Below are 72,089 nucleotides of genomic sequence, written 5' to 3'. Positions count from 1 at the left end.
GAATTATTCCCAAGGAGCAGCAAGGATTACATTTGTTATCCAAAAACTGTGAGTAATGACCACGTTGAAAAAACTCACAGTCTGTTCTTGGTCAGTCTTTAAATGGGTTAAATGCTTTAAAATAACTGTGTAAAGTTCTGCCTATGATATATCATTTCTACTCCTGAGCAGAAATAAATATCGTGTTGCATCAAACTATGTTATCTAAGAATAAGACAGCTAATTGCTCCAAAAGTATTTGTTCCTACTTCACTTTTTTTTTAAGCTTTATGGATAAGGATGCTTCATAAAATTTTATAACTTTATGATTCAGATTTTTTTGCTCTCACCATGAGGACTTCATTCCACAAATAATCTCCTTAGGTTATCTTTTTTGATTATGAGAATGGGCTGTGTTGATTTATACCATTTGAGAATCTGGATGTTGAGTTCAAGGGGATAACTAAGGGAGTCGGGTGCTCGTCAAGTTCAGTGGTGGTATTAGAGTCTGATGCTGCTTATATAGAAGGAAAAAGGATTGAGAACTGAGGAAAGGAGAGGCAATTAGTTAACTACGTTTATGAAGAAGACAAATACAGACTACAAATGCACCTGCCTCTTTAAGGCTTCCTCTACTTTTGCCTCATGGAATACAAAAAAGAAAAATCATTTTTCTTTATTCTCAAGTTTAGACATATTGAACTCTTATTGTGTAAGTGCCAGGATGTAAGTATCAAAATTTGCTCTTCCTTCTGGTTTTCTTAAAGGTGAAGGTTTGAAAGAATAATATGTGTATAAATAAAAGAGGCACAGATCAGATGTAGAAATCCACCTGCTCCATTTATTAACGCGATTCCACATGTGAATATATAATGTCTGGAATTAGGGAGCATGTGAAAGTAGAGCTAGACAAATTTAAACAGAATTTTGAATAAAGATACATTTGGCAACATAAAACAGGGTGAGATTAAACATAATGTAACCAAAGGTGGAGAAAACAATATGACCTAACAAGCAATGATCACAATTTCACCTCTTAAAAATTTCATTTTCACTGAAGACATTGCCACAGGTGAAGTTACCATAGCTGCTCTCACATTCTGTAAGGGTGTAAGCAGGTGTTCTTGCCTTCTCTTTGCCTCTGAGACAAACACCTGCTAATATTAGCTACCTACTTCCAGTCGCCACCAGAAGGAGCTTAGCAGATGATATTTTCATTGGATTGTTCAATAATGTGAAGTCTTCTCTAATCTTATTTGGCACATTACCCATTGGATTTATGGAAATCCTCTATGAACTTTAACCTGGAGGTGTAGCAGTCACATAAACTCTGCATGTGAGTGTGTGTTGCGGTGGTCATGAGGTATGCCCTTGACTTTACCTACTGCCTAAGTCTTCAGCTAGGCCTACAAGTAACCTTTAAATCCAGAGGGAATGAAGAATAAAAATCAGTCTTCCAAACATATAGCACTTTGACTGATTAGCATGGAGAAAAAAAGAATTAATAATGAGGAGGGAAGAAAGATAGCCAGAAACTACAAACACCAGGGAGCCCATTTCAGTGTTACTTGAAAATAAAGCAACAATAGCAAGACTAGTCATCTCATTAAATAATAATTTGTTATTTCCCTTTAGTGCTGCACATGTTCTTTAATGGTTGTGACTTCTTAAGGCAGTCCGACTATAATTTCCACATATTTATCAATAGGAAACTTGTATAACTTCTAATAAGTCCTTGAACTGACCACCTGTGAACAAGAGGTATTGTAAACCTTGTCTGTTGAAATATGAAAAATAATTTGAAGGTAAGTTTCCCTTGATGTGGCTGATCTAAAGTGGGTTGTGAAACTACTGGCAGACAGCTCAAGCCATGCTCCCTACAAAATTAAAACATGCCTACCACTTTTGTCCAGTGGCGGAAAGTAGAAGATGTTCCCATTTACCACATTGGGAAAATTACAGGTAATTAGAAAAGGAAGAATTTCTCTGTTTGTTAAAGATTGATTCTTTCATTAGAAAACGTGTATTGACACTTCTTTTGGTCAGAGTCGAAGCATCAGGAGAAGTTTCATGTTGCTGAAACTAGTCTGGTGGTCTTTTGTGTCTACGTGATTTGTAATCTAGATATCTTGTGACAAGAGATAAGTATGTGCTTTGAGCTGGATTATGGGCTCAGAGGAAGTTCATTTTCATATAAAATGAAATTAGTATAACTTACTGCAAAATTCCAGAAAAAAAAAAATCATGTGAAAAATGTCATTTCATTTCAGCTGAAACAGCCTGTAAATTTAACCAGCTCTGACTACAATGCTGATGGTTGGTTATAAAATGGAGTCTTCATTTTATTCTTATTTATGTGTCATCCGTCATATTTTCCTGTTTCATTTTGACTTCACTGTTCTGATTAAATGTTAATATTTTGGGTTTAAATTACATAGCCTCTGGCATGAGTTGCCACATGCAGAGATGTCTTTTCATTTAACAGCATAATGAGATGATGCTGTACCAATGGATGTATATAATTTTTTTTTAAATTATGAAACAAACCTGATACAGTTTCAACAAATATGTTTAATTAAAAGAATATTCCCTTTTTCCTCACAAAGCATTCAAATGGTGCTTTCAATACAGAAAGTTAGGTTTCAGCATTTATTATAAAATGGCTATGTTGATACACCCTAAGCTAAATATTTTCAAGGAATCCATTTTTTTCAAAATACTTGAAATTCTGCAGTTTCAGCCCAAAGTAGGAAGAAACAAAATGTCCAAAAGTGAATGAAATTTAAATTCCATTTCAATTTACACACAGTCATTTAATTTTCAGCCCATAGGTATCGGTTACCTTCCAACTCCCAATATGCTGCAGGAGCAAAACGCATGTGCTGGAACTCCAATGCCATTTTGGGGAAAACTATAGATACGTTGGATGCATTTCCCAGTGTCTGATCTGCAAGGGACAATGGTGAAGAAACCAGGGAAAGTGAGAAGACAGAACGACGACAAGCGCACAAGCTCTTTTTACGTAAATACTGATGTGAGCAAGGTAAAACCATCCCTTCCCTCAGATGGCAATCATCACAGGTAACAATGCTTTCCTGCTTTTGGCAGCATTGTGGGGACAACCTTTCCGTGATAAACAGATTTTCAGCAATTTTTCCTGTGTGCCAGCCTGAACCAGGATTTTCTATGATGTTAAACAAAAATATCATAGTGGTAGTCTTATTTTCTTCTTGCATAAATAAACTGCCTACAAGCAGTGAAAAGAGGTACTTGTTACTGTTTTTTTGTTGTGACAATGTCAAAAAAAAACCCATGCTAGGTGTTTTCCGAAGGGCCATCTTTGTCCTGAAGAAGATCCCTACAGAAAATGTAATTGCACCCTTTTAAGAAATCATCCTAGAGCCACAGAATATTGTGTGGATCTATTGAGTGATTTACTGCACCAATAATACTTTCCTTTCATTTTCACACAGTTTTAATGGCAATATGTGAAAACTTGGAACTACACAGCATATCCCTTTGTGGCATTGGTCTTAAATGAGCTACGTCCCTCATTTTTCCATTTGATGTATTAGAATGAATATACAGCAGAAGGAGCTGCCTTATATTTTTCATTCTTCATGTTAAACATAATCTTCCTCTCTAAGCACTGAATCACATCTCCCAACAATTTCTTGTTCCAATTGTGCCTTCACTTGTGTTGCTTTTATTTCCCATGTCAGCTCACACCTGTCTTAACAGTGTTGCTTTTCTTCCCCTCCAAACAAATATATCCTTTTCTCTATTCCAATTTTTGAAATGTGTGCTCAAGTCAAGGGTTAGACAAACCTTATCAGTATGCGTGTATGTGTATGCGTGTGCACTTGTGTATGTAATTCAGGTATTTTCTCTTACCGAGCAGGACGGTTGCATTGGAAAGCTCATAAAAGCTAGACTGGAACAACAGCACAATGCATCAAAGTGGGAACCGAGATTCTTTTTTCCATCATTTTAGCTGAATGCATCACAAAGTGGCAATTATATGGCACATTTTTCTTCTAAAAAATTGGCCTCGTTGTGCCTCTAGACAACAAAACAGCATGAAGAAACCATACAGGCACAGCTTGGTTCCAAATAACCATGTTTACCTAATATACACAAATATGCCAGGCCTAACTATATAAATATTGCTGTTCTGACTTATTTCTGGAAGTTTCTAAAGCACATAACGTGGTGAGTAGAAAAGAACATTCACTATTTTCACTGTAGGAAAAGGCAGTAAGACTCAAGCATAAACATATTTGCAATGTGATAGGGAAAGATGACAGAGGTATCTAGGGAGCATTTTATACCCACTCATACAGTGAGAAACACACGATGGAAAAATTCACTTGAGGTGTGAAGCTGAAATTTATATAACAGGAATTTTTATTTATCTGGAAAATGTTTTCTAGAGCACTCACTTTTGAGTAATTCCTGCTTTGTTTTTCTTTTTTTCTTTTGCAAGGTATTCAAGAGATTCTCAGAGCAACATGAAACGTTTTTGAGAACCACCGGTTATGTCCTCTTTTCTTATCTCTTGGGCAGCTTTTTCCAGTATTCAAAACTGGCACTAGAGTTTTAAAACTCCCTTCCAAGACTGCCATCAGATAAGATCTATCAACAGGGAATTTTTGCTCTGGGGACATAATGTAGTATTTAAATGCATTAGAAACTGCAAATGATGCAAGATGACTCGAAAGAAATATTCCTAACAAGCGCTCAGGAAATTCCCAGCCCAGAAGTGTGCCTGACTTTAATAAATGGCATGTTCAAAATGTAGCAAAGGATAATTTCAGTCTGATTCTAGGGGAATCGATGAATCTCAGCTCATGGCATGTGCACCTGGCGATGCTGTCTCAGTGTGCCTCTGTCAAGGACACAGTGCAGAGATGGTGAATCCTCCTCTTTTCCTGCCAAACTTGGCAGACAAGGTGGTGAAGGATTGTAAAAGGCACCCACTTACCCATTAGTCAAGTTTTGGCTTGAATTATCTGGTTGGTGGCTTCCACGACAATTCTTATGAAACAGTCACAGCAGTTATTCCACATCCATGATCGCCAAGCCAAGAATTTTCTCCATTTTTGATTTCTTGGAAAAACAGGGGATGTGTAGGGAAAACTCACCTCTGGTGCAGCAATCGGTGCTGAGATCTGGCAAATATGACTTCCATCTGATGTTAAGGCTGTCCTACTGATGCTATCCTGGAAAGTGCTCTGTGATAGACTGCCCCGGGGCTTGAAATGCTGGAGTCCTGCTCAATGTCCCAGGATAAACTGGTTAAATTATGGTACATCTGACCCTGTAAAATATCACTATCATTAGAAGCAGTACAAAGAAAAGGAGGCGAAAGGAAAGAATGCTGGAGAGGAGGAAAAAATAGTTATGAAAAGTGTGAAATGGGAACACTTTTTATAGTTTTGGAGGGTTTTCCCATAATACTTACCATAATTCACTTGAACTCCTGCATTTTATTACTGTAAAATCTCTCCCCAAAATGTCTCCTTCCATTTTTGGCATTTGCTTGCTCTTTAAAGCATCTGAAACAACATGACTTGTGGTTTGGCTTTTTGTTTTGTTTAATTTTTATTTGGTGGGTTTGGGTTTGTTTATTTGCAGGGACAGAGGTGGCTCCACTTAATTACTTTCTTATTCCTTTTTGTTTGTCCACTCTGTAAACTTTAGTATCTTCCTTCAGTTTGGAAAAATTAGATTCTGACTAAATGACAGCCTCCTCTTTCCTTTGGCCACTTTCTAAAAGCCAGAAAATACTTTAAAATTCCAAAGCAGCAAAAGGAAATTTGGAAAAAAATATATGAAGAAGAACGAAAAATTAATCGTTAACATTCTTTTGTACTTTTTTCCCATCCAAATATAAAACTCCAAAATCTCCTTAAAAATCACTCTTTGAGAACAGAATTTTAAATTTTCAACTTCAAGTGATTGTGTTGTAGTTATATTTTACACTCCTACAGAAAATAAATTATTTTGTGACTGCCAACCTATTCACTCAGAAGTATTTCTTTTTTTTGTTAACAATAGTTCTTGTCAGGCATTTTGAGGAAAAAAAATATCTAACAGCTTTAATAAATCTAAAATATAATCAGGCTTAAATTATCTACCAGAAGATTTGCTGAAATTTAATACACAGCAGTCAAAAACAATAGAATATTATTAAAAGTAAGTCCTTCCATGAAGAAACATGAAAAAAATCTCTTCACACATCTATTCAGTCAGGAGAAATAATGAATAAATCAAAAGAGATTCTTCAGGGCACTTAATATAAATTTTCTTTTTTCTTCAAAAAAATATTATCTAGGGTATGTCCCTCTCTACTGACACCTTCTTATTGTCTTCTCGTTTCAATACTTTGGTGTTACGGGAGGGATTTTATGCTGCACTGAAAGCAGTTCTATCATGGATCTACTCCAACCATAGTGAAATTTAAGCTGAAGAATGAAGTTTTTTCGTTTCTTTGTTTTAATTGAATAACAAGAATAATCTCCTCCAGCTGTGATAATGGTATGGCTCTGGATCTATCCCACTTCTTAGATCTATCCTTTTATTTCTTCTCTAGAAATCATAAATCTTTGACCACATGGGTCCAATTGCTTCAAAGCCACTACATCATAAACATTATTTTTTCCACTGATTTCATTTAGCTTCTATGACTTTTTCCCAGATTTCTGATCCTCATTCAAACTAAAAGCAAACAAATAAACCCATCTTTTTATACCTTTTCCTTGTCTGGATGCCTTGCAAGACAAATAACATCTTTGATCTGGAAAGAGCATGGATTTTCTTTCTTCTTTTAAAAAGGCAGAGGATATTCGTGCAAGTGAAGGATCAGGGTCAGGAAAGACAGAGCTTGTAACCGAAGTTGTCTGTCTTCAGGCCATGCAACTCTGCTGCAGGTTTCCTTAATGCCTTGGCAGTGATCCATAGCCTGACCTGGAGACACTGAGCTGAGACAGAGAAGCCAATTAGGTTATAACCTGAAGTTGGTTCAAACAGAGGTCCTGTAGGTGAACTCTGGCTGCATTAGCCACTAAGCTGCCCTGAATCAGTATGTGGATTAAATAGGAACAACTTGTTTTCTGTCAAAAATCATAATTTTCCTGGGAATCAATAGTATAAAATAATGAAAAAAATACAGTTAAAAATGCTTTTGCCGCAGTGGAAAAGCTTTTTTATTTAAATTTATCTTCTTTACTGTTGTCCTTTGCATAGATGCTGTAATATCCCTGTAATTGCATCATTTCATTATCAAATATCCTGTTTTATTTAAAAGAGTATATTTAAACAAGAACAGTGTTCAGAAAGAAACATCATCCTGGCGAATTTGCATTTGTTGAAAGGGACAAAACATGAATGAATGCTACAACAGCATTTGGAATTTCTTCTATATTCCCCTATTTTCTTAATATATTAGGCAAAGGAACAAATTAAACAGGAAATAAGATACAAACACGGAACCTCGACTTCCACAGATTGGCACAACTCTATCCCAGTCACTGAAGATGCTTTGATTTATATCAATTGAAGATCTGGCCTAAAGGTTTATAGGAGTAATGGGGCCAGGAGAATTTCAGCAGTGCTGCACTGGTGGAGGAGAGAAGATATGCTGCAGGGAGCTGCACATACAGTGCATGGCCATGACTGCTTGCACACTAATTAAACCAGTTTTATATTTTGGTACTAGAAAGATGGTTAAAACCATCTGTTTCTTTTTAAAATATTCTACTAGCTAAGAAGGAAATGTGGTCAAGATTAGATCTAGGTGATAAATAGTTGTTCGGGGATTTTTTATTCTGCAGCTGAACCTAAAGATCTAAATAGTATTTATGTCAGACGGTACTTAAGTACAGATGTAAAGGTTTATTGCAATTCAACAAACAAAATGATCTTAGGTTAATCTGCAATGTTTTGTTTCAACCAAAACAGTGATTTAATTTTTTTTGTATTTTATTTAAGCTTCCCTCTTTTTGCTTGTTTTAACCCTTGCAATATGGAAGCATGTAATATATTTTGAAACAAGTGTTGAAATAAATATTCCCTATTTTTTTAAGTAGAACTAATTATTGAATATGACCCAGTCTGAGGCCTCTTACACATCAAGCAATCAACAGGCTGATGCCTCAGTGGAGTGTTCCAGCAAATTACCTGGCACAGCCTTTGCAGGGTAGCTGTGCTGGAGCACATCCCTGGAGCTGAATTAGAGGTTGTAAATTGCCTCCACAAATCCCTTCCCTCATAGTCACTTATTGTCCCACATAAGTAGCTATCATTTTAATTGACAGAGTGTTGCGTGAGGGATACAAAATCATGAAAAATATGAAGTGCATCGTACAGAGACAAAACACAACTCCATTGAAATTATACCTTGTCAAGAGAGAAAATATTCTGGTTGGCTGAACATGAATCAAAGAATTTGGAGGACCAGAAAACTGGAATTACCTGGACTCAGAAAGTAAGTATAGAAAAGGACACTTGTTTATTTAGGCTCATCTTTCTCCCTATTTATCTTTCTTTTGTGTTGGTCACAAACAAAGGGTGAAACTTTCAAAAGAAAAAGCAGGGAAGAACTGAAATATAGATAATAACAACTTGTATTTGTGGAGTACATAGTCCAGGAGACAGATAATAGCACACAAGCATTTCCCTTGGGGAAACAGCTTGAACCCAGCTGGAGTCTGAGGCAATGGCCATCCGTAGGCTGTTCAAGGGCCCAAATATAGTGGGTTTGTGGTCCGTGTCCCTTCTTCATAATGGTGTTTAAGTGGTTCACAGGCTCTGCATTGGCCCTATAAACAAAGATGAATTTCATTCTCCGAACACATCTGTCATGTTAGGGCCCTGACACCATGCATGATGGTGTTTAGCAGTCTTGGTATTGTGCACATTAAGAATTTTAATACTATATTTTCTCCTCTAAAACAGATACTTAATTAAAAAATAAATACATATACATATCTGTAATCACACTTCTGTCTTCTTATGCTGCAAAGCCCAAATGGAATACCCAGTTCCTCTATCTTTCTTGCCTTTGTTTTCTGCTCCGTGGTTCATATTGCACAATGAAATGGGCACATCAATAAAATAAAGCTCAAGTGTTATTTTCTCCCATTTTAAGAAAACATAAAAATGAAACATACATGACCAAAAGGCTGGAAAATGTGACAAGTAAAAATGTGTACTTCTACTGAGTTTTGTTTGATTTTACATTCTGAAATCCCTTGTTGATAAGGGAGAAGTATTTTACACTACAGATTCTAGTGGAAGTCAACAAAGCTATTTCAGTCTTAAAGACTAAGGGTAGAAGAATCTATACCTCAGTTTTTCTACTGAAGAGAGAGATTTAAAAAAAGTTTACATCCACTATTGATTGATATATTTATTTAATCCATCCACTGATAGCACGAAAGCTTCTGCTTTAGCACTTTACTGTTGATGCTTGACTGAACTACAGAGCTCACTTTTTTTATGCAACCCTGAAATCAGCTTCAACATTGAAGCAAAGGCCATGACACTAGAGATTTTCAAGCAGCTGGAGTAAAAAATATTGGTTTTGTGTGTATCGGTGCAGTAGGTGTTGAAAATATAAAAAAGAGGACCATTGATCAAAATAATAGATAGAAGCATTTTTTAATCTGCACAAGTCCATACATGTTTGTATCTCCAATTGTACACACAAATACAAAGACATGCAAAAAGTGTATCTGTCTCCTGGAGTATTTGGCATTATATGTATCTTTCAGCTTTTCGCTTGATTTCTTTGACAGTTCAGTCAGAATTGTATTTTCCCTTACCTTGTGGCAAGCTATGCACGTTAAGCCTTTTTTTTTTTTTTAACAGTGCTCTTGTGCTGTTTTCTTTCTCTTGCTTGATGCATGTTCTGCTTTGTTCTGGTCATGAAGCAGAAAAGCACAAACTCTCAAATGGATTTTTATCTCCAAAAATCAAGTGTGTTTAAAGTACAGTCAACTTGATGAAGGTTTGCTTGAAGAGGAGAGGGAGATTTCTCCTGCTACTCCGACAGCGCTTGCAAGTGCATTGGCCAATGGAAAAGTCAATCCCAGGGTGAGGATCAAGAAAACTTTAACTCCCCTTTTCCCTCCCTGGTGTGCAAACCTGAAGGCTGTCAACATCTCCTGTGATTTAATAGCTAGGACAAGGTGTTTTACTGAAGAGCAGCCTCAGCAGAAGGTCAGGTTCAAGGGTAACACTAGCACCAACAGAATGGTGTAAAAGAGATTTATTGTCTCAATACAGATATTTATTAAACATATTGTGAGTGCCACCAGTATATTTCTTGCCCTTGCATGCAAAGGGTTTTCAAGGAAAATGTGTCACTGTATACAGTTCAGAGATGCCTAGACTGAGGCACAGCAAAAAAAACAAGTGATCTGGTGGTTCAAAATTAATAACTAAATCAGCAACATGAGTTGCAGATGAACTCTTAGCAACTGGCTTGTTTATTATGCTAAATACATAAACTGACAAATGTTCCTGAAGGCAAGGCTTTTTTAATGCAAAGCCTCCTAACGTCCCCAACTTTGCGCTGAATACTCTGAGAAGGAAGAGTTAACTTTAATGAAAGCCTGTTGGTGCTTTAAAATGTCATATATATAGCTTGATTAATGGAAATAGATTAGAAAGAAACATATTTTAATACGGGGAACTTAGTTACCAGTGCACTATCAGAGCACAACTGACATGGGACGCAGTCTAAACAAAAGTCAGCAGCTACTAATGAGGCTTGTTAGTGATGCTAATCTATGTAAATGTTATTAATTGAGAACATCTATCTTTTATCTCCAACATTTGGTAATCAGGCAATTAAAAAACAATGACATTCCCGGCGGTTGTTCTCCCAGTAAAAAAAAAGTGATCAAAGAGTCCTGAATAAGGAAAGGGAAAGTCCCTTATCAAGAGCTGGGCCTTGCCTTGGGCTACCAGGCCTCATTAAAGGCAGAAAAGCTCTGTTGATCACCAATTAACCTGATTTGTAGGAACTCTGATAAAGACCTCAAACAACATGAGTTTTCTTAACTATAATAAATGACACAGTTTATTGACAAAAATAAAAACGTTTGGTTTGAAAAAGAACATAAAGGAGCTATTCAAATTGGATAGCCCTACCACACACCACGCCTGAAAGACAGGGGATAGGTTTAACTTCACCACATCGGCGGCGTATTATCAGTGCCAGATACAGTCAAACCTATTAACGGCCATATACACAACAACCAAATATATACATATTTGGTACCTGTCACATAAATTTCTGTCATCTCTAGTCATAACAGACAGCAGATTGCATTAATTATGTATGTACTATGCTCATGAATGGAAATTCGGTGCTCCAGGGTGAACTCTGGATCTTGAAACAAGAAAGTAAAAAAAAAAAAAAAAAAAAGGATATTTTCTTGAGGCTTAATTGGTGGACATTTTGTAATTATACTTTTTTTTTTTTTTAATCCTAGCAGTTGCTTTAAATTATCCCCAGTGTAAATTTCCATATGCCTTTTTAACCCATTCTTTCCTTCTGGAGAATTTAATTCTTCCTCTCAGGTATTGTTCGTAGCGTCACGACTGGTAGGTAGACTGTCAACTATAATTGTAATTATCGCCAGCATTTCATTAATTCAGGTGGTGATGGCCTGTCCCTGTTTGTCTCTCTGGAGAAAGATGGAATAATAACTAAATGTAAAAAACTTTGGCCTAGACTTGAGTGAGAAAGTAGTGCAAATACGGTACCAAACTCAAACCTTCTCTGTATTTAAAGGTTAAATGGTTTTTGGTTTAGCACTACAGCTATTCCACCAAACCTAAGCATTGTGAATGTACCTGCTAGACATAAATATGTTGGTATATTGAGGATCTTGCTAGCATGTGTGTGTTGTATCAAATTATATCCAGGGATTACAGCGCTTTATATGCAAAATTCTAAGTGTACTTTAGATCTTCAATGATAAAATATTTTTGAGACCATAAGACTAAACCTGCCTTATTAGGTCTACGGAGTAGCCGATGCCCATGATTTTTATGGGCCAGATCTGACTTTGATAAGAGTCAGATTGGGTCATAAAGTGAAAAAATACCACTGTCACTTTTTCTGACATATCCATTTGACACATGCAGGACTGTATCTCAGATTTATACATCAAAAATTCAGCTCACTTTTCTTCCTTATGATGGAGGCCTTCATCGTTTCTATAAAAATATTTCCCATTATACAATATCTTTTCCTCCTCGCATCTGCCTTTTTCGTTTTCTATTTATGCCTATTCAACGCAGAACTGAAGTAGTGAAGAAAATCACATAGGGAGTTCTAATGCCTTTAAATGAGCAATTTTTAAGAAACTTCAGCTCTAATACGCAAATTGATGATATGTCACACTTAGCAGAGGATGTTGGGTATCAAAAGACATGTCTGAGAAGAAACAAAAAAAGACATAGCAGTAAGGGTAGTATGCAGTATCAACAACCCCTCTGAAGTTCAGACTCCTTTTATTAATATGATAAAATGAAAAAAATTAAGCAGATGCCTAATGTTGGAGCATGTAATTATTTTGATCCGAGATGACATCTATGTTTTTGCTTTTTTTTTTCCTTTTTTAACTAATATATTAGTGCCTCACCCACAACAAAGGTATTGATTAGTGATACCATGACTGAGCATTTATCTTACTATATAGATCTGAGCATGTTTGATAGCAAAGATAATTATCTCTAACCAGTGATTTTGGCTGGTCTTTGATTTAGCTATTCAAGCAGATGCCACCATAGAGATTCTATTATGCACAAACAATTGTATTTCATTGGTAAGTGCCCTGCATGCCTACCTCATTATTGGAACCCAATTAATTTTTCTTTGTAATAAAATGGAAAGACTTAGAGCTAACAGGAAGGCTAATCTAAAGAAATTTGGACCAACTGCAAAGAGTACCTGGAAGAAGCATAAAGAAAGAAGAGCAGTAATTACATGACACATACATATGTACAAAAAAGAAAGAACATGAATTGAAGTTTCAGAAAAAGGCCCAGAGAGCACAGATCGCAATCTGTCTAGATTGCAAAAGTAGTATTAAGATGTCTTAATTATATGATTGATGTAAGCTTGAAAAGAAAGCTCAGCATTCACAATGGTTACAAGGTTATGAGTGTTATCTAATGTATAAAGAAAAGTACCACTGAAGGCAAACACTGCATGTGAAACTTGAGACCTTTCTCTTTCAGAACCAATCAATAATGTCTTAATTTTAATCTATATTATGTTTAAGAAAATGTGATGACATCCTTGATTCAAGATCACACAAATAATTATGCTAATAATGACTCACTTTGTAGGATCTACAAGGACTGGATCTACAAGCGCTGTCGTTTGAATTCCTGTGACACTGTATGCGAGGGGACCTGGTTCAATTACCTGATAGAACTACACAGACTATTTAAGACAAACTGGAAAAAGCATTACTTGGGGACATTGATTAACACAGCCTAACACAGTTCTGATTGCTTTAATCCAGTGACTTAGCTTACCAGCAAATTAGCTGTTTTCAAGATAGCAGGGTTAACTGACGGTATTTCATCTTGCAGGAAATTCCAGTATTTCAAACCTTGTTTTCGCTAAACCAGACAAAAAACCTTTCAAATTTCATTATTTTAGGGACTAATTTTTTTTTACTTTTTCTTTCAAGCCTGTCATTAGAATTTAGTTTTGTTTCAGTTTTATCATTAGAACTGATAATATCAATGGAAAACAAAGAATATCTAGGATTTCATCAAAAGGAAGTATTTCTATAACTTGTCGTTAAATATTCAGTGAAGAAATCAATGCAAAACTTTTTTTTTTCAGACATGTAAATCATTGTATTCCAGAGGGTAATTTCTTAGTTTGAAAATTGTAAACTGGACTGTCTTCTGAGCTTGCTAAAAATTTGCAAATGACCAAATATTCAACATTTCTCCGTCTACTAGTACCACCATCAATAAACTGCTTTTCTGCCTTTCTCTTGAGGCTGAGTTATTTATTCCAGGAGATATAAAGAAATATTATCTTTGCATACAAAAAGCAGTTATCTATGTACACCTGACACAATATATTTCAAGGAACTAATAAGTATTTCTTTGCGAGTACCCAAAATTACCGATAAGATGGATGGACACAAAATAGGTCTTTATCCACAACGGACAGAAGAATGAAATTAAAAGCTATGAACTCTACAGCACAGCATATGTTTTTAATCAGAGCATCCACATAAACATCTTCTTCTGAGATGGGTTTGGGTAGTCCAAACTACCTGATCTTGGTTGGGGCTGTAGATGAAGCAGTCTTCTCCTCTTCCTATCCAATCTGTTCATTATTAAAAGGTAACTCCCATGCTTGTAGATACCCAAATATAATCTTAACACAGCTGGTCCACTTCTATTTAAAAGTCCTTTTACGAGTCCTGATTGACCAGGTCTGATGGTAATAGAGTGAGAGTTAATGTTACAAGCATTACACAGAAGAGGCAAAAATAAAAGCTCTACTGTGCAGACAGGAAGGGTGAAGGGTCCATTGAAAATCAGAGAGATTAGCAACTCATCACATTATATGTGGGTTATCAGGAGACAGAGGTAATGAAAGTGAGACCTATATCCTTGATCAATAAGAGTTTGACTGCATTTTGAGTTCATTTTCCCCTGCCGAGAGTGAGACAGCAAGCTTACTATTGATCACAGTGTTAATCCATAACTAGTCTGGGCCCTAGCCTAGTGGAACAAGGAGGAAAAATAAGATAATAAGCAGGAACTCTTGATCTTTTATTATGGTGTGCTAGATAAAGAGAGTGCAGGGTTCAAGGTGAAATACTTTATGGTTAACCCCTTCTTTGCTGCTTAAGTCCAAGTGTATGAATGAAAGTAAATTAGCCAGGCCTCATTTTTTTATATATGTTGACCTTGAATCCTGTTGACAAACCTTTTGCTGGGTCACCCACATGTGTGTACAAGTTACCACTCCACATCTCTTCAAAGCCCCAGGGACGGAGACACTCACGTGGCATCTGAGTGAGATACTGGGGCCACATCCTCAGCTGGTGAAAGCCTGCAACTTTCCCATGGAGTAAGCAGGCTGAGTTTCTCAAGATGTGGTAAGGTGAGAGATTCCTAAACCTCTCCTTTTAGCACTGCCCTTTGGAAACTGATCACACTGATCTTAAGATGAACAATACTTTGCATTGCTTGTGTATTTATTCTAGCCTTTGTTACAAACGCGTCTAGATATTCTCTGGTCACGGGTTTTAGTTGTGGGTTGGGTTTTTTTTTCTATGATGTTTTTAACTGAAAACATGTGCAATTAAGACAACAATCTTTCCCATATGGCAACAGCTGACTCATGTCAGAGACAACAACCATTTTGAGGTGAGCAGCTGATAGGAAGTAGTGATGGCTAATTGCCTTTTAATAAATCCCGAGTAAAGGAGGAAAATATTTTTATCGCGAACATTTTTAAACCATGAAGGTTCCATACACTGTAGCTTCAGAAAATTTTGAAATAGTAGTATTTCCTTCAAGGCTAAGATGATCTCTTTTTCTTAGTTAAAGTTTCTATAAAGCACTAGAAATACAAGTTTTAAGTTCCTTCCATTTGGAAATGAGGAGCACACCAAGAGCCTAATAAGTGAGTAAACACCTCCTCTGGGTCCTGTATTGGTATAGTAGAAATATTTGCATTTATATGTGTTCAGCCTTACTACCTTGTTGTGTGATCCTGTCACATTTCACCAGATGATAGTTCATTACTGGCATTTCTAGTCCAAGTTAAAGCACCCCACATTCCAGCAGAGCAGTGGCATTCCCCATGCCGTTGGAGGTGTCTTTGGGATGTGACTGAGAACTAAAAGAGTTATGAAGGTAAATTATGAGGAATAGTTTCATTTTCTTTAAAAAAAAAAAAAAAATCCTTGAATTTTTATGACAAAGTCACAGGTTTGGCCCACCTAGATAAAAATTTTCTTCTGTAGACTGCATCAATTCACATCATCTGTAGTCAACTGGGAACACAAAGGTGCTAGCACACACAGCACTGAAGGATTACTCTTACAGATAGATCTCAGTGTGAATCTCACCATAGTGCAATTATTTAATCCCATGACTGGGCCAAGTCTTTACACTCTGCCTGCTAATGCCATGTGTCCATTTTTGTCAAGTAGTGTACCTTTCAGGTCTTCCAGGCTACAACCAACTCATTCAGATAGCCTGTACAACTAATTTACAACCTCTACAGAGCAACTTCAGAGTTAGCTCCTCTCAGTAGTTGTTAAATTATTCCTGTGTATCATTTACACATTGCATGAGTTGGTTGGGACGATCAATGCCTGTAAAGCACTCTGAGGTTTTGGGATGAAACGTACGGTAGAATTACAATGAATTATTTTGGTGATGATGGTGATAAATAAATACTACAGCAAAAAAAAACTGACAACAGCTTTCATATGCTATTAAAACCACAAACCTATAGCTCAAATGCTCTTTTCCAGCTGTGAGAGCCCTGAAGTATCAGATATTCAAACAGAGAGATTAATCTTCAAGTAGTAGATAGCCAGTTACTCTTCAGTGTACAGCATGCTTTACACAAGGGTGCGTAATGCAACTACACACCGTAACAAAAATCAATTTATGGACAAAACAGGAGAAGGAAAAAATCCTATTGTTCTTTAGTTTAGTAACACACACAAAAATCGTACAAAGGAAAAGTGAATTATAAGAGTCCCAAGAAATAACAGGGGTGGGTTTTTTTAAACACCAAATTGCTAAAATATTGCTGTAGGCTGCACCCACAGGTTAAACCAAGTGGTTCTTCCTACACAATACAGAGATGCAGAGACTTCTGCAGATCAAAAGCAGGCATCTCTTTGCAGTTTTAGGGGCTTCTTTATTTTACAGTATTTCAGTAGTTCAGTTAGTAGTTATTAGTTTTCTATTCTGAAAAGACCGCTTTGAGGACAGAAGCTCAACTATTTGGCACCTTTAATTCAAGGTGTTGGCTTTCCCCAACAAGAAGATTTCTCCAAACCCTCTCCTCTCATTTTTCTCATGCACTTGAAAGCACTCATTGAGTTTGCAATGAAAGGAGGTGGTTAGAACAGAGGAAACTGTAAAGTGGACTCTTGCACAGGAGCTGCTGTTGTGAAGCCATGATCTACACTGGACAATGATGCCTCGATTTTCTTATGCAGGTACTTATCTATGCATGTGAACAAGGCATAGATTTGTGTTCTTTGAATGACATCCCCTAAATCCTTATGTATTGTATTTTCTGACTACAGCCTCCTTTTACGCTCATGCCAATATTTAGTTCAATCCCTACACAAATAAATGTTATTGTCTTCATCTAATCAAGGCAGCAACCTTAAAAATATCACTCACGACAGTTATGTGTACAGAGATTCAAACCTACAGATGAAGCTGTCTATGTTCTTCTGTTATGAAATATGCCAAACCCATAATGAAATGCAATGTAACGTTTATAGTCAGATCAGAGCTTTGTGGTTTTATTCAGCTGAAAGTCCTATCATTCTCAGGCTGCCATTTCTTCCCAAGGTGCACTCAGGGAGGACTACAGAGCCCTGCTAGATATTTGTCTGCTTCTTGTGAATGTCCAATATGGAAAGTTTTACCTTCAAACTGTGGGGTGAATGAACCTCCCAATTCATTAAAGAAGGAGAGGGACCGTAGTTTAGAGTAGGAAGATTGTTTTTCTCTTTTTGTGAAGAAAGTGTCATCTTGTTTCTGGGAGTGAGAATTCAGAATCTGTCTCCGGAGACGGAACAAGCCAAGGTTCCAATTCAGCATGTTGACTTATGTATTTTATTAAAATGGAGAAGGATATATAGGAAAGGGGGATACAGAAAACCATTAGAATAATCCAAGGAAGATGGACTTGGATCAGTCTGTGGTCTAGTTGTCATATATAGAAAAAGTCTCAAGCCTTTATCTGGTGCATTCTTACTTCCACATCCAGTTGTTAGATAGGCTAGGATAGGTCATTAACTGTCTCACAAAGCACTTTTTTTATTTGGAACTAACACCTTGGGCAATTTTTTTGGCCAATTCATCAAGTTACAGTTGAAATTCCTTGGGCAAAGCTTGACATTTAGCTCCACTACATTCAAGATGCTCCAGAAGGACTGGGATGGATGTGGCAGAAGATGGCAAGCAGAACAGAAAAGAGCAGGCTTGGGGGACAGCAATCAGATGCCAGCACAAATCACCCAGTATTCAGAGAGAAGTGGCCTCCATGGACAAGAGTAATTAAAAAAAATTGCTTTGGAGTGATGTTCTAAAAATGGATTATCTTCCCTTGTCTGTGGGAAATAGCCAACGTGAACCTCAGGAATAAACTTAACCTCTGAACGGTGCCACCCTAGCTGCAGCACGGCCTCACCATTTCACCCACTACTTCAGCTGTCCTAACCGGTGTAAATGTATGCTCCTGCGTCTCCCCAATTCTTACCATAGGACTCGAGCACATGCTCCAGAAATATTTTCCCAAAAGACATTTTTACTGTAATAACAGCACATCTATATGACTATATGGAAATAGCTATACCATACTTTCCATGAAATAAGAGTTTAGGAAAGTGTTTTTCCATCTGGCCCTTAAAATGTTTTCTTTCATTCATCACATTGTAATATCATATATAGTAGACTGATTATATGTTTATTAATTATTCCCTTTCAAAATATCTACCAGTGGTGTAAATTGAAACTGATGGATTTTGGGGGGGGAAATTTTTTAACATTGTTTTGCAGTCATCGGTTTTAATAGGGTTTAATTCAAAATTACTTCAGATTAAAGAAGAAAAATAATACCGTGTAATAAATTTCAGCATGTTTAGATTTTTAACATGTCCTAAGAGGCAATGAAATTTTCACTTTCTCAAAAATGTTTTTCCTAACACACACAGCAGACCACTTTTGTCTGGTGGTGTATTTTACATGGCCTTAATTCAAACACAGAATATTACTACGTGTACTCAAATGAGAAGAATGCATAAAACACAGCCACGTCACAGCTTCCCTTACTACTTGCGAACAGTATAATTGCAAAGGCCTTGAGAGATTGGCCATGGCCCTGTTCTTCAGATGGATTTAGCAGGGACCTGCCTCATGGTAGAAGATATTAGTTACATTTTTTAAGGTTTGAAGCTCTTTGGTGGCCTATGCAAACTGCATTGCTCAAAATTATGTCCCCAAATCTATTTTGTAGAAGTGAATACCTGGACAGACCAAGGATATCTGGCATAAAAATTAATTCTCCTGTACACAGTCTTAAAACGCTAGTGGGTTATTTCACTGTAACATACACTGTAATCACACTAAAGAATACTGACATGAGATGTTACAAATAGAATTTCAGCTCCAGATTGTTGAAACTAACAATAATTTAAGTCATTATTTTATATTAATTATAGGTCATCTACTAATATCTTTAATTAATTAATGCTGTAATATGATTATGTAATTTATAGTCACTGTGGAAAAAGGTTAATTTGTCAAGAAAGGCACAAGGTAAACAGAATTGTCATTAAAACCCATATAAACATTGAATTCAAAACTTTAATTAAACATAAAAAAAGTATAAAAAAATAAATGCTTAAACATCTATGTATACACACACACACATATACATATATATATATATATATATATAGCCTGGTCTGATGAGGGGCATCTCTGCCCATGGCAGGAGGGAATGGAACTAGATGATCTTTAAGGTCCCTTCCAACCCAAACCATTCTATGATTCTATGACTGCAAGTTCATAAAACAGTTGAATTCTTGTAGGTTTTCCTCTCCTCACAAACAAGAAAACTACAATTTTTTTGTTTGTTTCAGTAAAAACTATAATCTAAAAAAAAAAAAATAATTTTCTACTCTTTTGGAGGAAATCATTCCTTTTTACAATATTTTAGCCCAGGGAATCATTTTTACTGATTATTATCATGATTCCATATACATGGAAAATTGTTCTTACCGAGGACAAATGTAAATGAAAAGGTAAGTAGTTCTGCAACCATGTCAGTAACATTTTTATAAACACAGTTTAAAATTAGAGTCTTTGAAATGCAAGTAAGTTTTTCTTTAAAGCATATCTATTTTCAAAGATTTTACAACTTGCTTTATTATCAGCCCTAAAAAGTATGTTTACAGCTTTCCTAGATGAATTTCCCTATACCACAGGGCTTAGGCAACAAGAATTACCTTCAGTAGGATTCACAGATCACTCGCGGAGGTCCTTTCCAAGTTCGAGGTGAGCAAAGAGGACTTTAAGCCTCTGAAAGCCTTCAGATCCCCATTCTCCCGGTGTATCTTAGAGCAGCTGCCAGGTTTCTCACACCTCTTCTTGCTTCTGGATCTCACAGACTATTTTATGCCCGAGTAACTTAGTTCAGCAGAATGGGGTTTTTTTCTGAATTCACTGAAATTGCTTTTATTTATTTAAGAGCTGACAGCTGCTGAAATTCTTGGTAGCTCTTTGAGGCATGTTGCCTCTTCCTACGTGTCTGTGCAGAACCAAGGGCATTTCGAGCTGGAATAGTCATCTAAACCGTGATGAATGAGGCAAACAACTGACAAAAATCATGCAATTGAAAGCCACAATGTTAAACAGGTGTAGTGAGATCAGAATCCATCCCTAGTGTTCATTACTGGCATATGCTATAATACTATCAAATTATTTCAGCAACCTGATGTGAGAATGGCGTGTGGGGTAGAAATTTGCAGATGGTAACAAGGGCGAAAAATGCCGAATGAATTTTACATCTGTGCAGCGTAACATTTTAGCATCAAAGTGAGCATTTAGTACCAAATACCATTAATTAACATTTCCATGGGCTTTTTATTAAATGCTTGCTCAGCAAGTCAAGTGTCTTTCAAGCTCGGAACAGCTGTGAATGTATAAAAATATATTGACACAGATATATTCATGCATGCAAATAAATGTATTTCTTTCATTTATTGTGAATGATTGTTATTATATTATAGGTTTTTAACAAGTTAGAAACTAATTTGCATTATCAGCCTGAACAGCTGAAAAGGGGTCATACACTAATACCTGTCTACCTGATTGTAATCGCTCTGTAGCATCTGGTCCCAGCTAATCCCTTCTGCTTCCGACTTGTTAGCAGCTCGCTTCAAGGAAAGGGGTATGAACCCTAACCCAGGTTTCACTTCCAGAGTCTCTTTTAAGGCTACTCAGGTACTCATTTAACAGTAGTTTTAAGTCCAGGAAGAGTCAGTTGGTGCTAAACAAGAAATTAAAAAGGCATAAATTAAGTTTAACAAAATGCATTGCAATGAACAGTTCTGCAACCAAGTGCTGTTCCTACAGCTTAATCATCACGTAGCTTGTGAATACCAGACCCAGTCAGCAGTTACCTGATAGCTTTTGTTTTTACCCTGTGATAGTAACTAAATTAATTTGTTTCCTAATAAAATATTTCAAGATGTAGAGAAAATACAGATAAGTAGAGAGAATCCTTATTAGGATCATCAGTATTAACATAAAATCCTTTTGTGCTCATTAAAGGAAATAAAGTCAATTTAATTAATGCACATTAATCCCTAGTTGACATTAAAATCAGCTAAAAAACAACACTGATATAGATTATTAAAATGAGACTAAAAAAAAAAAAGTGTTCCAGGTGGCCCCCATAGGAAGAAAATCATTACTGAAGACCTAGGTTTGCTATTTTCTTAATGGAAAATGTAATCCAGCTGAAGCCACAGTTGTCTGCCCATTACTCTAAGGAAAGTTTGCACCCACCAGTCATTTGCCTCAGGAGCAGAAAGGCACATGGGAGATGAAAATCTATCCCATGCAGTAGCGGTGTGGAAAAGCCCTGGTTGTTCTTCCGCTAGTCCTTGCTGGAAGTGATAGGTTTTGCACAGCATACTGGGCTGTATTTTCAGGGCTGTTGCTAAGCTTGGGAAACTGCTTTTCACCTTCTTTATCCTATGTGTGGTTTTTCCACCTTTTCTGCTTTGGCAGTGATTCAGTGGCATGTTAAAATATTGCATGATCTGTAAGTGGGTGACTGATCTCATCCCTGTACAGCAAAGCCCTCGATCTCACATTTTATTTTAGATGCAAGAGATCTCAATGAAGTCTACGAGATCCCTCATGTGGCTTCAGTTAAGCAGGTTCTTACAGTAGTATGATAAGAAATGCCTGAGTGACTCAGGGATGAAAAACTTGTTTTCCAAAGTATTGTAAGTGTTTAGACATCCGAATCTCATAAGCTTTATGTGTGTGTGTTCAAGTTGTCCTGTGCTTGTATGTGGGAGTGCACATCAAATGCACCTGCTCTGGGGACAAGGCAGGTATTTGAGTCCCACCCGATTGGAGCTGTTTGCTGGCATAGAGCTGTGCTAGCACGATGGTACCAACCATGGGACATGAGGGCCCGTTTGCTCAGGGACCTCTAAACCCAGCACTGCACTGAGCTCTGCAGGAAAGCTATGCCAAGATCAGGCTCTTCCAGGTGAATGTCCAGTCCATCCTCAGGATCTGCCCTGGTACCCAACATTGAGTGGGAATCAAGGAACCATTGAACATCCAGTCCCCTTTCCTCAAGAGCTGAAACATCAGGAATTCAGGGAGTTCAAGGCTGGGATTTACAGCAGTGATGTATTAGATGGTTTTGATGATGTTTTTCAGATCTTTCACATCACCAGGGGTCCCAAACTTATCAGGTTCACCCAAGAGCTAATCTTCCTCCTCTGTTTCCCCAGAGCCTACTCTAGGCACTGAGATGCAGAACCATGCTGATACTTGCACTTTCCATCTGCCCCAATTTTTGCGCAAAGTGGAAAAGTGAGAACCGTTTCAGGAGGAACTGATGAAAATATGGCCCATTCCTTTCTTCCATCTCCCAGCAGATATGAGGCGGGGGCTTATGTCCTCTCAAGAGGGGGACAACCTTGAGTGCACATCACCATCCCTCTGAGACTAGTCTAACCTCTTGAGAGCTGGTAAAAGGGCAGGGAAAGCGTACCTTCCAGGAGGGAAAAACCAGCAGGTCAGTCCTCTTTCTTCACCCTGTTCTTTTTTTCTTTTAAAGCCCTGAGAACTCCTTCTCTATGAGACCCCCTCGGGCAAGCGCAGGGGCCTCATTTGTGAAGGGCTCAGAGAAAAAGTGGAAAACACCAAGCTGTTCTGCACTGCCAAGGGACAGAGAACCTTAGACCTCCCAGAGGCAAATTCTAGGCATTTCAAGGAGAAAAGCTGCAGTGCCTACAAACTCTCAGTTTATTTTCACCAGCAGCCACACAGGCATTTTGAGAAGCCCCATTTTGGACATAGGTGTGTAAGTGCTTTTGTACACCTGGCCTAAGTTGCCTTTGAAAATCGGTTTTAGATGGCTCTGCAAATATTATCTTACTATTACTTTGTTAAATAGGGACCGAAATTATTTGCTTGTGGAAGGTGGGTGTTGACGAGCGATTGATCTTCAATGTGTAGCTCAGATTTCAACAGAAAATGGTGGAAATGTTTCCTGAAATAAAAATATAATAAGTTCTGGTTTAGAATTCTTGTGTATATAGCAAAAATCAATTCATTTTTATAGAATGTAGGATCAATAATATATATCTGTGCTCCCAGACACCAGTATTTCTAAAATACCATTCAAGTCATGACAGACTTTATTTCAGTTAATGAGGGTTTTGCCATTGATTGTTTGGTTACATTTCACTTTATATTTCTTTATGAGTACCTGGTGGTTTTATTTTGCACAGATTTTTACTCCACAATGACATTTTTTTTTCTCCAGGGTTTCTGCCCTGTGTTATAACCCCATGCACTCCCTCCACTATTAATTACACTCACAGACTTATTGTCAGCATATAACTTATTTTATTCACTACTTAAAAAGTAAAGATAAAACATGGGAAAAGGAATTGTGTAATTATCGCATGAACAGTGCAGTTTTTTGAGAAAGTACCTGGTTGTTAACAAAATAGAGGAATTTTTTTTTATGGTATGACATGTTCCAAACTATGATAAGGTTTTGGACTAATTAAATAAGAAGTAAGGTTTGTTAATGCACATTTTTTTATGATCGATGTCAGCAGGTCGAGTCTTTGCTCTTTTTTTTTTTTCTTTTTCCTTCATATTTTAAAGTTTCCTTTTATGTCTGTGAAAAATGAGTAAAAGTGTCAAGTCTTATCACACCTGACCTTGCTTTTTGGCTAGCCTCTTTCCCTTATCTATCAAACACATTACTCTCCCCATCATAACGTGGTAGTGCAAACATCGCAGCTGGCCAGCAAACATGACCAAAGCTACCTTTAAACTACCTCTAGACTCTTTAAACTCAACTAAAAGGCTGATTAGGTTCCACCTCTTTGGTCATTATCTCATTTCGATAGCCACGCAATGAAAAAGCAATCTAGTAAAAAGCTCTCTCATAGGAAAACTAGTTAAAGTGTGTGCTTGCTTAGGACGGTGTACTTAAAGAAAACAATTTATTCGTTCGTCAAAACCAAGTGTGTAAACTAGTTTAGCTGTTTGCCGAGGTTTGGAATGAACAAACGTTGCTGTTTTCCTCCCAAAGCTCCTCGGGAGGGGCGGGGAGGGGGCGAGACCGGTCCCCTGGGTGCCCCGCAGCTCCCCGGCACCTCCTTAGGGGCAAAATCCATCCTCAGCCCCGCAGCCCGCTAGCGGGATGCCTTATGCCCTTCCTAGGCAGGTAGAAGCAACCCTTCCCCTAGAAAAGCCATGGGAAAACCCGGTCGCGCTCCATCTCTCCGGTTCAGGGATGAAGACGCTCTCCCCGCTATCGCTTGGGAGGTGTATCGACTCCCACTTGTTTGATCCGTTCTCCCTCCCCGCCTTCCTAAGGAGTTATCTTTTGGGGGTTTTCTTTCCCCTACACCCCCCCCCCCCTTAGTCTAAACAAATTTTAAAGGAAGAGATTAGGAAGGGGAGGGCGAGGCTGGCGCGGGGCGGGGTGCGGGGCTGCAGGGAACCGCCAGCGCTCCCCGGGCGGTGTTTGCTTGGCTGCCTCCTGCAACCGCGGCACAATGGCAGCTATTCAGGAATCGGTCAATATGACCTGGTACTAACAAGCGCTAAAATCATATATGGTTCATTCTCACACAGAGCCTAAGAATCCTGTTTTTAAGTAGGGTTTGCTTTACTTTGTCAATAGAGCAGGTAATGCGGGGAGCTACCACTGGAGAATAAAAAGCGCTCACCGTCCTCTCCTCCAAAACAGAGCACAAAATCATTTTTCCAGGACGGTTCAGCACACAGGTGGTCCTAAGTAGCAGGATTTCCCCCGAGCTGGAAAGAAATGCCCTGGGAAACCCCATGCAATCCGGACAGCCGCCCTCGAGAGGGCTGGGGGCATCGAGCGGGGTGAGCTCGCACGGGTGCTGGGAGGAAGGGCAGCCCCTGCCACGAAGGGGTTAAGAGCCCGGTGACTGGAGCTATTTGTCACCGGCACCCACCAGCCAAAAAAAAAAAAAAAAAATCCAAAAAAAGAATTACTGATTAACGTGATCTGTCAATACGCCTTTGCCCCGCGGAACTGGAGCCGATCTATTACCTGGCACCTCCTTTGCCATCTCCCTCACCTTGCTAAGCCTTTGCATCCCTCGCCTGGCCCTGAGTCATGGGTAAACATCGCCGGGTGCCAGGCTGCGCCTGGGGTACCTGTCCCGGGCAGGAGCCTCCCTGCCCCGCGGCAGAGCCTGCCTGGCCTCGCATCGAGCCTGGGTTTAGGCTGGGCTTGGGGGGCTCCCCCGAGACAAAGTCGCAGCCTTCAGAGGGCAAATGAGGGAGCTCCCACCCTCAGAGGAGAAAAAAAATCAATCCACCTGCAGGCACGGAGAGCCGGCTGCGGGAGTGGGGGGAAGGGAGGATGTGCTCCCGAGTGCATCCCTCATTCCGCAGGAGGAAAAAAAAAAAAAACAAAAGTAATGCTATTTTTAATAAATATAAGGCAGTTGGAAAAGTTTGTTTCTTGTCGCAAAGTGTGGTTGCACGCACGGGAAACACGTAAAAAGTAGCCCCTTTATTCAAAGTGCCCAGATGCACCGCAGCGGGGCCGCGCAGAGGCTCGACTGCACCGACCCGCATCCCGCATCCCGCACCCCGCCCGGGGATGCCTCTCTGTGGTACCCCTGGGAAGGGACCCACAGCCCCACTGCAGAGGAAAGCTCCCGGGAATCAGTCCTCCTTGAGCAAATTAATTCATCACAGAGCTTGTTAAACAATTTGCAGGGCGGGAGTGTTGCGAGCACGGGGAACGTTGCTTTTTGGGGGGTGTTTTGTGTTTAACTCCTCTCTGGGGGCAAACAGCAGCTGGCAGCCAAAAGACTTTCTGACTGTTTCATCTGGTGAAAGTGAGGGGAAAACTGACGTCTGACTCTGTCTGCATTTATAATATGCTTCAATATAATTGACCGACAGCCGCTATTAAGCGTTTGACGTGGCTGATGGTGCTGTACTCAGGTGCTTCGGAAGTCCCAGAAAACGCTGATTTGCGGGAAGAACTTGTTAAAAATAAAGGGCTTGGATTAAATTAAGAGGCTAAAGGCATTTGCTTGTGCCACTGTTTGCATCGTGATTGTGTAAGCACTACTCCACCTCTCTCCGTATATCAAATTTATAGTTCACAAAAGCCTAGTAGCTGTGCAGTACTAGTTCATAGAAACCCCTCTCTGTATTCCCCGAAAACCTCGTCTGTGCTGCAGGACCTGCTGTGTTAAATTACGATCCAAAGGCTGTGGGGTGGGAACAATCAATCAGAATACCTGGGGTAGTGTGTAATGTGTGTGCTCTTGCCAGCGGGAGCAAGCGGCCCCTGAACACAGTCCCCCAGCAGGTTAAATAAATATGATACTATAGACAAACCGAGAGGATCACATGGCCGCATCAATCAGCTGTTGATAAAATACAATCTTCCTTTAATACACGCTGGGAAAGTTATTTAACACTTACAAAACCTGAATCCAGTGCTGTTTCTTTTAGTAAAAGGGGAGGAAAATATTCTTTGAAAGTGCAACTCTTCTTAAAAGGCAAGGAGAGGTGACAGTTGCATTTTCCTGGGGGATATAATAGAAAGCTTTTAATGAAGCCACAGACACTGTACGAAGTACGTGAGCCACGATGCTGGAAAAATACAGAAGCTGTTAAAAGAACAAGTCAATATAGAAGTGGCCGGAGTCGATTCCAGGCTGCGCGTTAGGGTTTATTTCCTTTTCATTCATGTTTTCACAACCTGGGTGGGTAAAAGGCTCCCGAGAACTGTGTTTTCTGGGCACGTAATTAGGGGCGAGCACCTCCAAGGAGGATGCGACCGGGGGCTCTTCCCCCCGAGTCCGGTATTCATCGCAACTGCTGGACAGAACGAGCGGCTGAAGGCACGGATGCTTTCTTTTAGTAGAGTTTGTCAGAGAAATAATAAAACATTAGAATTTCCTAAAAGGAATCAGTTCCCCGGGGTATTTATTGAAACAAAAAGTGATGAGCAGTGGATGCTCGAGGGAGGTTTGATTGAATTTTGTTTTCTGCGGCCGGTAAGAAAGAATAAGGGCTGTTGGGGTTGCAATGAGTTTTCCCCCTCTCAGGTAAGGGAGAGTGGAAGTTGTGCCTACTGCGATAAAAATGTTGCCTAAACACTCTTTGGGATTCCTGTCCATTCGTTACCTTCCTGCTTCCCACTCACTTCAATGTGCCCTTTTTTTTCCTGTTTTTGATTACCCACCACGGAGCCTTGTGACACTTTTCCTCCGTGGCGGGTCGGATCCTGCCCGGCTCTCCCCGGCATCATCCCAGACTGCACCTTTGCGGGGATGTTGGCAGCAGTGCGGGGTTGAACACTTTTTCCCTGAGAGCAGAGCTCCCCTCCCGCCTACCTGAACCTCCTCCAGGAACGGGAAAAGTCAGCCCCGATCCTCAGAGAGCTGAGGCATAAATCACTGGGCGGCCAAAACCTCCGAGGGGAGAGGCGGGAGGAAATTCTGACAAGGCTTCCCCTAACAAATGAAGATTAATGCCCGCTGTAAAAAGGAAACGTTTGGAAGTGATGTTTATACAAGAGAAATCCTGGAAATGGGAGAAAGAGGGAGGAAAGAGGGGAAAAAAAAAAAAGCCCAGACGGGAGGATTGCAGTCTCGGGCTGATGTCATTCCAAGCGCTGAAATCTGTGGCTGATGAGCCAAAAAGACGTTGGGCGGCGGGTCCTTCCCGAGCTCCGCAGCTGGAGAGCCCGCGGGGAGTGGGAGCCGGGGGTGCCCCGGGCACGGCGGGGGCCGTCGGGGCACCTCGGGGCGGGCCGAAAGCGACTAGAAATCACGGCCCTGGGCAGGGACAACCCCCCGAGCGGCCGTGGAACCCCGGAGGAGACCTCGGGCCGGTGCCCCGCGGGGGCGAGGGAGGGCGGCGGGGGCCCCGCAGCCGGCTCTGGAGGAGCTGCGGGCGCCTTCGCTCCTCTAATCTGTTTGGAAAGTTGCGCTAAAGAGCTCTTTACCTGCAACAGACACCCTTAAGCACTCTCCAGGGGCTTGTTGGGCAGATGTAATGGCGAGGCCAGGGGGTCTTGTTTGGCTAGACGTAGGGACATTTGTCATGGCTGACCTGTGAACTTCAGCTTCTGAGCCCAGAACTGTAAGGAGAGGCTCGGGCTAATGTAATAAAGCGAGAGAGACAAGAGGAAAGGCCTATCCTGCCCCAGGGCCACCACATGTTCACTCCGTTTTACTGTCAGTGCTACATGGAAGCTGTGGCTTCATTTCATATTCCATTAATATTTACAGCAGCGATTGAATTTCCCATTACAAAGTTCACCATACACACACTGCTAATATGAAATATTAATAGTATTGTGCACATTATGAAAAGTCTTACTATTTAAAAAAAAAGAATGTATCTACTGGGCAATTTGCACGGGTAAATTCATTTACTGGGTCCGGCTGCAGGAGGGGATCCGCAGACCCGGGGGCGCGGGGATGGGCAGGGATGCGCGGGGATGGGCAGGGATGCGCGGGGATGGGCAGGGATGCGCGGGGATGCTCAGGGATGCGCGGGGATGGGCAAGGATGCGCAGGGATGCTCAGGGATGCGCGGGGATGCTCAGGGATATGCGGCAGGGTGCGAAACAGAGCCTCCCTGGGAGCAGCCCCGGAGCCTGGGTGGCACCGCAGGAAGGAGCATGACCCTCGCAGTGCCACCTCTACCCGCTGAGATGAGTCGTTTGCCTTTGAAGGGTCACGTTTTCCATCTGGTCTGGGGCATCCTGAGGACAGGAGGTGCCCCAAGTGGCTTTTCCCTGCAAAGGGATGGGGGGAGGGAGAGTGTCAAGCGGATCCGACAAGGACAGTGGGGGTTTTGATCGCTTTCCTCCAGCTCCACTTGTCGAGAGGATTTCAAGCACGAGCAAACCCTGTGCGTCTAAAAGATGAGTAATCGGGCATCAACTTACTTTGTCACTTCTCAGTTGCTGCTCAGGGCAGACAGAGAAATCCTATCTCCTGTAAAAGGAAAATTGGCCGCCAGAGTCCCAAAAGTGCCCTGAGGATCAACTGAAATGAAACTAAACCGATAATTTCTAGATCGTGTGGAAAACAGAGCAGTATCGAATTTAATCGCTGCAAACTTAGACTGTCAGGACGACCCTCTCCTGGAGCACTTTACTGTGCTTTCATTTCAGAGAGGGCCTACACAGGATCATTCTGCTCTTTTATTATTACTATTATTCCGAGCACAAACAGCCCTTCTTTTCGATGCCTTGCAAATCTGTACGGTTTGGGAAAAATATGAATTTGCCGCTTGCCTGTGACAATGTGCAGGGAGAGAAGGGAGCCAGCCTGATAGAAGCGGAGCTGCAGCTCTTCAGCTCTCCAGCCAGGTCTGAGCCTCACACTGAGCACCCGCAGGTGGTTAAAATACTGGCAAGAAAGTTTGCATAACTTGGAATTTTTATAGCTTTTTTTTTTCCCCCTAGATAACTCTTTAATTACACTGATGCCGGTCTGCGACTCAGATTCCTTTTAAGAACCCACTTGCTTTCCGTCAGGAGCTGGGCTGTATTGATCTACATGAGTATTTACTTTCTCCTGACTGCAGTACTAAAAGCAGCTGTAAAGTCACTTTCTTCACCTTGAGTCTTTGGTGAAGGTTGTGTTTGAACTTCTCTGGGAGTGTTTCACCTCCCTGCTCTGCCAGATTTAGCGGTTTCCTATAGATCAGGGCCCTGGCTAAGCTGTGCCTGGGGCTGATTTTTCCCTGCCGTATTTTGACCATTGGGAGTAATCAAAGCCAGAAGGAAATCCCTGGCCTACTATAGGTGCTGCAGACGTGGGTATAGATATATCTGTTAGCGAGCAGATCGTCGTGGCTCCTGTGTTTTCCCAAAGCTTCCCCCACGCACAAGGAATAGACGCTATTTATGACTCTTAATAGCTCTGGATTAAGGTAATTTAGGAATCCTTAGGTTTGTCTCTCAGCTCGGGGAGATGACAGGCTCTAGGAGGTATGGATGGGTGACATTTCCACCATGAGATCCGTCCTTCCCCCCTCCCCGCTTCTCCCCCCTTCGCGTCCCCCCTTTCCAGCCCTAAATGTGTCATGCTTTGTCACATCCTCTGCGTGTGTGTTTTTAGAGAACATTTGAATAAAAGGCTCGATGCCAGGTATTGGTGACACAGTGGGTGGAATTTGCAGCCTTTCCACAAAGAGTTGGAAGCCTCCATTTGCATAAGGTCAGGGTACAGCTTCTCACAGAACTTTAGCAGCATCTCTGTCTCTTAGCAACACTCTTGCACTCTTGGTCCCTGCATTAAATTGACTGGTCCTTTCCTTTTCTTCTTTTCATAGGGAGGCTTACAATAAAATGTCACCCTTCCAACCTGTGCCTGTCACCCAGTAGGTCATCTGTTTCTCTTACACCTCCGTTCTCCTCCCCCCCTCCTTCATCTCCAATTAAGAGATGAGATTATTCATTTGGTGGATTCCCAAAACTGCTTCATTTTTTATTTTGTTAATTAATATTAATAACATTTCTCCTTTTGTATCAGTAAAAAGGAGCCCTCATAAACAGTGAGGAGATAAGGAGCAAATTGCAGGCACCTGCAAAACAATGGGATTGGAGAGGGGTAATAAGACGAGTGGAGATAGAGAGAGCAAGGTTTAGGTCATCCTCTCCACCCATTTAGTTGATGCAGGGTTGAACTCAGCATGGAAGCCTTCAATGTGCTCAGAATATTAGAGTCACCCCTCTTGGCTCCGGCATGGGAATTGGTGACAGAATACAGATGCTGATAGGTGGTGTTAATGGAGGGTCAGGCTTGGACAATAGTATCCATCACTTGCCTCATGGCTCTGCTGTCAGATGGAGTCATTTCTGACTGCTCTATCACCAAGATTTGGGAGAGATTCAATTATTACATTCAGCTTGGCAGCGGTAGATACAAATCTATGCCCAAAGGACCTGAAAAATCACCCCCTATTTCTCATCTCGCATAGTGGGGTTTTCCCCTTCTTAAATTTAAAATTTAATTTTAATAATAATAACATTATTATTATTATTATTATTATTATTATTATTATTATTATTATTATTATTATTATTATTATTATTATATTGTCCGTGCCATTCAATATGCCTCTCTGCCAGATGTTCCTGGAAGACAAAAAATCAGCCACCGCGTTGCTCGGCCTGAGGGTTACCGTTACCCGGTGGGTACACCGGCATCGTGAAACTGCCGTAGGGAAAATTATTGCCGATCCTCCAAACTTCTAAGCCTGGACGAGACTTTGTGCCTTTCTCCCCAGCACTTCTGGCTCTGCATCCCTGGCAGGAAGGTGAATAATGCCTCTGAGTGTCGAGGGCTGAGCGCGACCCACTGCAGAGCCCGGCATCACCCGGGGCCGGTTGGAAGGTTATTTATCTGGTGCCCAGAAAGTGCCCCCATTAACCTTAAGAACGGGGCTAAAGGACAGGCTTTAACCACGGAAAAGCTCTCCATTTCCCCCTTCCCACTTTTAAAGGTATTTAAGTGGTGATAGCCGTTTTAAATTCAGTTCGGATTTTATTCCCCGGCTCCCCGTGGCGAACTGATCCACTTCTAAGGAGGAATGGCTTGTTTTCTCTAACACGTTATCCATCTCTTGAGTGGTGCAAATGCTAAGGTGAACCTGGTGCTTTTCAGCGGTATTTCTTCAAAACTCTTATTCAAACGCCCCCCTCCCTCCTCGCTGCTCCTCCCGAAGCTTTCAGACACTGTAATTCCTGCAAGATAAATTCTCAGGTAATGGGTTCTGAGAGAAAGCAACAGAGGTTAGGAGTCAACTGCCTCCTCTTTAATAATTCACATGTCATATTTCTTCCACTTTGTCAAGTTGGCTAAAGAAGATGGGCAGGGCTGAGACAGGCAGACACTTGAGTTTATTATTCGAGGGCTACAGGACCCAGGGAAAAACGATGCCCTCTCTTCCTCTAGAAGAGGGGCAAATCCTGCTGCCCTGCTCCCGAGTTGCCTATTTCCCAGCGACTTCGCAAAGAAACCCTTGCTTTCCATCGGGCGTACTCTTGCCTGGCTTTCCTCTTCGTAGAATCCCGCGTTCTCCTCTCCTATTTACCTTTAAAGCCGTTAATCGTCCCTTCGCTTCTTTTACTGCCGTAAAAGAAAAAGAAGGTGCAATTTACAAGCAAACCTGAACGAGAGCCCATACTGTATATCGGTTTTTAGCCAGCCCGATGTGATAGAACTCTCTCCCTGAGAATACCCTTTCGCATGGGATATTTCTCTGTACGTGTTTGTAAAAGTTTCGGGGTTCGCTAGCTCAAATTCAAACACTTTTAGATAACCAAAGGGGAGCTGGGGTTTATCGATAATGTGAGAAAAATTGGGGCAGGGCTGTGTTCTCGAAAACAGCAGTGGAACAAAATACCAGCAGGCAAAATCTGGTCGGCTGAGTCGAAGAGACAAACAGCTGTCTCTTCCGAAATTTGTCACCTTTTCTTACTTGATACAGTGCCCGAGTAGAGTACAAAATTGATATATTATTATTCCAAGAGTCCCGGCTAATTTGTCTTTTCAGATCGCTTTTAGAAAAAACTTCCAGGATTTTCTGATTTTTCACTTTCTTACCCCATCCTTAGAGCATGCTTCCGCCACATGCCCCAAACCTGCCTTCTAGTGTGGGTGCAGAATAATGTCATGTACCTGTGAAAGTGTCGGCTGCATTTTGAAATAAAATATAAGGAGAAGAGAAGCTGCTTCCTGAGCCACACCGCCTGATCTCAAAGCGCAAATACAGGTGAAAACGCGAGTGACAGCAGAGCAGAGAACATCTTTATTCTTCTGGGAGCTGCCTCTTTTCTCCTCTTCCTATATTATGATTTTCCTCATGCTATGGTTTAAAGTAAAACAGTTTTTTTCAACAGTCTTTCATTGAAGCAGCAACACATTTAAACTGATCTTTTGCAGTGTAGTCTCTTATGTGTGGCTAAAAGTCTTATCCAGAAGCAGTAAAGGCATATGGCTTTATCTCTCGGTAACTTTATACATGAAATGGAAGAGCAAGCAACTTTTGGGGATTTAGCAAAAGGACTTATCAGTGTAAGTAAGGATAAGAACAAACCTTGAGGCCCGTGGGAAGTTTGCCCTTGTGATACTGGCCAGGGTTTGTTACATTTTTTGTTAGAGGCTCATGACTTTCACCCTTTCTGCAAGCATCACTTCCAGAAACAGGCAGCTCCAGTTCGCGGTACAGATTGCTCTGGGATTTCGTTGGGGTTTGTTTATCCTTTGGAGGCAATCTCTCATGTTACAGGGGGTTCAACACTTCAAAAATAAATGTAAACCCGGAATAAGACCCATGAGCCAAAGAGAAACAACAAGCGTCAGACGCTGAAAGTCACCTGGCGGCAGGCTGGAAAGGGCTGGAGGGAGCATCATTTGCGGGGAAAGGGATACAGAGGTGCTGTGCGCTGTGGTTTGTGCCGAGTGCTTCTGCCTTCGGTCCTTCCGATGCAATAGCGCGCGGCTCAGGGCTGGCACAGGGCTGTCGGACTGGCACAGAGGTCACCCTTGGGCTCACAAAGTACAACACGCCTGTCCTCATATTATCTTGGCGACTGTCGCGTTTCTCCCTGACCCGAGGAGGATGAGGGGCTCCCCGAGCACTTGCTCACCTGCCATAAGGCATAAAGTTACTCCAGATGAAACTCTTTAAATTTACACTCTGACACTTCAAAACTTTTTTTTATCATTATTTATTTTTTTCCAGACCTGAGCACTCTTTTTTTTTCCCACCACCCCCGCCACCCCCCCGGCTCCCGAAATGTGAGTTTATTTTCCCGGTGCGAAACCTCTCCCAGAGACACCCGGCAAGCGCCGAGCGAGGCTTGAAGGGAGAGACGGAGCCGTTCTTCGTTGGCAACCAGCAGTGAAATGAGGCTGAAAAGCTGCCAGGGAGAATTAGGATGGTAGCCCTATCCTGCAAAATCAGATGGTTTAAAGTGTCCCTGAGCAGCTGTTAAGCTTGTTGGGTTTTTTATTATTATTATTATTATTATTTTCCGGCGTGGTTTTGGTTTGGTTTTTTTTTAACACCTGCGAAGTTTGTCTATGAGGATGCCACTAAAGACAGAAGTACTGAGCGCTTGACAGACTCCATAAAGTCCTTGGCATCCTTCTAGCTACGTGACAGGTCCAAGGACTAAGAGACAGGAGACGGGGTGTGAGCGCAGAGCCTCTCTCTGCCCGTTCGCACATCCCTGCAGACGGGCAGCAGATGCCCTCCTGGCCCCAAGGAAGGCTTGGGTGGGGAATCCGGGGGAAGTGGGTTGCTCTTGCCTCAGTCACATACGCTTTGGCTGTCCTGTGCGGCGAGAACGGGAAGAAGAAAAACCTCAGGACATTCAGACAGCCCCGATTTAATAGCAAAAAAATATAATTAAGTAAATAATTAAATAAATAAGAAAAAGAAAAAGAAAAAGAAAAAGAAAAAGAAAAAGAAAAAGAAAAAGAAAAAGAAAAAGAAAAAGAAAAAGAAGAGAAAAAGGAGATCTGGTACTGTCTGATCCTTGTTTTCTGAGGACAAGGTGGCACCGCAGCTCCAGCCGCTGCGCCCGAGCCGCCGGTGGCATCAGGGTTTCTTCTCACACCTATCATCTTCCCTATGTCTTCCAAACATGTGGAGCATTCTCTCTCTCCCCCCGCTTAATTCCACTTGCTGTTTCTTCTTATTGAGTTCTCCATGTCTCTCTGCAAGTTGTCATAACCTGTAATAAAATGCCCTTTTCGTCGGGAGTTAAAGTCCAGAGGGCATCAGATCCATTTCCAGCTGACAGCAGAGAAGCGAAGCAGGACAGCGGCTGCAGGATCGCTTTTGTCTGCCTCCAAGGCTTTAACCATTTCACACCGAGACACACCGAGGGCAACCGGACCTCGGTGTCCGGGCTGAGATCCCCCCCGGTCTCCCCCTGGTACTGCATCACAGCCTACCGTGATCCCCCAGCACCGCACTGGGAGCAGAGCTGGGGCTCCTGGGCAGCCCCTGCCCTGGCAGACCTTGCACATCCCTGCCAGGGAGAGCATCAAACAGCAGAGCATCCTTATGTCCCTGCTGGCCCAGCCCAGCCAAGCAAATTATTCTTCTTAGTCTTAGTCTTAGTCTTAGTCCTTTCTTTATTACTATTGCTGTTATTAATGTCATTAGAGTACACTGGAAGAAACATGAGCACTCTGTTATATATACTACCATATAGAAGGCAACATCAACATCAAATTCAACACCTGTGATGAATATGTGCTCTTTTTATGTCCATATTCGTATGCACTGCGAATAACGCATGACCCTAAATACGAACATCTATAGGTACGTGCTCTATATATATGTATGCTATACACTGTGCAAATTTATAAGTATACATATGTGTGTTTATATGCACCTAGAATAGTATGTAGGTAGACAGACAGGATTTCTGTGTGTTTTGCCGCACAAAAAAGTGTGTGTCCTGCCCAGTTTACTGCATCCTCTGTTTGCAGAGGCGTGTGTAGGACTTGAAAAGCACGCCAGAATATAAGGTGCGTAAGGCCAATGAGCCCTTACGTGGTTAAGTGTGATTTTTGTATTTTTTTAAAGACCAAGCAAACAGATAACAAACAGGAGGTGGGTTAAAAATACGCCCAGCAAGGTGTGCTGTAACCCTGGCGCTGCCCAGCATGTCCTGGCAAGAGGTCAGGCTGTGAGGCTGGTGGCGGGGCTGTGCCTCTGATCAAGTATTTATGGCCACTGTGTCTTTGCATAACATCTACTTTGCTTTCTTTAGTGGTTTCCTCCACTCCTTTCCCCGCTCCACCCTGCAAACAGCCTCAGTTCAGTTCCAGCCCCTGTGATGATATCAAGAAAGGTTTTTCTTTTTTTTTTTATGGTCAAGCCAAAGCGAGGTCATTCTAATAATACCCGAGGTCACTGGTGGGAGCCACCGAGTCTCCCAGTCATTTTTCATTTGCTTGCAACAGCTCCATCACAGGGATGGAGCTGGGAGCTGATGGCCATGTGATGTCACCAGCACATGCTAAGGGATTATAAGGGCAGGTACAGGGCAGGGTTGTGGATTAAAAATGATGGAAAAAAAAAAAATCACTATTAACTGCTTCACTCCAGCAGCCTGGTGGAGAAAAAAAAAAGGGTATAGACAAAGAGGGGGATTTTTTCCTCCCCTCCTCCAAATCAGTCCTCCAAAATGCCATCTCAACTGCTTCATTTTTTTTCAGATTTAGTGACTCAGCTGGAAAAGATCTGCAAAGCGTGTGAGGGAAGTCACTGCTTACTGTACCAGCTGCTGGGTAAAAGGTTGCAAAAGTAACCTTGCAATTACTCAGGGGCATTCCTCTCCCCTCCACCCAAATTAAAGGCCTCATTCCTTTCCTCCTGCCACCCAGGGCAAAGCCTGTAATAATGCCAGCAGGAGTCAGACCTAGACAAGTTTTTGGACCTAGACAGGTATGTGTGGGAGGGTGTGTGTTATTTTAACAACTTCTTTCTACCCTTCCTGCCCACTTGGAAAAAAAAAAAAGAAGAAAGAAGAGGAAGCAGACCTCTTGGTTAGATCACTCCCCGGTCAGTTGCAGTGCTCTTTGGCTGGAGGAGCCCTGGGGGAGGTGGGTATTGATTTAACCATGTGCACCAACTGTGAGGTTCACACTGCAAAGTGCCCCTCACGCAGCCACGCTCGCACTCAGACCTGCCCCTTGCCTCCAAGGAGTCACTCTGGAGAACTCAGTCCACATGTGTGGCCCATCGCTTAAATCCATATACTGAAACATTACACACTGGAAAGCCATGAGTTTTCACCAGTCTGCAGGGACCGGAGGAAGAAGCTACATAAATCAACTAGATTCCAAGTTTCCCTATAATTTAAGAAATATAATTACATTCTGCTCCAAAAGGTGCACAGGTAGGAAGTTTTTAACCTGTAGGATAACTAATAGTTTGGACAAAACACTCTTTCTCACTGGGAAACAAACCAAAAGTAAGATAAATTGCATATTAATCTTCACTCAACCTTTCATCATTGTACTGTTTTATCTTAGTCATCTCATCTTATTGCATTTGTTTATGAAATATGACCTTCCCATAGCCCGTTTTTCTGCATTTTTAATATTTTCTGATATATTAACTGTATAGTGACCATCAGTTTCACTATTTATTGTCTTCATGTATCTTTTAAAAATGGAATTATATGAAGAAGATTGGATATCAGTTGAAATTTTAGTCCAATATTTTTTAATCATTCAGTCTACAAAACAAAAAGCACTGATTGAAACGCAGCAATCCAGAATAGAACAACTAAGACAGAGAAGAATTTAGCGACTGTCTGGTTTATATGAGCACCTAAACTCTAGGCTTGTTTCACATTCCACAACCATTCATGAAAGTCTCACTATTGAGGTCAATGGACCTTGGATCAACTATTATTTAAGGGAGAGTGGATCAATGGGATGACGAGATGAATGGAAGTCAATGTAGTTGTGCAAAATACATTGGGATGTGTAAAACCTCTACTTTCTGTTTTCTGTGTCTGTTGTGTTCTCTTAATGCTCATTCCTGCAAATAATTTTTCTTTCAAATGCTGCCTCTCTTTTGAATGAAGAGGGAGAAACAGATGCAGCAGGAGAATGAATTTTTGAGCCAAATCATGCTGTTGTAAACAGTTGTGGCTGCAGCGAAACCCTCTGAAGGATGCTGAGCTATGGCAATACGGTATCTGCTCTGAGATGTGTTGTTAAGGACCTCCAGGTGCTACCCGGTATTTACTTCAGCAGTCCTGTCAGAATCAAAGGCTGATTTGTTAGGGTTTTTTTAACCCTGAGAAGACACAAACGCATGTGCTGCTCCTCAGATGAGAAAAATGTGGCACATTCTTCCTATCTGCCTATTTTCCACGAAAACATTCGTGTCCTGTTTACAATTAGGCCTGACTTGATTTATTGTAGTTAATAGGATTAGAGCATCAGCCTCTCACAAGAATGTTCAAATGCACGGGAAGAGTGGTACTGAGTTGCTGGTGTCTTTCTTCTCCTCCTGTGATGGGCATAAGGACACACCTCCAAGCAGAGGGGATTTGTCCAGTGGGAGCAAGTAGATTATCTGTATCTAGTGAAACAAGGCGTGCATGGCAACATTTGCCAAGGCTCAAAGCCAGAACCTACTCACTATAAAATAATTGTGTCACTACCTAACCAATGCACTCTTCATGTTTCATTTATCTTTTGACTGTAATTGAATGGTTGAAAAGCAAAAAAATGTAGACAAATTCCAGCTGTATTGAGATCTCTTTCTTTCTCTGCTACCATGGCCCATCATTAGATAGTTTCCTTCTCTGTACAGAAGGTCAGAGAGTATAAATATAAATTGCATTTTGCATTACTTCTAGATGAGTGAAGCTGTCAAAGCAATAATATAAGCTTTCAGTCCCACATTCTACCACTTCTTTCCCATTTTTTGGCCAGGAGGTCATGTGCAAATTGAACGTGACAGCCCAGACGACATGTCCAACAGACTTATATCGTTAGACTGTTTTGCCACGGCACTCATCACAACATTAAACCCACATTGGACTTAGAGCTCTTCAGTAGCTGCAAACAGTAGCTCAGACTTCTTGCTAAAAACTTTGTGTCCAAGTCAAGTTTGCATAAGAATAACGACTCTTTGGAAGATCTTGTTAAAAATGCAGAAAATGGGGGAAAAAAAATCTACAGGCAAACCTGAAAGAGCTGATCATAATAATGCGAAGTTTTAGTTGTTTGAAAGCTGTACGCACTTAAAACATATGTCTATGTCTGTACTCTTCAATTCTGTAAAATCCTGCTCCTACTCAAAATTTAGGTGAATATTCTATCATAAAAAACAATAATTCAGTATTTAGTGGATATTTTTCCTATCAGCATTCAAAAGAGGGAGAACAATCACCTAGTTGTTCACCTCGTTTTGTGTAAACAGAGTTAGCTTCATGTCTGTTGGATAAAACACTGTGTATGTCAGTTTATAATGTAGATGATCTGGAAATAAATGTATGTTACAGCACCAAAATCTGCACAGGCAGTCTCCACTAGCAGTTATTTGGATGGTGTAATTTAAATTAGTTAGTGAAAATAAATGCTACTGAATATTGTATTTTATATTAACTCAGATCAAAGTTTGTCTACAGAACACCAAAAGGATGAGACTGAGGTTGTCTTCAGCCGGAGCAGAATCAGATCTCAAAGTAGCTTCAGAAAGTTCTTTGTGCTTTGTACAGTGTTGCAGAAAAGTTAATGCTGAATGACAGCTAAACAAGATCGCTCTGGGGACAGAAAACAAGATTTCAAGCCCTTCACCTTTAGGTTCCTAAAAATGCAGCGCAGGTTGTGAAGAACTGAAAATTCTTAGCATCTGGCAGCAGTCTGCTTGGCCTATGCTAAAGAGCTGGTGGTCTTAGTCCAAATCTCGGCAGAAAAGAGTTCACATTATAAATGACATTATCTGGCAAACCTTTGCGATAGTCTGAGCAGAGAGGCCAAGAACTAAGTTGGCACAGAACCCCCTGCTTTCCCTCAACACAGAAATGTTCTCCCTAGATAAGGGCTGGGGCATACGGGTGGATCAAGAAAAGTCCCTGCCACTCTTGCTCTACCAGCTTTCCTTGAATTAACAAAGAACTTTATTTTCAAGGACTGTCAGGGTTTTTGCCTTTTTTTTTTTTTTTTTTTTCAGAAGGACTAAACTTAGAGTGAAGAGTTTGAGTCCCATCTGGTACAAATCAGTAGGAGCTTTGCAGGCTTCAGTAGAGCTACCCTGATTTACACCAGATGATGCTATTAGAGGACTGAACTCTCCAACAATAATTATAAAAAATGTCTTTGATTATGCATGTGCAACAACTATTTATGTTTACATTGCAGAGATTTGCATGGAGCACAGTGGGGAGTATTTTATCTCTTCAAAACATTGCACCAGCATGAATAATCCACCAACATTCAAATGAGCAAAGAAATACCTGCTTTTTACCACAAGATGGACCATAAAGATTTTTCTTCATGCATCTTTTTCAAACAGATTTGTCAATAATCCTCAAATGCAAAGTTCATTCTAAAGAAAGAAATGCGGAAAAAGAAAAAAGAGAAGATATGTTCTTTTCCAGGTGGTTACATTATAAATTGCTCTGAACAGCAAGGGAGTCTAGATACAACCAGACGATCCTGCATTTGAGAGAGAAGAGGATGGGGAAACCAAGGGAAAGTAGAACATCAAAAATGCCACAAGAAAGGCAGTACTGTACCTCATCTGACAGTCTTCAAAGCAAATTGTCAAGGAATACGAACCAGTTCAAATCCAGAGTGAATACTTGAAGCAATTGGACACAAACCTATCAAAGGCAGAGATGGAGATAATCATGTGAAAACCGGGAGATGTTCTGTTGAAGTACCAGCTTGGAACGGCACAAGAGAAATTACCATTGGGGTAATTACGCTGACATTTAAGCTTTCAAAATAGAAAATGCTTAAAATACACATTAATATATTGTACCTTTGACTCACAAGAGGAAAGGGAGATGAAAGCATAGGTAGTAGTCTTTTGATGTTGGAACTACATACACAGGTCTTCTGCTTTGACTTCTGGGGATTTTTTCTATTTGCAAATTGTGCTCTAGTGGTGCTTTGAAGGTATTAAATTTCTCAAATGAAGGCATGTTGCCCTCTCTAAATACAGCTTTCCTCTTGACAACCAGGTAGGAAAGGGTTGCTAGAATTGTAAGTTTGATGCCCAGCAGAGAACTGGAAGACACACAGACATAATTTTTATGCCCTAGCTCCTTCTATTCACCTTCACATCTTCCTTCCAATGCCCCGGGTGCTGGTGGCAGTCACACAGGTCTGGTAGAGCAGCATGGCCACAACTGCAAGGATAGCTGATCTCAGCGTGCATCCTTGGATGAAGTCACATAGCCCTGACTTTAAAAGCTTCTGGAAGTCGCTGGGAGAGTGCTGCATTGCTTTTCTACCCAAAGAACCTTGCTGCCTTTGAGAGCAACATCCACTTTTGCCAAGGGTGTCGAGACAACAATGGGAAGTCAAACACGAGGAGGAAGCAGAGACTCAAAATCTTGACAGCTCTGCGCTCTCAGCTATTTCTGTTGCTGAATGCTGGAAGGAAAAAGTAGAAACACCAACATATTCTTCCATTTATTCCCGACAGAAGTAGATTTTGCCCCACATTGGAAACAACACAGCACTGAACTCACCTGGGTGGTTTGGCAAAGACTCCAGCCTGTTGTTCAACGCAAATCACGTTGCCTCAGTTTCCCTATCAACAGAACGAGGATGTGATAACAATAATCTGCCTCTTGGGAGCAGTCTGAGCAGTAATTAGTGCTCTTATTAGCTCTTCCAAGATGAAATGTGTCACACAAATGGTCAGAGCTATTAAAGTGAATTTAATTGGCAAGGGCTTGAGAAGAAGTTCTGTCATAAACGGATATATTTGAACAAGTGAAGGGGCTGCTGGACTTGTTCCTGACACAGGGATGCCCTTTTGTATGACATAACAACACGAGCTCAGGATGGGAGAAGGAGAGCCATCCACTTGACACTCTAGGCACTTTAATGGGAGCCCAAGTTGGGAAGTCATATAAGATATATGCTCAGGATCAGTAAGAGACAGAAACCCAAGTTTAATTTATGAAGTAAATAGAGTGAAAGTGAGCTTCTCTACAAATCCTCTCTGTTCAAAGCAGTGGAAGAACAGAAAAAAACAGGCCCAGGCTGCCGCGGAGGATTTTAACAAGAGGAGCACAGGCTTAGTTGGGAGCTTCCAAATACCAGTCAGATAGGATAACTCTGTAATTTTGTAATTTTGTGGGTTTGTTTTTCTCTCAAAGTAGATATCTCTATTTTGATGGCTGTTTGGGGGGCAGCAAATAAGCCACTGTCTTTAAACGCCAGACTTTAATCCTAGCAAACTAGCCAAACCTCCAGGCACACTGCTCACCAGAATTTCAGTACGAGAGGAATCTGTCATGTTATCACTACGAAATGGGGCCAAATTTTCAAAGACATCTCTGCAGTGAGACTGAGAAATCCGGTACTAAGCCATTAGGGGATTTGCATTCACGGTTTGGGTTTCCAACATGACAATAGGAAGTTTAACTCTAAACACAGCCGCGTTGTACAAGTGCATGAAAAAAAACAAAGTGAGAAAAGCCTCTTTTCGTTTTCTGGGACAAGCATGAGTAAACTGAAGTGACAACTGTACTTTTGCCTTGCACACAGGCTTCCTTTGATTTTTCATGAGAGCTCAGACCCACAGAATCTGTGTTTATAGGAGCTAATCAGAAATATAGCAGAAGTTTTAAAAACTTCTTCTACTTCAGAATCAATGGATGTTGAGCATGGAAGTCACCCATTAAGTATTAATTTCATACTCCTGATATTCATTCTGCTAATGATTGCAAAGCTGTGTTTAGATCCTTAGAGGGGGTGTAGATGTCCAAGATATCAGGGGTAATGATTTTAGACTGAAAGAGGATAGATTTAAACTAGATATTAGGAAGAAATTCTTTACTGAGGGGGTGGTGAGGCACTGGAACAGGTTGTCCCAAGAAGCTGTGGATGGCCCATCCCTGGAGGTGTTCAAGGCCAGGCGGGATGGAGCTTTGAGCAACCTGGTTTAGTGGAAGGCATCCCTGACCATGGCAAGGGGGTGGAACTAGGAGATCTTTAAAGTCCCTTCCATCCCAAACCATCCTGTGATTCTGTGAAGATGAATTTGTTCTGAGAGTCCAGAGCCCAGTCCTCTCTGTCAGCTGGGTGAGCAAAAGTAGCGCTGGGTCACCACTTTCTTGCTGCTCGAGTGCAGGTGGCTGAGAGACCCTGCAGTGTGCAGATCTGGATGGGACTGAACAGAATTGGACAGTTTCGATGTCGTTGTAGACTGATCTTCCTCAGTGGCAACAGCTCTTGCAGGCTGCCAGTTACATTGAGTGTGCTTCTAAATCTGGTGTTTATTTTTCACTTGATTTTACTCTCCATCATGATTTAACCAGCTGGGTAAGCAATGTTTCTCTTTCCAATTTTATTGCTAACAGGTTTTGCCATGGCTCCTTTTCTTCTGCAGTTTATGCTTTTTTAAATTGGTAGCTGCTTTCATAATATCTGCAGTTAATACATCCCTTCCCTGAACCACAGTCAGCGTACTTACAGTGTTCTTTCAAATACCACTGTCAAGTCTGCATTGTCAATGGGTTTTTTGTCTTCTCTCCCTGTCTAAAAGAGGAGTTTGGGGCAGTCCATTAATGCTACTTGTGCCATACACTTCTTATAATTCCTTTACATGTGCTTCCTAAATTGTCCCATTCACTAGTGCTCTCCCAAGAAAGAATGTATAATCGTACAGTGGATGCTGAGTGAGATGCTCTTCTGGGGTAAAGGCTCTGCTGTCTGCCATAGTTTAAGGTAAATTTTTTAGCCCAGTCTCTGTTTTCTGCTGGTCCAGTATGGATCCATGGTTATTTCCATGTTTGCAGATCTTTGGTTATTTGCTTCATTGCATGTATTTTCATGTCATGTGATAAAATGCACTGAAAATAACTGTTTCAGTCCAGTATATGTGATAAAATACAATGAAAAGAGTTATAAATGTATCAAATCCAGAATATTTTTCCTTCTCCTCTTTTTTCTGCTCCTATCTTCCTTTTATTAAATGACTAATATCTTAATGCTTAGGGAACCCATCTATGATGCAGGGAGAACTTGTGTTCAAACCTTCTATTTATCAGTTTCATTCTGTGAATACCCTCACTGTGGGTCAATTTGTTATTCTCACACGAAGATCTCAGACACAAAAGTTTTGACCAGAAAGCCGTGTCTAGTTTTGAGACATCTTAAAGTTTAACTGCAACCGATGTAATTTATTTTTAAACATTTATATGCTCCAGTGGAAGGAATACATGCACACTTGGGATTCAAGCTAAAAAATCCCCAGGTCTCCTCTGCCAGAAGAGTTTGTTAGGGCTGTGGCTTGGATGTGCCGACTACAACCTCTTCCCTCTCCCAGGAACATCTGCGAGGAGGCGCTGCCGGAGGTGAGAGGAGAAAAGGCCACCATTCCTCAGCCAGGGCAAACTGACCTTTTAACCAATTCACAGTCACCACTTGCTTCGCGTATCATGGTCTCTAATACACAACTTTCTGCTGTCCTTATTAGACACTTGATTATTTTTATTTTGTGGAAGAGCTGCAATCATTGGTATTATTTTCCACAGCTCCAAGATCAGTAATAAACACACGCCATTCCTTTCTTACCCCAAAGCATTTAGTTTACAGATCTCCCTTATCAGATATGCTGTAATAAATTTGTGCTCTTATCGGGATGGTTGGGAGTCCATAAAATATTCCCTGAGGTGTAGGTGTGCATGAGCAGGAATGGGCAACATTTTTAGAGACATATTAATAAGCCAATGCCGGAGCAATTCAAAACATGAACCCTAGTTTTAGTTTAGGCATTAAGTCTGCACTGAGAAAAAGAAGTGCTGACGAAACGGGGTTGAAGAAACCTATCACCGCAAATATCTGTTCTTTGCAGACATTGTGTCAGCTGAGTTCTCACTCTCCTGCTTTTTGTGAACCACCTCAGGTTGTTGCTTAGATGATGCCTGACATACAAACAAAAATGAGCGTGGCCATCCCGAATGTTTGCACCACGGCTCACATCCTCTAAGGTGCTTAGGTGCCTACTCGTTGCGATGTGCCAGGGTGGTTTGACACCATCAGCCGAGTGACACCACAGCGCCCGAAGCCAGGCTCACCTGGCTCCGCAGGACTCCCCCAGACAGGGGGCACCAGGTGGTGCAAAGCCACTGTAGTGGATCCGGTGCCATCTGCCCTCCTGGCCACAAGCACAGAGGCTCTGGGATGCGCCAGCAAGTCCTGGCTGCCAGAACAACCCCTCGGTGCCGCCGACAGCTTGTGTGAGGGACAGGACTGTGTCCAGATGGCCTCAGATTTTGAGGAACTGCACTGAGAAATCAAAACTGAACTCACCCCTCCCACATGAGTGGTAGGGGCTGACAGCGTTTTCTTCTTCCATATTCCCCATATCCTACTCCTGTCATCTGCTACCCCTAACAATATCATCACTGACAATGCCACCCCATCACCGCGCAGGCTGGCAGCCATCCCCAGTTCCCCCTGACCTGCACCGCCTGTCACCTTCCCTCCGCCACCCTTCTGAGGTCCAGCCTGGTCTGCTGTGTGCTCCTTCTCCTCCTTTCTGTGTCTCCTTCCTCACCACAGCTTCCCATCTGTCACCCATCCCAAAAACCAAGTGACAGATCACTTTTCTCAGCATCCTGTGCCTATCTTCCAGACATCCTCTACACTCCCTTTTTCCATCGTACAGCAAGGTCATACTTCTTAACCTCACTTCCCAGATGCCCATATGCTTTCTTTTTTTTATATCATTCTTCCTTACTATATCTCTGCTTCTTTTTCAACACTGATGCCAACTTGGATCATTTATTTAGCCACAACTTCTACAATTGCCTTTTTTAGCTCCAGTCCCCTGATTCCCCTCTCACGGCAGTCATTCATTGTAAGGATGGTAGGTAGTCCCTCTTTATGATCACTTAAGAGATGTTCCAGCAGTGGGAACATTGAAAAAAAATAGGTCAGATGTAGCAGAAAATGTCTCATAAGTTGTCATTTAATTTAAAATGGACACTTGATGTAAAGTGTGTAACATATATGTAAGGTGACAGTGATGAACCCTTTCCACCACTGTTTAAAAATTGTCCTGTAAACACTTTTGGCTTCAAGGAGCACTTGCAGTGATGTGGATGGGCACCATTTAACAAGGCACATGTTATAATGCAAAAAAAAAAAACCCACCCAAATAAACAAAAGAAAAACCTTTCCTCCTTACTATGAGTTGCTTTTACTGGGGATAGCTTAACTGGTGGGACTAAGGAGACTGCATCCCTCTTCCCTCAGCAGCTAACAGACCAAGGTTTCCCAAGAGAAGCAATACAACCTCATCTCTATATTGGTACTATTTAAGCCCATTTGTGAAGAAAACCTGTTCTGTGCTGCAAAACCAGCCCTTCTCACTAATTAATCTTTATGGTCTGGAAAACGTAAGTGTTTCTTCCTGGCTTTTCTTTTGTCTGCCCCAGGCACACCATGAGCTCTTGCTTATCGTCTCCCTTCCCTTCTCACCAGTCTCCTTCTTGTCACCAGTGACCACTGATAATCACATCAAGCAACATCTTGACCCTTATCCCAAAGTTTCAAATAGGCTGGTTCTTTTTTTTTTGAGTTTGTACTCTCATCATTGTACATTGGCAGTAGCGTGCAGGGGCTGATCATCAGCTCGGTTTGCCTGGCTGCCCGGCTTGCTTGGAGTAGTGTCTTGTTGATTGGATTACATCTGAACAGCACTTTAGCTGTCTTAATATCAGGAAGTTCACCAGAGCCCCTGTGATTGTTACCCTGTGTCTATCACTTAGAGCAGACCGAAGCTGTATTTCTTCTGCACTATGAAATAATGACTAACTGGAGCTCTGAACCCTGATCAGCAAAAACCCTTCAAATGTTTGCAAGTACTCTGCCATTTGCCTCTCCGCCTTCACCATTCTTGGCTGAAAACGTTGTCACTGATCTTGAGAGGGAAGGAGAAATCATACTAACACAGTGGCCGTGAATGCAGTCCTTCTCCGAGTGCTGGTTCAGCAACAAAATCTGCTCTGCAAAATGTGGAGGGGGGCTCATGGAATATTTCTAAACTCTGTAGAGGAAAGAGTCACCCTTGTTTTTCCAGGTGTGATTTCCTGAGAAATACATAAACCCCTCTTTCCATGTCTCCGGATATCAGCACACATCGCTGTGTGTAAGCACACAGTCCCGTCTGCCTGTGAGAAGGAGATACATTCAGATTGCAGAGATTTAAGATCCAACATGATGATTTCATAGCAGGATTTAAGGGTCCACAGTAACACAAAAATATCAGAATCAATCAAACTACTTCTGAAGAAAGTCTAAGAAATGCTAGAGATAAGAGAGACCCAAGGAAATGTTAATGCTTTAATATCTAAGCCAACTCTTCTCATTCTGTGCAGGCCCTCAGTCCCCCATCCACATCCTCTGATGTTTCTCATGGCAAAGGAAATCTCTTTTTAAAAGCTGAACTTGAGACTGGCAGGCAGAGCAAAAATAAAGTGTTGCTTGTGGCACATTACTCAGTGTGTGGAGTACTGCACCAGGCCAGTGACCCTGAGAGAGGTTCATTCAGGTCATTCACATTCCTTCAAGCAGCAGTTTTCAGCCTTTGGCCAGGAGAGACCTCATAGTCCATGAGGCCACCTCTAAGTGACCAGGAGACGCAACACCAACTGGCAGGTCTGCAGTCAGTGAGAAAAATGGCAGAGGCTGGAAAACTGAAATGGATTGAAAAATCCTGCCTTATGGGAAGAAATTAATTTAACTCTTTGCTTCTAACATCATCTCTAAGCCAGGCCAGGATGAAGCTATTACACAGGCTGCTAAAAATACACCTCGAGAGAAACACCCAGAGTGCAACCTCAGTTTTATAGATGAGAAATTCCCATTAGTTTTAAATGCAATCAAGATGCCAAAGTTAATAACATTTCTTCTCCTTTTACTGGGCTACACAGATAAAGACCATTTGGTGAGTCAGGAGCAGCTGCTTCAATTCTGTGCTTACTGAGACCTTTGGGAAGGTGAAGCCACTTGTGTGCATCTTGATGGCCACACATGGAGCAAAGAGAAACCAGTTCTACAAAGGCATGGGCGGATTCTACTCTCTTCCCTCCTCCTGGTCAGGGGTGAGCTTAATGAATAAGGGCAGAGCTGGTTTCATTTGCTGCAGGCTAGTTGACACGGTAGTCTCTGATGAAACTCATGACCATGATGGAGCGATAAGTAGGTGGGCTCTGCAAGGGACACAGTCTGAACAGAATAGACGGGGGAGGGGATAACCTCCCTTGTCTCCAAATTCCCCTTCTTTCCTTTTAAATACACCTCTAAAAAATGAAAGATATTTTGTGAGTGTAAGTAGATGCTTGGCTGTCATAAACCGTTGCTAGTCTTTTGAGAAACTTAAGATAATTTCTTATCTTCAGGATCTTGCCTGCAGGGTCTTTGTAAAGCATTCAAGCAAACGCCTCACGCAAATCTTCTTTCTAATATAATCCAGATTGGTTTAAACTAGGATACATTTCAATGAATGAATTTCTGGCTGAAGAGCTATCAGCAAAGCCAAGCAATAAGAGGAGCAAATTACCAAATTACCAAACTGGGGCAGATGTCCTCTGGAGAAAGGCTGGGCCATCCATGAGCTTCCTTTTAAAGGCTTGTTTTGTGCAGGGAAGGCTCTCACCTCCTGTAGCACCAGTTCTGTCAGAAATTAATAGTCTCTTTCCATAGCAACACCTGACCCTTTCTTCCCCTTGCTGTGATTATACATACATATATACATATATATACATATAGATATATTCCCTGTCTAGGGAAAGGATGGACAGGTGACAGTTTTCTGTGGCATCATCACAATTTAATGAAAGGAAGACGTTAAAAGAAAAAAATAGAGACACCTGGAATACTATTTCTAAAAAAAGAAATGGGGGAGACACAAGGATCCGCAACTGTGTCAACAGCACAACAAGCTGTTATCAGTAGCTTGAGATAGGATCCTACTTCCAGAAGAGACTGTACTACAAGAAGTAATGAACAAACGTGGGTGACAGCACCTTGGAAACAAGCCAGTGCTGGGGCAGCTGCAAGGAGCTTGCAGGGATTGTCCAGGAAAAGGCAGTCATCCATATGGAGACAACGGTCCTATTGCAGGTAACACTATAATTTTGGCCTGCAAGTGCCTGGTTAAAATCCTGCTATATTTGCTCTGCCTCTGGTCACTGCTTTTCAAATGAAAAACCCATACTTTGACTTAGAAGCAGAAACGTCTTTCACAGAATTATTCAGCCCATAGTATGTAAGATGGGTTGGATAGAGCTCAGCCTCCTGACACAGTTTGGAAGGTGGAAAGTACAAATAAAGGCAAGAAGGAGTTGCATCTAGAAGAAATTAGGTCCTGAAATTGAGTAAATAAGAGCGGGAAAGGAATTCCTTTCCAGAGAAGACTCCAGAAATAATACTGTCTCTATAGGAAAAATAAGTTTGCACAAAGAAACAAAGAGTTCTGTTTGCAAGAACTGAATCCATGCACAAAACCAACCTACAACCAAAGGGGGAAATGTGATCAGGTCCAAGAACACACTACAAAACCACGCAGAGCCCACACAAAATTGCTAATAAAAGTCCCAAGATCCAAGGGATAACAACTCTTGATAAAGTAATCAACACATGGGAGTGCCATCCAGCACTGAACCACAGACTGTTGCAGGTGATGGGTGACGCTTAGATGTTGTCAGTGTGAGAAGTAACACGTCCTGCATGTCTGCTCCAGCACATTTAAAGGGGAGAGATGCATTTGGAGGGGATAAATCCTGCAGGACAAGCATAAGGTAAAAGCAGATCCCCTGACCATGATAACAGAGAAACAAAATGAACTTTTGGTGCTGGTAGAGCTGCTGAATTATAAAAAACAATAACTTGCAGAGGACATCATCCTATTTAAGAAATCCAGCACAGAATGATCCACAGCCTGGAGACAAGGGAACCTGAAGGTAAATTGAAGGCTGACAATGACCCAAAACCACCAAAAAGTGCACTGAAAAGCACTGAGTACATGCTACTGATACTCTAGTGCTCTGATGTAAAGAAAAGGTATTACCCGGGAGATGGGGTTGGAAATCATTCCTAGGGGCCAATAGCTTAGGTAGCGTGCTTGTTCCAGCTGTGAGGTGCAGGGTACAGCCTATCAGCATACCAAAATATCTCAGCATCTCCCGTTAGAGCTGATTTTTTCTTTTTCTCTGATGAAACAGATGTCCAATTCATTGCATCTGAAACATCTTGTTTCATCCCTGAAGATCTGTGCTGCTCACCCTGGGGCAGTTCCCCCCTGAGGCTGGTCCACAGCTCAGGACCCTGCGAGCTCGGGGGGCCTTGGGGCCATCAGTCGGGCAGGATTCCCAGGCTGATGGCCCTGGAGCAAAGCCGACAGGCGTGTTTCAGGGGAAACTGAAACAAAGGGGTTTGAAATTCCCAATTTGTTAACCTTATGGACCCTCTGAGGCTGCTTGCAGCCATAGGAGCTAAAAAAGACAGGGAGAGGAGGGAAAAAAAATAAATAAAAGAGTGCATTTGTTGCTTGATATTATTATCCCAGGGCCAGCGTGGGCTGGGGACCACTGGGGCAGGACAAAGAGTCATCGCAGACGTCAGTGTGCTCAGACAGAGGGTCCCGCTTGCTGAATGAACCAAAAACTTTTGACTTTTTAATCCCAGACTCAGTCAGAAGGTTATTAGACCAATGACCGCTGGGCCTAAACCAACAGCAAGACCCTGACGGACAATTTCTACAGATTATGCTAATAAAATACAGGACTTCTTTGAAGCCGAAGCATGTTTCTGCTCTTGCCATACATAAACCATCCTGGAGAACCACATGTGGCGTTTTCCTAGAGCCATTCCTCTGGCTTTTTCGTGCATCTCACCATGAAATATGGTCCTACTAGAGTCACAGGCAAATTATGTTCAGCTGTGTTTGAGTAACACAAATACGCTCACATGTATGTATAAAAAGCTGCTTCCAAATCTAACGAAAACTAAAGAAACACTCAGGCAATGGTAACTTTCTTTAAACCAGCCTGAAAGAGTGAAAGCTGGAAAAGTACTGTTAGCGACAAAGTTTGATGTAGTAAAACTCTCAGAGCAGGGCCATATCCTTGCATAAGCTCTGAACTTTGTAGCTGAATTAAGGGTTAATTTCTAGAAAGATATCCAAACCTGATGTTAAAGACTGAAGTGATAATAAATTCACCAAGTCCTTCAAAATAACAATCTAAGATATATTTTTCACCTTAAAAATGCTATTAATTATTACATTTTTAAAACTAGATGCTAGAAACCCAGGTGATTAAGATCTAGACCCTGTGTCTAGCTGCAGTTCTGATCCAGCACCTCCTCTCTGCAAATCACCTCACAGGCACACTTACTCAGTCTGTGCTGGCCAGATATTTTTATATTCTTTCTCTGTAGCAAGAAGTGAATTATTATAGTAACCCCAGGCATAAGTCAGAAGAGATTCCCACCTTAAAAGGCAAAGTTGCTTTTTAATTTCTCTATGATTTTGTCCTTTTTAATGTAATTTACTCTGGCGAAAACAGGAAAGATGTGCCCACCTGGGTGGGAGTAAACTTTCCTGGGGTGCACATCATGCTGATTTATTTCCTCTTGGAGAAGACTTCCTTACAGGGACGAGTGTGTCCAGATTTGCGGTAGGGTAAGTGAGGATAAAATTAGAGCTCTCATGAGGGCAAAACAAACTTTAGATAATTACTGGAACTGTCTTTAGCTCAGTCAAGTGAACAAAGCTGTAATCAGAAAGCGACTTTAATTTTGTTTACCGCTTCCCACCACACCTATTAGGTAGAATCACCTCAGCTTAGAGCCTAAGGAAGTATTAGTTCGGAAGCAAGAGCTCCTAGCGATAGTCCCCGAGAGATGCTGTGCCGGTGTGCTGCATCCCACAGCAATGGCAAAAAAATTGGTACCCTGTTAGGGCTCCTGCCCGGGGGGCTGCCTCAGAACCGCCCTGGGAGCACGCAGGAGGAGAGGGTGGAAATCGTATTAACTCCAGGGACGGGGCAGTGCGGGTGCCTGGAGGCGAGAACCCCCCGAGTCCGGCGGAGAACCACACAGAGATGCTGCGGGGAGCGAGGGCATCGCCGCCGCATCCCCTCCGCGCCCCTCCGCGCCCCCGGAGCCTCTCCGAAGGGCCAGAATTCTCCCTGTAAACCCCAGATGCGAAGGAATTGGGGGTGTAGAAGGGAACCCCGCAGAGAGAGGAGGGCGGGAGGGCGGCTGGCGCTCGGAGGATGCTGACACGGGCGCTCGGAGGATGCGGATGCTGGCGCGGGTGCGGGTCCCCCTGGCAGGGCGGCCAGCTGGGGGCCACGACACGGCCTAAGAGTGCAATTAGCGTTATCTTGATGAATTTATAGGCAGCGAGTCCTTGCCGTGCCTTTCAGAAGTCGCAGGTCACTCTGTCCCCGTCTGTTCTTTTATGACTATTACTTCACTTTTCTTTTTTTTAATAGTAATCGCTGACCTAATGTGCGTGACTGGGGGGAAAGGGGAAGATGTGGCTCCAACAACGTCAATCAAAACTCTTCTTCAAACCCTCCTCACACGAATATTTTCTGTCTCCCGGCGGTACTGGCATGATGTTCTTAGCCAAATACATGATTCTATTAATGAGCACTTATATTTGCTAAGGAATGCAAATTCTTTCTCTCCGTGTGTTATTAGCTGTATCAGAATGTTTGTCCTTTCAGTCCTCTTTGAAGTTGAAGGAGGAGAGGCTGTTATGTGGCACTGAGGGGGGGGAGGGAAAGGAGAGGGGAAAAAAACACTTCTAACTCCTCCGGGTTTTTATTTGTTCTCTTGCCAAAAACGCCAAAGGTAGCAAAAGTTACAGAAATTATTTAAAATGTGTGGGTTTTTTCTTCTAAATTAGATAGATATTTTCTCCAGCTGATCGTCCCCTTTTAATAATAATGGGATCTAATGAACAACCTGCTTTGAATTTACTTTATAAAATAATCTCTCTGATGCTCTAGAGAATCTATTACGAGTTGGAAGGGAATAAATTCAATTGCCTCCCCAAACATGAGAACGGGTGTTTTCAGCGCTTTAAGCTATTAAGGAGCCCCCTCTCCCCCTCCTCGCAGCATTCTCCGCTCTCGCAGAGCTCGCGGCTGATGCTGCGATGCGACCGAGCAGCGAGCGGGGCGCTCGGGGCTGAGCCCGGTGCCCACAGCAGCGCGTAATTCCCGGTGGGATGAGGGGAATTCCCTTCCCAGGGCCGATGCTCCTGTTTGTAGGGGTTTGCAGAGGAAGGAGAGTGCGGAGAGCTTTCCGCACCGCTGCGCAGGGGTTGGGTCTTCACCCACCCCCGGGGAGACCCGGAGTGGGGGCTCTCAACAGTGAAATTTTTATGCCAGATAAGCGGGGAGGGGAAAGGGGGGGTCTTTACATCAGCTCAACTTTTGTCATATATCACTTTTCCTCTTGAAAGGTGTTATAACAGCAATTCAATTACAGTAAATAGTGTACATCATCTTCACAGCTGGAAAATTCTGTAACTAACTGTGACCAAACGTTGTAAAGGAATATAGCTTAACCAGTATTACTTTTTTTGTTGCTGACCACAGGTTAATTAATTTCAAGGAGCTTAGTATATCTAAACAGAAACACACTGAGATGCTGGCAAGAAATCATAAAATATAAAACGTGGAATTAGGAAGATCATGTGAAATCTCCACAGCAGTATTTGGTGCCTGGGAATATTTCTGAGGGTCTCCCTCGCCCAGCCACCCCCCACACGCCCACCCCAGCCCAAGACCTTGGTCCCAGAAACCAAGAGGAGACACCGAGCATTTTGCAAATACCCACAGTCGCGTCTGGGTGCCCACGCGAGGGTGGGCATCTCCTGTGGATGTGGGCATCCCCGTGGATGAGGGCATCTCCCATGGATGAGGGCATCTCCAGGGGGTCTGGGTATCTCCCGGGGATATATGCATCTCCCCCGTGGGTGTGGGTTTCTCCCGTGGGTCTGGGCATCTCCCGTGGATGAGAGCATCTCCCGTGGGTGTGGGTCAGGAGCTCACAGCCCCGCGGGTGTTTATGCCACGCAGTGAAGCCCCCATCCTTTCAGCAACCCAGGGTTCTGTGACCGGTGTGCACCGGGCAATACATACACATTACAGGCCATACTTACAGACCTGTTAAGCACCCGGTAAGTAACTGTGTGCACGAAGGCACACACAGAGTGTTTCACGCCAAGGCTGCAGGTGTGCACAGAAAGCTGGCGGGGGCCGAGGACAGCCTTAAATCACCCGTGTAAAAAGCCCGAGTGAAACTTCCCATAAGCCAAAGGCTCTTTCCAGTTAATGGTAACACTAACTACCGTCTCCAGTTGCAATTGAGGAGATTTAAGGAGGATTTAATTTACTTGGAGGGTATATGAAAAGGCGTTATGTACCGTAGGAGGTGTTTTCACCCGACACATGAGACTGATGTTTGCTGCTCACCGTGCGGCAGCGGGGGGAGCACAGTGCTCCTGCCCGCTCTGGGAGGGGAGAGGGGGGAATACCCGCGGTGGAGGAGCGGGATCGGGCCCGGGGATCCACATCCAGCACCCAGAGCCAGCTGGGGCTTCGCCCGCTGCTGACACTGAGCTCGTCCTGCGCGGCGCTGGGGCGGCGAGAGGAAGGGGTTAAATGCCGGGAGGGGGGGAGATGTGATGGGGCATCCCAGTCTGGGGAATTAAAGATAGCATATACCCTCCCACCCCCTGAGAAATGAATCTGGAAACCAGGGTGAGAGCCAGGTGGATTTCCCTGAGAAGGGGAGACAGGATCAGGCCCTTTCTCTTGCTCCTGCCCGGGGTAAGGGACACTCTCTCCAAGCGGAATGGGGTCACCAGAACCGTTCCTATTAATTTCCACATTTCTTAGAGAGCTTTTGGCCACACTTCAAAACAAAACAACAAAAAAAGAGAAAAAGAGAAAAAAAAAAAAAAAAAAAGAAAGAAAGAAAAAAAGTACACCCTCGATCTGCGAAAACTTTCTTAAGCAAAATTTTCCAGCCACGCACTGTCCTGCTTTTCTTTAAAAAGAAGGAAAACATAAGTCGCCACTTCCAAAGTGCAATCCAGCCCCAGAACAAAGGTCCGAGCCCCCACATTTTGCAGTTGTCAGGACAATCTTGTCCATCTCTAGGGTGAAAGGAATACAGATTCCCTACCTCCTCTCCCTCAGCCTCAGCGAAAACCCGCCGGAGGGGGGGTCACCGCCTCCGCCCGCCGCCCTCCTCGCTGGGCAGCTCTTCAATATTTCATTTTAATTTTCTGTTTTACTCTTCCCAAGTAAAAGTTTTGAGAATTAAACTCCTTCCCTGCGTCCTTGCCCAGAATGGCAACGATTCCCTCCTGCCAAGTCCGTTTGCTACTTGTCCTCCTCTCCCTCCCCTCTGACCAGGTACGAACTCCCCACAGCGGGACGGGACCTTTTCAGAGATTAAAAAATATCGATGCGAAAAGAGCACAAACGCGCTGTTTTCCGGGGCAGCTCGATGGCGAAGACATGGTTAGGACTTGCATCAATTTTTCTACTTCTTTCCCCCTCGAGTACAGTTTGTTCAGCTCAAAGCGGGACATTCGGCAGAAGTGGAATTTATGGTGTAGATGTGCAAAAATACTTGGATTTTTTTTTCCCCCAGGGAGGGAAATAGTTCTTATAAATTGACTTATTTCTGTTCCTCCCCATTCCTCGTCGAGTGGCTTTAATCTTGCGTCTTTCTAAACACTGTTTCTCATATTTCTATCTTTATTTCTCTATTTCTAAAGTTGCAAGCCTGCCTTGCAAACACATCACCATCCAGATACAGAGAGAAGGGCACAAAAATCCTAATGGTCCTAATTCTGGTTTATCTTTTTTGGAGGGGGAAAAAAAATTCCCGCCGCCGCTTCTTTCCCCCCACCCCCCCAAAAAAAAAGGACGTTTCTGATGATCCTTTCAACCAACTCATCACTGCGCTTTCGAATTACTTTATTTTAAGTTCTTTAGTTTTGTTTATTATCGTCAGGAAATTGCTTCCACTACCGCGTAGTTTCATACATTTTTTATTTGTGCCACAAATATTCTTAACAGAGGAAAATACACCGCGAACCCGTCTTTCAAAAGTTTTTTCTCCTTCACACCCTCAAGTTCGTCGATAATTTTTCTTCTTAAAATTCTCATCCTTCACTAAGAAAAGGTGGAGTCCACACACAAAATGAGGGGTTATTTGTTAATTAACAGATTGCTTCAAATGGAAAGGGGGAAAAAAAAAAGGAATGTTTTGTTCATTATTGAGATGTCATTGCCAGAGTTACCAATGTCGGATTCAGGGAGGGGCGGGAAACGGGAAACTTTGGCGGTTTTAAATACATCCCTTTTTTATCACAACTTTAGCAACTCAAAGCTCATCATTTTAGACATTTTGCAGAGGTTATTTTCTGCTTCCCAGGGTGACAGGGATGTTATTTTTTTTATTTCGAGGCAATTTTGTGATATTTTAATTTCTCAGCGGAGTCCGACTCCTTTTCCAGTGGAAAAAAAATGTTCATCTTCCTTGTTATTATACTTTTTCCTTCCTAAAGAATAATATATACTTACAGGATCGATTACTAAAAGCACATTCTCGCTGCTCCCCTGTCCTCTCTTTACCTGAGGAAGAGCACCCGCCGCCAGGGACTTTAGCTAAATATATATATATATATATATATATATATATATTCAAACAAACAAAAATCCATCCAGGAGGTGAAATAAGGGACAGTTTTTACTTTTTCTTAGAATCTGCCTTGCAGAGCACCCAGTAGTAAAATGCAGAGGGAGAAACTTTCCCTCGATCCGAGGTCCCCAAATGCTCTTCTCGGAGCTAATTAGGAAAGAGCATCCCGGCAAGTTCCTACTTCCAATCCCAGCTCGTTCATTTCGGAAACTTATCCTCATCGTTTCTTTTAGAAACCACAATAATTAGATCTGAGCTGAGTTAACTACTCTTTCTCCTGGTCAACAAATCAATAGCAATTAATTTGAAATAGCTGAGATGATAAAACACTTCCTCTTGCACCTGACCTTTCCAAAAGAGTTATAAATGGAATATACTGAATATACGTTTTAACACTGTTCCTGTTGGTTTAATCTGTCTTTTGAAGTTCCTCGGCTCCTAGGTGTACACTTTTAATTTCCTATTTTCGTCCGTTATTGCAACTTCTTTTTTAGACTTTAAACAAATTTTCTTAGAACGATTCAATTATTTAAATAAAACTATAATGGGATGAGATATTTGTAGCAAAAAAAAAAAAATCACCTCCTTGTAATTAAGTACGAGTTAAAAAAAATGGGTGTATTTCATGTAAGCGTATATGATAGTATGATACAGTATTATACATGCATATACGTGTAGCCAATATTATAACACTTATGCACACTGTTTCGGAGGATAAGAATTGATCTAAAATTGAAATTGTAGAGGAGAAGAAGGTGATGGGGTGGGAGGACTGTAAAGGGAAGAGATCAGAAACGTTTAGGTGTGGGATATTAATTATAAAACACAGAACTCTCTTCACTTTTCTTTGCTTGATAAGAAAGCCTCGTCTTCCCCCGCTCCCCCTCTTGCTCCCTGTCCCTCTCTTTTATTGGAAAGAGGATCCTAAATTCCTTTTGACTGATAGGAAGTTACAAGACAAGATGCTATTTTCTCTTTCTGTTCTGACAACTCTGTCATCCCAGGGATCATAGCCATGTCAGAGTGTCTGTCTGGGAGAAGAAGAAGAAAAAAAATCACTGAAGCCTGTGGCCATCTTTGCATCAAAATTTTCCAGACCTCTATTTTTGATTGTGATCCCGCTGATCTGAGTTTGAAATGCGAACGCAGCAAAGCCCCTAAGCCTTCAATCGTGTGAAATTTTCAAAAGATCTCTAGAAGCAATCTCAGGCTGTCTGACCCCTGACAGGCGGAGATCTCTTTATACCTCTCTCTGCCAGCACTTCATTTGTTGGAATATCTTTCAGATTTGCACCTCCAGATGACAACCTGAGTGTTTATTATGTGTATGAATCTGAAATCTTCACCGCAGTACAAAGGAGATGTCTTAAACATCATATTTAATTTCAGATCATAATTACCTGCTCCTCTTTTGCTTCTAATTATCTATTCCTCCTTCCTCTCTGTGGCATGTTGATATTTTGTTGATTCTCCCTTTTAATCAACCTTGCTTGCTTGCTTGCTTTTTTTTAATCGTATTAGTTTAGTCCACGGGGGAATTAAAGATGTCACAGTGGACACACATCATGCCTATGTGGAGAGAGAAAATTCTGGCGACGAGTGTGCGCTCCCCATGGCTCTCTGTGTACATGTATGTGCTCTGGAGAAATAATAACTATTCCTGCCGTTATAGTCCAGGTTGTTAGTATGCTTCATCTCCCATTAATCTTTATACATCAATTTAAATTGGCAGCAGTGTTTATGTTTTGTCCCGTGACGTAGCAGCAATGTCATTCGGTGGCAACCAAAGCAGCTGAAGCCCTTTCGCGTCCCTCCTTTCAAGACAGCAGAAGGGGGGGGGGGGGGGGGAAGGGTGTGAGGGGAAATATAGAAATTATTTTTATTTAAAAAAAAAAACCCAAACATTTATAACTTTCCCCCTATTCTTTCAGGGAACTTGCATAGCTCCTTCTTGCCCTCCTGTTCACCTGTTTAAAAGAATCCCTCTCCTGCCTCAAGCTCTTTGGAGAAAGATGGAACCGGTCACGCCGATCCTGGTTGTTTCATTTTAAATGTTTGGCGTTGATTTCTCAGGTGAAATAGCTGTCCATTAATAGCGTGATTAGTGTCATCCCAAGCGCCCAGCTCGTTTGCACAGGTTTGCTAAGGGAGCATCCCGGCTCACTCTGCAGCTCGAAAACGAGGAGAAATAAGTGTTTCTGGTGGGATGGTGAAAGCCCGCAGAGACTGGAGGCTGGTGCGGGGTCCAGCTCCTCCGCGGCGGCCGCCCATCTCTGCCAAGGTGCTTAGGAGATGAAGATAATTTTTTTTCTTTTCGTAGAGGGGTTTCACATCATTTGTCCCTACCCCTGTGCTATAGATCCGTGGGGTTGCTATGATTAACTTATTAAAATAACCTGCCAGTAGTTTAATTTGCCCCGAAAACGCCTGCCTATGTGTTCAGATGTTTCTGTATTTATCCATTTTTTCCCATAAAACTTGTATTAAAACAAAATGTTACTTTTCTTTCTCTCAGGAGCTGTATATAGAGACCCTCCCTTTTTGAAATAGACCGCAGGGACTGTCATTAGATCAGATGGCAAGCCTTTATAGAAAGTGTTTTGCATAATTACATACCAAAGCCAGAATAGTCACCCTCACATTTTATGGGTCACAAACCATCAACAATTGGCACATTATTGTCCAAGAAACCCCAGTCCATTCACGGATAGAGAAAACTAGACTGCCTAATCTAGAACTGAAGAAGATTGAAATTTCTTCTAACAAGAACCCAGAGAAGATTATTTTCAAACTGACAACGTGTTTACATATAGTTATAAAGTTCAGAGGACCGGTGGGGAGACAGAAAGGGTATAAACCACTAAACATGATTAAGAATCTCACAGTGGCCTAATATAGATGGTTCATCAAAAAGGAACAGACTGAAAGCCCCCCCTCCCGCCCCCCCCCGACAGCCCCTCTCCTTTTCAGATCTGTTCCCTTTTCTACCGTTGTGATTCAGTAATTAAGATATTCTTATTTGGACAGACAGCTCCTCTGGTAACTGAATAATATTAGTTCCCTTTGATGTCAAACTTTTGACAGTTATCACACTAGCATTGGGCAATTTAGCACAAATGCCCTCTTCTTTTTTTTTTTTAAAGGGGGAAAAAAGTCTTTGAAGAAAAGTAATAAGTGTGATCGCTATCAGCAAATGATGTAAATCTCAGTGGACAGGCATCCCTGGGTATAAATTACATTTTGTTGTATATAATGGAGCGAGTTTTGTTTTTACCTCATTCGGTTATCATTGTCCAAAATTAAGGCAATAATCCCACTTCCTTCACACCAATTCACCACAGTCTCTCTCCCCCCTGATTATTTTCTTTTCTTTCACAGGAAAATTGGACGGTTTTCCAGCCCACCCCACACCCCCCGTTCTCCCCCCCAGCTTCCCACCCACCCGGCGCTGCGGAGCGGGCGGCAGCTGCGGGCGGAGCGGGGCTGCGGCTCCGGCCCCGCGCTCCACCTGAACCCCCACAGCCTCTCCTGAAAGCCCTTCCTACTGCCATGGCCAAAAAAAAATAAACAAACCCCGTAGCCCTTCGCCTCTATCCCCTGGCGGCAGCGAAGCCGCACCGGCGTGGCATAATAATAATAATAATAATAATAATAATAATAATGGGAGTAGCAGCAAGAAATAAAGCGCATTCCGGGCTGGATTCGCGAGGGGCATGGTGATGCATGGCTGGCTAGGAATAGGAGAATTGGTTCCTGCGAGGAGTGGGGAAGGAGGGGGTGTCGGGTGGGGTTGCAAACATTGCAATATCCAGTTGGTGACTTAGGGAGAAGGGGTCTCCAGGGGTCTGCTCGCCCCTCCTCAGTGTATGTTCCCCCATCCAACCCGGAGATGCCACTCTGCCAGGAGATTTCCACTGCAGCGTTAGGGACGAGCCCCTCACCTGGCCCCGCTGCCCCCACCCCGCTCCGGGCAAGGTGCCTGTGCGGTACCGGGTGCTGAGGGGGTGGGGGAAGACTTATTTATTCTTCCTTTTTCATCACAACTTTGCTGGCGGGGATGGGGATGGGGATGGGGGGGGAGGGGAAAGCCAGCTCTCGGCAGGTTTGCTTTATCGCGAGATCTGGGCAATTAAAATAAAATAAAATGAAATAAAATAAAATAAATCCACCCTTCAGCACACGGTGGGGTTGGATTTAGTAGGGAAGCAGCTTCCTGGCTGCAATGTCCTCGCTAATCCCGTGATCCCGGGACAGCACGGTGTAAGCGGCGTGTCCCGTGTGCCCCCTCCCCACCTTCGCCCCCACCCTCCCCTTCCCACCCGCCCCGCATCCCTCTGCTCCCGCACGCAGCGCCCGCTGCCATCGGCAGCGAAACGTGCGGCCCCGCTGGGGGCAAAGAACCGACCCCCGGCCCCTCCCCAGCCCTCAGCCCCGGGGAAGGGGGGGCACAACCCGGGGGCTCCTCCCGGCAGCGCAAAACCCGCGGCTGCGCTGCCCGCCGGCCGCGGCCAGCCCTCCCTTCCCTCCCTCCCTAATTAGTAGCCGTGGGGAGAGCCCTGATTAATTTAAATGCTTTTTGTAACACTATAAGGGCGAGAGATATGTCTGAGGCCGCAGACGGGTTATGTTATTTTCGGGCTCACGTTTCGGCCGGCCCGGGAAGGGGGGAAGCCGCCAAAGGACCGCAGAGGATGCTCTTCCCGGGAGATAACGCCTCCTCCTGCATCGCCCCCGGGGAAGCGGTCAGGCTTTTCTGGAAACTTTGCTCCAAAAGGGTATCCTCGTGTTGTGTAACATTTTCCGAGGATTTTCATTACACGTTCAGGCAAAGGTAACACAATCATAGAGGGGAAAGTTTCTTTCCGTGGCCTTTTCCTCGGTGCCGGGGCGGGGGCACTCGCCCAGCCGGGCTCTGGTCTCCGCTAGAGGCGAGGGCATCTCTGGGTTGGTGGCCCAGGGGAGGGCAAGGGAAAGCTGGGCTGAGGTCGCCCCCAACGAACCCCTACCGTAAAAACAAACCTTCGTCTGCCGCTGCCTCCGCATCCTCCGTGCAAATGAACCCCGGGAAAACCTCCCCGGAGCGCCTGGAAAACACACGGGCGAGGGAAGCGCCTTTCCCCCACATCACCCCCGACATCGGCGAGGCAGGCAGGGCCCCTGGTCCCCCCGGGGGGGGCAACACACGACCCTCGGCCGGCACCCACCCACATCCCTGAATTTCCCTGGCAAGGCGGCCAGCCGGCTCCCCTCGGCCCCAGCCCCGCTCCGCTGCCACCAGCGGGTGTTTTAAACTGGGGAGGACGGGGAACTGGCGGGGAAGTCAGCGCTCAGCCGCCTGCAACAGGTACGCAGGGATGTTACCTCCCTGCCAAGCTCTTCTCTGAAGAAAGAGGTTGGTATTTTTTGAGAGAGAGCTTCCTGCAGAGGACTCTTTTTTTTTTTCCTTTGGTTGATGGGAAGAAAAAGGAATTTGTGTCTTTTTTTTTTTTTTCCAAGGATAAAGAGACTTGAGAGGAGCGATGTAAGAGACAGGTTCAGCTTTAGGGTGTAGTCCGCCACGGAACTTCAAATAAATCTATGAGCGGTGAAAAAGAAAGTGTGGAAACTTTCCCAAAGGTCACTTTTAAAGTAGCAGAGAAACTTCTCTCCCAAGTTCTCTGCTCTTTTCCGTCCTGAGAGGGGGGGGTAAGGGCTGGCCTAAAATCCTCCCCAGCCCTTGGACGGCTGTGGGACAGTGACCGCCGGGCTCGGGCCCCCACCCCTGCCCCCCCAGAGCTCAGCATCAGAGAAATCAGAGAAAGTTAACGGTGCTGGGAAAGGAGGACAAGCGCTTTAATTTAAACCACCTTTGAGAGAGAAAACGAGGAGGAAAAGGCAATGAAAAAAAAATCCATCCCGGCCCTATATCACAGACGGAGTATCCATCGTTCGCTTTTCTATTTACAACTCATTTAAAAACCTAAAAAAACCTACACACACACAAACAAAAACCGGCAACCAAATATTTAGAGAAACCCTAGCACTATTTCTATTTCCCAAGAGCAAACAGGAGCGCTCCGTGCCCCGGCCCGGCTCTGGAGCCTCCCCCGGACCCAGACAGGGTTTGAGGAGGGCTCAGGGGGAGCCTGAAGGAGCGAACCCTCCGCACATGTCATCGCAGTCATTAATTCATCCATAATAATTCATTAGAAAGGAGCGTTAATTACTTCCTTTGCAATATTTTGCGGTTGCAGGCGAGCCCGGGAAGGGACCGGAGGGACAGGCGATGTCCTGCCCACTCCGAGAAAGAAGAGAGGCTTCAACACTGAAAATTGTCTCTTTTTTTCCCGGAAAAGAATAGACCTCTTTTTGCTCTGTTATTCCCTCCCTTTGGTTTGTTTTTTTTTCCCCTAATTATTATTATTTTTCTTTATTTTTTTTTTCCACGGTGCCTGTTAGCACGCGGGTAATAAATTAATCACGTAAAAGAGAGGAGAGAGCCCATATTTCTTTTAAAAACGTTCCTGAGTGCATTGCCTACAGGAGACGGTGGGTTCGGTACGCGGATCAGTTTGGCCTTTAAAACCAATAACGCGGTGAGATTTGTGTGCAGAAGGCCTCTAAAAATAAAATAAGTAAAAAAAAAAAAAAAAATCCCAGGAAAATAGCAGATGCCTCCCTTTCCCAGCTGGATGTTGGGGATCGTTTAAATACCCTTTTTTTCCCTTCGAGTGCCCATAATAAAAGCGGTGAAAATGACACTGGTTTCCGTCCAAGGTGGAATATTTGCTGCTGTAAGGTTGTTATTTCTCGCGGCGGGGAGAGGCTCGGGAAGGGCTGCAGCACCCAACAACGGCTCCGCTCCCCGCAGCTCCTACCGCGACACTATATTAACTCCTAGTTAAGCCAGCAAATAATATTGTTCATTCATCTTTTTCAAAGTTGATTTATAGCAATAGACAGGTTAAAGCGTCATCTGACTTCATTACTTTTAAAAGCTGTCTATTTCAGAACTGTCACTTTTCATCACTTAAACCGAATAAAACGGTTGAAGAAATGAATTGAGAGAGACTTGGAGATCGTGTTTATAATTCTTTGTCTCGACGTTATCATTCTTAATGACCTGACCTGCACGGGGAACCCGGGTGCCTAACGCGGAGATTAAAAACAATAATAAAAAGAAAATCAACACACCAGGTTCCAAAAGTTACTGAAAAGGTGAGAAAGTGGTAGGGGACAGAGGAAGACCCGACAGAGGTGAAACACACGCACCGGCGAAGCGTCATGTATGAACAGACATGTACCACCTTTGCCCAGAAAGGGGGAGAGTTCGGGGTTAGCACTGAGTTAGCAGTAAATAATTCCCTTTTCTCCGTACCTTCCCCGCACTCCTACCACGGCCGTTTAAAATACGGTGGGTAAAAGGAAAAGAAAAATTAAAAAAAAAAAAAAAAAGGAAGGAAAAAGTATCTCGGATCCTTTTATCTCACAGAGTGTTTTTCAAACACCATTAAGGCATTATTTTTTCCAACTCTAGCACGATCATTTCGGAGAAGGGCGTGGGTATTGTAGGGAAAGAGCAGGTTCTTAAAAAAAGACCTTTCCCCCCAACTCTTTTAGAGGCGTTAAACCAATACAAAAAATTCTAAATCACAGAAATGCAATCCGAAGCGACAATACATGTAAACGCGTTCAGGAACTTCCCTGACCACATAAAACTGGTTTGTTCGCCTCTGCTTGTCATGCGCTGGGAATTCACCTTTGGAGGAGTTTTTGATGCCTGCGCGTTCAGGTTTCCGTAGCGCATTTTGCTTAATAAAATTAATATTAATAATAGGCGCTTATTAATAAGTCTCCACCGAGGCGCACCGGCAGCAGTTCGATTTGGGGGGTGAGGGCAAAGCTATGGGAGAGAAGGGGTTGTTTTAAACAAACGACACAGGTTGTTCCCCTGCTTTTGCTGCAAGCCGTGGGCGTCAGCGCTCACCTGCTGAAATAACAGTGGAGCCCATAAAAACGGAGCGAGGCGCCGGCGGGGAGAAGGGGGCACAGGGGTCGGGGCGAAATTAAGGGGTGCAGAACATCCGCGGGTGCGGAAGGTGAGCGCTCTCAGGTCAAGGAGAACGGGAGCGGGGGGGCGGGGGGGGGGTGTCCGAGCGCGGGGAGCTCTGTCCGTCTGGCCTTTGTTGTATAAAGAGTTCTATCCCCGAGGAGGAGGAGGAGGATGGGTTTGGTGGGGGTCGCTTCCCGCTGCGCATCCTCGGGGCGCCGCGCAGCACCCTCCCGCCGGGCCAGGCTCCCTATCGCCACCTCGCTGCGCAGCGCGGAACTGCAGGGCGCGCTGCCCGCCCCGCTGCCCGCGCACCTGCGGGCTCCGGGGATCGCGACAGAGCCGCGTCCGGGCGACAGAGCCCGCCGCAGGGCGCCGCGGGAGCTGCAACGGGTGACACATCCGTATAAGGCCCTTTTTGGTTATTTCCCCCTTTTTGTTTGGACGTGGGAGCTGAGCCTTTCGGAGAGAGCGAGCGCAGAACTGTCCTGTAACGCAAACAACTACCACAGAGTTGTACTTTCCATTAATATGAGCAAAATCGAAGGATCGGTTTCCACCGGCTCCGACACGGGGGCACAGGCAGTGCCCGTCGTAATTTCTGCACGGAGGGAGGAATAGCGCTTAATCACTTTGTTTTGGCCGATGAAAACGGCAATTGGGAGGCAGAGTAATTTCTTTAGCTATATAGAGCATATATAACCATGGCATTTCTCGGGATCTTTCTACATTTTTAAATCTCTTTTTTTTCCCCAGGAAAAAAAAAATAACAAAAGGGAATGGTGAAAAAGACCCATCAGCCTTGGCTGATACAGTCCGAAATCCCCGCATCGCGTAGGGGAATAATGCGCAGTGAAGATGAAAATGTAAAGAAGAAGAGGAAAATGTAAAGTCTCGAAATAGTTTCAGCACTTGGAGGACACTTTTGGGAAGGAAGGAAGGAAGGAAGGAAGGAAGGAAGGAAGGAAGGAAGGAAGGAAGGAAGGAAGGAAGGAAGGAAGGAAGGAAGGAAGGAAGGAAGGAAGGAAGGAAGGAAGGAAGGAAGGAAGGAAGGAAGGAAAGATGGGTGACCCCCCTGCAGGCTCACACCAGGGCCAGTGTCACACGCCCTTTTCAAAGAGCTTCGCGGATCTCTGCGCGGGGGAAGAGCGGGGCCGCGGGTTTGGAAGGGTCCCTTTCGGTCCTGCTGAGGAGGGAGCAGTAGCACAGGCAGGCAGGGAAGGGGCGAAGGACAGGGAAGTCCCCATCTAGCAGCGCTGGCTTTGGGTGACAACGGAAGGCGAACATCCCCCGGTTCCTCTTCATCCTCCTGTTTACAGGGAATTCCTGCCCACCAGCACACATGGCGGTTGTTTAGCATGAAACGTGCTATTAAGTATTGATTAAGAGCATCCACATGTTATTCCGAGAATATAAAGAGCTATTAAGAACCATTTGACTTTAACAGAAAGTAGCGAATATTAGTTAATGAGTAATGGAGAAAATAGGGAGGTGCGGGGCGGCCGGGCCCCCGGCAGGCGGGAGCGCAAGGGGATTCTTTCGGAGAAAGCAGAAAAGAAGAGGGGAAAATCGCTCTGGTTTTGAATTCCAGCGAGAATTTCTACCGGGAACAATATAACCCAACAGCTGCGACAGGTGGAAGAGAGATAATTGAGCAAAGGCTGCATTTGACAATTAATATTAAGGGGAGATAATGCCCCCGGACCGGGTTTTGTTAAGAGCCGGGGATGCGAAGGGGCAGCGCGGGGGGATGCAGCAACATAAGACATTGTGGAAACACCCAGAATTGTGGGGGGAAAGGGAGAGAAAACAGGAGGGAGAAAAGATTGCAGAGAAATTCCCCCTGCCCGGTGCAGATAGCGGATCCCACGGGCTGACAAGTCGCCTGTTCCCCCTTGCCCGTCTTTTGCTTTTTTTTTTTTTAGTTAAGAAAAAGAGTATTTCAGGTAGACAACTTAACGCCCGGAGTCCTTTTTTTTTTTTTTTTTTTTTTGGGAAAAAAAAAAGAAAAGCTTTTATTGCTATTGCACTTCCTACCACAAGATGCAGAGCAAGTCAGCGGAGTTTGTAATACAACTATGTCATAATGTTTCACTGATGCAAAACATGTAGCCAGAGGGGGTTGCTAATGATTCCTGGATTAGAGAGAGGGAGAGCGAGAAGTGAGAAAAAGAAAACCTAGTTTGGGGTTTGTTTTTTTTTTTTTAAGCTGCGTAAAAACCTCCCCATTAATATCCAACACTCGCAACATCTCAGTATCTCGCACAGACACGCGGACCTGCCATGAGCCTTTTAAACACCGCAAACGTTTTGCATATTCCACCTATTAATTATGTTTGCAGCCTATTAATTTCAGGAGGCTCTTTTCTAGAGAAGACAACTTTCAACTCTGTGTGTGTGTGTGTGTGTGGCGGCATCCCCCAGGAGCCAGAGGTTACCACTCGGGATGGAGATGGCTGCAAAGTTACCGTGCCCTCAGATTCCCTCCCCAGGACACGCGAAAACTGCGCTCGGGGCAGCGGGCAGACTCCTCTCGGGGTGTGCATCTCCCCTGGAGTGATGCGGAGAGAGGTGGAAGGGCGAAATGCCGGGATGAAGGAGCATCCTGCAGAGATGCCACAGGGCACTGCGGGGGTTTCCTCGCCTTCCTCCTGCGGAGGCCCCGTGGCAAAGGGTGCCCAGGGCAGGGTGGGAGGTTGAGAGGAGTGATGTGACCGGAGAGGGGGGATACGAAGAGCGGGGAGAGGTGAGGGCTGAGTGGAGCAGGGGCTGCGGGGCAGCCGGGCTCGGGGCGCCCGTTCCCACCCGGCTCCCAGCCTCACGGCCCCGTTCTCGGCGGCCTCTCCGGCAAGGCTGACCGTGGCTTCAGCTGGAAAAGGTTTTTCCCCCTTAGACAAGATATTTTCCTTTCTATCCCCACCCCCCCGCCCCGATCGCGAACTTCTGAAAGCTGTCCGAGGAACGAGGGGGCCGCGGCGGCCCCGGGGCGCTGCCACCCGCTGTGCCCCGGCACCCGTGGGTACAGGGCACGTCTCTCCCGCAGGCTCCGGGGGCGATGCTCGCCGCCATCCCCATCTTCATCCTCATCCTCCCCCCGTCCCCGGGGCAGCCCCTCCAGCTCTGCCCCGCTTCCCGGACGGTCCCGTTTCCTGGTCCCATCTCTGTCCCCTCGGCCCGGCCTGGCACGACCCTTGCGGGGAGGCTGGATCAGGCTTGAGGGGGCGGGGGGGGAATCTGCGAGGCAGTCGCTGTGGAGCCCTGGTGGGACCGATGAGTCCGAGACCTGGGAAAGGGCCGGGGCGAGTCACCAGAGGAGGAAAGGCTCGGGTCAGGGTCTAACCTGCCGGACAGGGCTCAGCTTTGCACCTAAACTCCGCCTAAGAGGGACCGGCGGGCACCTCCCGACCCCGGGACTGCCCCCGGCTCCGCACACCCCGCAGGGACGCGCAGGCGGCGGCAGGAGGTGTCCTGCCCTCCTATCTCTAGATTTCTCTCAGATGAGATGAAATACAAAAAGTTTCAAATGTGACCTAGTTCCATCTCCCCCTCCCCCTTCCCTTTAGATATTCACGTCATCTATTGGGGGGAGGGGGGAGAAGGGAGAAGCTAAATTTACGAGGTCTGGTGAGTTCTGGAGTCTGGGTGCTGGGAAACAGGTGTTGGCAGTTCGCTAGAGTGTCAGTCAACTTTTGGAGATGAAGTCATTAGGGAGGTAGTCTCCTCAGAACAATCTGGTGGTTTCAGTCGGAGTTAATTTATACCGAAAAAAATTAGGGGAGTAAAAAAAAAATGAAAAAAAAAAAAAAAACAAAAAAAAAAAAAAAAAAAAGGAGAAGAGCCTGTAGAAATACTGAAGGGGACAAACATAACGAGAACAGATTCACACTCCTACAGATTATGCCACTTGGAAGTCACATCCTGAGAAAAATAGCCGGCTCTTGCGGAGCGCAGGGGCTGCGGAGGAGGCGGCGGGGCCGGAGCCCCTGGCCGGGAGCGGCTCCCCGGGGGGCGGGGGGGCAGAGCCGGGGCCGGGAGGGGTCTTGTCCGGTCCCAGCACCTACTCTGCCTCCTCTCGGTCTCCAAAGACGACAACTGTCCGGGAGGCGGCCGGGCAGGGTCCCCTCTCGCCGCGCCCCCCCCCCCGCCTCGCCGGGGCTGGCAATTGCCAGTGACCCTGAACTGTTTCTCGGCTGTGTTTGAAAAGGCCGTCGATCCGCGGGCCGAGACAAAAGGGTTCATGTGCACAAATACAATCTGCCGAAGGCCTAAGCACGGCGCTGCTCCGAGCTGCTGCCGCGGGTCCGAGCCCGGGCGAGCCGCTCCGAGCATCCCAGACACCGGGGGGGGGGGGGGGGGCAAAGAGGGAGGGGGCGACACAGGGAGAGCCGCTCCGGCAGCGCCAGGGTGGGAGAGCCCCGCAAAGGCGTGGTCTGAGGCTCTGCCTGTTAGGCAGGCATCATGGCATATCAATTGCTTCAAAGAGATGGAGGGGGGGGGGGGCGGTAAGAACTGATGCTCAGATCCGATCGCCCACCCCCCCGCTTTGGAGTTGGGTGACAAATCACCTCCGTTGTATCAACCACTTGTTTCTTTTAGTATCGTAGGGAAAGATTTCATTAATGCTCCTGCGTCCCTTCCCCCCCCCCTCCGCCTTTCCTTCCCCTCCCCTCCCTCCAAATCTATTCTCTTGCTCAGAGTGTGTCTTCTAATCATAATTAAAATCGTCTCATATACATCGGCGTCTCTCGTGTGCATATTGAATTGCAGGTGACTGGGCGGAATGTTATTTCACTCTAGTCTCTCATTTTTACATTTCCACAAAATAAAACCCCACCCCAACGAACCCCAGCTCTGCCTCCCCGGCCATGGATAGGGCGTATTGGGAATATCGATAGAGGGGAGAAAGGCGATATTCACAATCGATCGTTTTAGCAGGCAGCCCTGGTGCATCACGTTCAATTCCATGGCAAGCCAGCTACTTCACTTAATATAATTAAGATTAAAACTCAAGTGGTGGCGGAGGGAGCGGCTATGGGTAATTTGCAAGGACAGCAGCCGGGATCTGATGCCCCGGTTCAGGCGAACAGGGGTCACTGTATAGAGGGTGTTTTCCACATTATATCGTATATGCGGGTTGGTTGGTGCGGGCTACGCAGATACTCAGCGGGGCGCGTAGGTTCGGCTCTGGCACTGGGTAGAAAGCTCGCCCGGATGACTCTTTTCTCTTAAAAGCAGAGAAAGAGGATGGCCGCGCCGTTATTTACAGTCAAAGAATTAAGCCAATATGATGGTTTTTAACCGAAAACCCAGTCCCGCTGGCGGTGGAGCGAGTGAAGCCAAGTTGTCTGCCTTTTCAAGGGGAGGAATTCACACATTACTATTATTATTATTATTATTATTATTATTACTACTGCTGTGCGTCTGAGGCCAGAAGCAAAGCACAAATAGAGATGCTGGGTGCTTATTCCTGGCGAAGCGACTATCTGGGTGCAAGGCAAGGAGGGACTGTGGGAAGAGTTCAGGCGAGGGCTGAACCATCCTCGCAAACAGGGCTGAAACCCGTGTTTTCTTTCAGGCTTACATGGGGGAGGTTATCATTCGTTTCTTTTTCCTTTCAGATTTTTTACCCGATTTTTCCTTTTTTTTTTTTTAACCAAACAGACAGGCTTGAGTTCATTTTATTTCCCGACACCGTATTCAGCCTCTGCACTTTAAAGTCCTTTAAGCGATAGGTCTGCTTTTACCTCCTCTGGAGCAAATGCGAAATACACTTCAGCTTAAGGGCTAGAAAGAAATCTCCTCCGAAAGCAGAAGCTCTGCTGAGCAGCCTGGTGCTGCTGATTATATAGTGCAACTTGAAATGATCTCAGCCGGTGGAATATTAATCAAATCAATCAGGGTTGACAAATGAGAAATATTTGAGGGAAGGTGGTAATTTACAACTTTGTTATTAGTTAAGAATCTCTCGCCTTGTAAGAGTAATTAATAACTCCTGGATGGGAACGATTTGGAGACGGGAAGGAGACAGCGTCTTGAAATAAAACAGGATAAAGAGAGGGGTTGAGAAGTGAACTGCGCCTCCGTGGAAGAGAAATCGCAAATGACTTTTTAAAAGATGTCTACAGGGGCATTATCTATATATAATATGTGTCTAATGTATACACACGTATAAATATGGCACAATCAGCGAGAAGGCGAGCGAGCGAGGAAGACTAGACAGGAAATAAGAACTGAAAAATAAATCAAAACATTGATTCTTGTGGTCACATCTCCCGTCCAAAGATTAGACGCAACGCTGGATTTCAAAGTACTTCAAAGAAATGATACTCAATATGCAAAAGTGCAAGTCAGAAACCAAAGGAGTGACTCCAAACTGATTTAAGACATGTTTTTTTCCCCCTCTCTCTCATTCACAGACACACACTCTCTCCAATGCCTGATCAATGTGGAGACCTCTTTTCTCCCCAAGTCCCGCTCAGATGGGAAAACTCAATAGTCTGTAATGTTTATAGTGTTAACCCTACTTATCTGCAGAGCCCTCCCCTCCGCACTCCTCCCTTTTCACTTTCCATAGACACACATTGATTATTAGACTGTATGCGCCCCCCCCCTCCTTTTCCAAAACCCCACCCTCAACAACTGACCAAAATAATGACTTGTTGGAAAACTATAAATCATTTTCTTGTTTGAATCCCTGAAGACTCTATTTAAGTAAATAGGCTTACTGTGAAACAATGCATAGATCCAAGTCCTTCTCCGGATTGCTTCCAAATGCTGCCATCTCCAAAACTTTTATTTACAAGATAAGAGGAATAATATGGGGAAGTAAAAAAAAAAAAAAAAAAAAAAATCCCAAACCAACTTTGGCAAACTTTATCTCTTCTTTATTATAAGCTTCAGCCTTGCCTTGGTAAGCCCCAGCCTGTTCTACAAAAGGTGGCTAGAGATTGAGATTTATTGGTTTCCAAATGAAAAGATTCATTCGATATAAGAGGTTAACTCAAAGTTCCTTAAACCGTGACTAGCATTGG

At 43.5% G+C, this 72,089-nt stretch overlaps 1 long non-coding RNA gene across 1 annotated transcript; it reads right to left on the bottom strand.

Moving 5' to 3' along the window:
- Positions 1-34,592: 34,592 nt before the first annotated feature.
- Positions 34,593-71,836, bottom strand: LOC128853385 (uncharacterized). The gene is made up of 3 exons (XR_008451900.1): positions 71,784-71,836; positions 40,835-40,921; positions 34,593-34,887 (listed from the first exon to the last, which is right to left on the bottom strand). It is a non-coding gene; the product is annotated as an uncharacterized LOC128853385 (long non-coding RNA).
- Between the last annotated feature and the right edge of the window lie 253 nt (positions 71,837-72,089).

This window comes from Cuculus canorus, chromosome 12 (assembly GCF_017976375.1).
Source record: "Cuculus canorus isolate bCucCan1 chromosome 12, bCucCan1.pri, whole genome shotgun sequence".
In the NCBI taxonomy this organism is placed as follows: Eukaryota; Metazoa; Chordata; class Aves; order Cuculiformes; family Cuculidae; genus Cuculus; species Cuculus canorus.
Note: the sequence above shows the minus strand (reverse complement) of the source record. Positions and strands in the feature narration are given on the sequence as shown.